The 72,089-nt window shown below is 44.4% G+C and overlaps 1 protein-coding gene across 1 annotated transcript; it reads right to left on the bottom strand.

The window, feature by feature from the left end:
- Positions 1-16,224: 16,224 nt before the first annotated feature.
- On the bottom strand, positions 16,225-65,569 carry FBXO15 (F-box protein 15). Its single transcript, XM_034762520.1, has 10 exons — positions 65,208-65,569; positions 46,883-47,002; positions 44,534-44,638; positions 41,037-41,279; positions 40,538-40,747; positions 35,812-35,941; positions 34,706-34,788; positions 32,691-32,836; positions 22,409-22,533; positions 16,225-18,436 (listed from the first exon to the last, which is right to left on the bottom strand). The coding sequence occupies exons 1-10, from the start codon at positions 65,372-65,374 to the stop codon at positions 18,167-18,169; spliced, it is 1,599 nt and encodes a 532-aa protein (XP_034618411.1). The 5' UTR covers positions 65,375-65,569; the 3' UTR covers positions 16,225-18,166.
- Positions 65,570-72,089: the final 6,520 nt, after the last annotated feature.

The raw sequence follows: 72,089 nt of genomic DNA, 5'->3' as shown, positions 1-72,089 counted from the left end.
GCTCAGAGAAAATTCCACCTGTGAGAGGGCACCATGACGTAATTTGAATGGAAGGCACCTACACATCTGAGGACAGACTACGTATTTGCATGGAGTAATGCTGGGGAATTTGGGTAAAAGGCTTTTTATTAAGAGCAATCCTCTGTACATGATCTACTCAGTGATGGGGTTTTTGAGGGGTTTGCAGAGGGACAGGTGTTGGCACTCTCTCAACTTTTACATTCACATGATTGAGAATGTAGCTAACAGTTTGAAAAGGTATCAAAACAGCTGCGTGCTAGCACTGATCTAAGACTGCATGTGGTAAACTGTGGCTTGCCAGTTCAGCCTCAAATCTGTCCCCTACAATGTGCAAAAACACATACAAAAGGTGAACATGAAAATTTACCAAGAAATTGTAAAATTCCATTGTCTCTTTACCAAATCTACTTCCAATATGATGTCACATTAAGATACTATTATTGTATATTTAACGTATTCATTTTGGTAGTGCCCAAGGGCCAATCAAGACTGGGGGCCCACTGCGCTAGGCGCTGTACAAACACAGAGTACTAGACAGTCCCTGCCCCAAAGAGCTTACAATCTGACAGGCAAGAGAGACGCAGGGTGGGGGAAGGAGTAGAACACACCAGCAGAACAAAATGCGATGGCAGCAAGCAGCATAATAGTGCCACAGAATAAATAAATAAAATGTTATTTATGAGTTTAGTTAGGAGGGATAAGCTAGATGGAAAGAAAAGGGAAGGGGGACCAGGCAGGGGACAAGAGGGTAGGAGGGTGTGGCGTGAAGCTGAGGGGGCAAAGACTGTGAAGGAGAAGAGGAGAGGAGGAGGAGGAGTGTTGGAGCAAACAGCTCATCAGCACAGGGCAGAGAAAGTCCAGTCAAAACTGTAGAAAGTTCTCTGAATATCCAGAAGTCCCTGCTTTGGCTGCTTCTGCTTCTACCAGCTGGAGTCTCTGGCTGGTTCTTCTCTGCAGCCCACATTAGGGGGAGATAGCATCTGGGTCGTAGTGCCCCCAGCATGAAGGGATGTGTCTCCTCTGTACAGTATTGGGTAAAGGGGGATGCTGGGGTGAGGGGTGACCTTGTCTGGGTCCCACTTTACCTCCCTCCTCAGCGCAACATTCCCTGCTTTGGCATATGTAGCTTTATACACTACAAAGTCTTCTGCCCCTGTCCCCCACACACATTCGTTCCTACAAAATACAGTTATACATATAAACGGTAAGGTCTGCACCCACTTACATAACCAAAGAACACCAGTATGATGAGCACCTTTTGTAACAGGACAGATTCTGGTTCTATTCCCAAAAGCAATCTTCTGCTCAACACCACACTAACACAGAACCTACGGAACAGGCTCAGGCTACAGCCTCCTCGTTTCACACTCTGTATTACACATTTAACGAACAATACATGAAATCAGAAATATACATCCAGACACTCATTTTTATTACAAAGAAAACAAGAGACAAAGCTGTGACTGGGTGGGTGGTGGTCAGGTGAGGTCAAAGTGACAAATGAATGGTTATAAAGCAGTAGGGAATTGACTTTATCCCATAATTGTTCATTTCCAGATTGTTTTAAACAGTGAGTTTTTCTTAATGTAAATTTATCTTATTTCATTTATTTGCAAAAAACGGGCAGTTATGGTTGGGTGGGGGGGGTTGTAGAACTCCAATACTACACATATTTGGTCTGAACCGGTTTTGTTTGGAAATAATTAATAAGCACTATACACGGAATTGCTCTCAAGGCTACATTGATTTACAGTACTTCAGCTTGCACTGAAAAACAAATTAATAATTTGAATAAAGGAATGTTACTTAGTCAGCTGGTTATTAACCATTTTTCTTGCTCTGATTTTTTTATTTTAATGAGCTCAGCTGTTTTGACAGATTCTCATCATCAAGAACCCAGAGAAATGAATATAATTGGAAATTATCCAGATGTAGAACAAATGTAACGTTAACCACTGGTATCTGATCAATACTTCTGACTTGTAGTACATGTATTTCCTCTCATTGGGTCTGCACTTTCAGACTTTGTTAAGCTTTGGTGCTTTGTTCTCTCACAATATACTTTTGAGAGATGAAACAACGTCAATCAAAGCCAGGGTCTAAGCTCTCCAGTTCCATCTTCTCTGTGTGTTTACAAGCCTTATAGTTTTCTCCTTTTATTATAATCATCTGTGTTGACCAGACCTGCTGTAAGTACGAAGTATCTCTGCTCCTTCTCTGCAGACATTTTAGAAATGGTACAAGATGAGAACAATTCTCAAGAGGATTTGACAAAGTTTGAAAATGAGAAAAGAACAAGTGATGCACTGACATTCAATATATCTTTCCTTATCACAGACAGCTTACTACAAATATCCTTGCTACCACCATTTCCATTTTGATTTATAAGGGAGGTAGAAGAAAGGAAGTTAGCTGATCAAATTTAACAGTTCACAACAGCTATAAAAATAACCACAAACTGTAGTTTAGAAACCCTTCTGTTGTGTTGTCATCCCAATTCTTAGTGATTTGTGGAAAAACTATTTCATCTGTGCAATTTTAGTTCAGCCTTATGTAGTAATAGTGTGAACACATACTAAGCCATTTCAAGTCACCTTATTCCCATTCTTTTAAACATTTCTTCTTTCTGCTCATAACCCTACAAATAACTAATTTTAATCAATAAGCAAGACACAGGAATAATCTGTAGCCAGAACTCAAACCATAATTCAACAAAAACAAATTAAATCTGTAGACATTAAACATTTTATTGAATATGTTTATGATTTTCTAACAGTCAAACAAGATTTTTCAGCTTTCTAGTTTTTGCATTCAGATGACTCAAAAGCAAAATATATTCACTGAGTACTCCAAACAGTGAAACTAACGTGTTTTATCATCAAAAATAAACATCTCTGTGACAGTCATTCTAAAGTGTGTTTAAGTGCATGAGCTTACCACAATTAGAAATATAATTATGTTTATTTGTTAAAATAACACAACATTTAGTCTGATCCTGCAAACATGTACATAGCTAAGTATCTGAGTAGTTCCAGTAAAATTAAGCACATGCCTGACTGTCTAAAGAATCAGAGCCAGAAAGATTTTGATTTGCACAGCACAGGAGGAAAAGTGTAACAAGATAAACTTATTACAAATGCTATGTACTATTTCCAACAAGCTTACAGTATTGAGAACATTATGCATTGTGGAAGAAGATTTGGCTCTCTCAGTAGCCACTGCACAAGATGCAGTGGGAGAACATCTCTGGGGTAAGCTGAAGGGAGAACACCTTGGTCCCCAGGCCACATTCCAAAGGTTCCAGTGATCTTCAGCTCCTGTAATAAGCTCTCTGAATGAAAAAATGACTGAACAAAGTACTTAAATATTCCAGCACCACCTTGATATTTACTGTTAAAATTAAGAGGGACAAATCCTTAGCTGGTGTAAATCTGTGTAGCTCCATTTGAGTATGCACTGTTGTTGTAGCTGTGTCAGTACCAGATATTAGAGAGGTGGGTGAGGTAATATCTTTTATTGGACCAACTTCGGTTGCTGAGAGAGACAAGCTTTCAAACTACACAGAGCTCTTCCTCAGGTCTAGAGTTCGGTGTAGCTCACAAGCTTGTCTCTCTCACCAACAGAAGTTGGTTCAATAAAAGGTATTGCCGCACCCACCTTGTGTCTCTAGCTCCATTTAAGTCAATGGAGTTACACTATTTTATACGAGCTGAGGATATGGCACAAGAGAATTTATACACTATTCATTAAAAGAACTACAAATCAAGGAGGACATTCCGCAACAAAATGTACAAAAAAAAACAAGATCATAGGAAACAAATAAAGTAATTTATTTAAGCAGTAGGCCACCAATGACAACAGCAGGGTTAACATTTTGATGTAGCTTTCTTTAAAAAAGACAAATTTCTGCATTGCTACAGTCGATTTGGGGGAAAGGCCCTTTGGTTAAATCACTCTTTCATACCCATCGATCCCTTTTCAAGGCAATTTAAGCTTATTACATTAAACGAACACTATTATACATGTAATAAAATAAACATAACTACTGTTTTTATGCTTGCCTACCAGGTAAATTACCCTTTTAAAAGTTCTGTCACATAGTAGTTAAATATACACATTTAAAATTGTTGGCAGTTTCTCTTTTTCACTTAGATGAGTTTGTCTTCGAAAATGTATAAAAACAGAAAGCTTTCTTCATTTTTGGCTTTGCTTTTACTTACTAGTAGCAATATGTCAGAGATTGCCACAGCAGATCAGACTAGTTGTCCATCTAATCTAAACCAAAAGCACAACTCCAGTACCAGATGCCTTAGAGCAGTGGTTCCCAAACTTGTTCCATCACTTGTGCAGGGAAAGCCCCTGGCAGGCCAGGCCGGTTTGTTTACCAGCTGCGTCCGCAGGTTTGGCCAATCGCGGCTCCCAGTGGCCATGGTTCACTGCTCCAGGCCAATGGGAGCTGCTGAAAGTGGCGGCCAGCACATCCCTCGGCCCGTGCCGCTCTGCCAGCCACTCTGCTTCACTCCACTAGCCGTCCCGTGAGCCCCTCCAACCGTCCCACAAACTGCTCCGCTCTGCCAGCGGCTTAGCAATATATCTTCAGGCACCCCCATTAGTTAACACAGTTCTCAGTAATTTTAGCTCTTTAATGATTTCAGCTTGTAGTAGGGGATCCCCAGTGCTGGTGGCCCAAATTGAATTCAGCTCAGCAGCCTGTAACTAGACTCCTAATGGAATCAAAATTAGGTCTGATATTCAACAGGGGAGAGAGGAGGTGGTGCAATTGGTATTTCAGACCCTCAGAAGGAGCCCAACACCACCAAGTACAAATATCTGTCCCCAGCCTCTCTCAATTCACTGGGTTTTGGAACCCATGTCCCTTGTCTAGTGAGTGCTACTTAGTTGATGGCGAGTCCCTCTGTCATAAAACAGTTCCACTGGCCTTGATTCACATAATCAAGGTAACAACATTTTATTCTTCCTGCCCCAATAACAGACGAACTGGGGATCCCACAGCAGCCAAAGTGACCATTTGAGCTGCTGTGGGCTCATGCTAGGCAGGGTCGGTGTGCCTATGCAAACAAGTTCAGCCCCTGAAGTTCTTTTGCACAACTCACCACAATTCACCACCAGAGGTCAGGGTAGAGTTCATCCTGACTCTGCTTTTACATCTACAACCATACGAGGACCTGAAAAACATGCAAGCTCCTATCAGGCAATACATACATCATTATAGGATCCAGTTCATGCAAGCTGGGTTTGATTCTGCTGCCAAATAAATCAAGAGTAACTCCACTGAAGTCCATAGTTACAGCAGTGTAAGACAGATGTAAAGAGAATCAGGCCAACCACGGGCCTATTAATAGGAGGGCATATGGAACCTCAATCTTTGTTTCCAGACAGAGTAAGGCCATCTGCCATTCACTAGAAATTGACACTGAAAATGTACAAAAAATAGTTTGATGACCATGTATATCTATGTTTCTTTAGAAGGTGTCAAAACTATTGTTTGTATAATATGCACTTTTTAAATATTAAAAACAAAGTAGAAATATCTTGAGATGAATTTTATTATTCATAATATCACATTCTAGGATGCATATCCAATTTATCAATAAATCTATGCTTAAAGTAAATATTTAGGAATAACTATGATTCTGTATTTTTGGACAGACAAAATCCAACAATGTATTGCTGCCGCATCTAGGAGTGACTGAGATATTTATTATGACTGTTATGCAGCCACCTCTTTGTGAACTTTAAGTTGAGTTTGTCTCTGTAGGAGGTCGGACTCACCCCTGTGGCACCTCCTGCTGGTCATCCAGGGAATTAGCTCACCAGCCTCTAGAGCGCCCTCTGCAGGCCAGTGATCCACCTTCGTCTGCACTGGTCCCGGTGTCCCTCCCAGGACCCTGGTGCCCCTTGCTCTGGGTGCTGCCCCCTGGCAATAACCACACACGCTGGGTCTCCCCTCCCAGGGGAACCCCCACCCACTAACCCCACCTCACCTCAGGATAAGGACACTGCCAGTCACCAACTAGCCCCCACGCCCTGGGACAGACTGCAGTATAGGCCACTCATCATCGGCAAGGTTGGGTTTGGACCTGCTGCCTTGGCCTAGCCCTGGGCTGCCCTCTGCAACCCGCAGTGCCCCCTTGGCCTTCTGCTAGGCCGCAGCCTGGAGCTTTCCAGGCTGGAGCTCCCCAGCTCCTTAGCCTGTCCCCAGCCCTGCTCCACTACAGGTACCCTACGTCTAGCTCCCTACAGCCAGGCCCTTCTCTCCCTCGAGAGAGAGAGAGAGAGACTCTTGAGCTCCTGGCTCCCAACCTCTAATATAGAGCCAGCTGAGGCCAGCAGCGCGTAGCGGAGAGGCGCTCGAGGGGTCTTTCTTGGTCCCCTATCAGGGGGCCCATTACTGGGTGCACTATTCTATGGGGGAGGCCCGGTGCTACCTCTGCTGGGCGATAGGGCACGTCCGGAGGGACTGCCCCTTGGCCCGGCACGGAGAAGCGTCTGGGACCCCCGAGCCCCGGCAGAGTGCCAGCCCCACCATTGCTGGCGCCCCTGGTTGCCTGATACCTGGAGCCGCCCCTCCTCCTTCTCGGACCACCACTGCTCCCGCTCGGGCCCAAGGGGAACCTCCCCCACCATGCCCAGATGAGCGGGAGAGCCCCGCCTCTGCTACGTGCACTGTGGCGGGGCCCATAGAGGAGGGTGCGGTGGGGGTGTTGCTGGGCACGGGAGAGGGCCCTCCCCAGGGGGAATCCGCCCCCCCTCCTGCTACCCCATTGTTACCTCCTCTGGTCCTCAAGCCATCATCTCTGCCCCCCGACCCAATCCCTGTCACCCAGCCCGCAGACAATGCCATGGAGGGCTGGACCCTAGCACAGGGAAAGCGGGGCAAGCGGAAGACTCGAGCTCTGCTCCTGCCATCTGGTGCGGAGGCCCCCTGAAAAACTAGGAAGGGGGGCACCGCTGCCGAGCCTTCCGCCTTGCCCACGGGTACATTACACCAACCGTTGCTGGCTGGGGAAGGTGTGGCAGCACCGGAGAATCCCACCGTTGGTCCTCTGCGGTCCCTCCTTGCGGAGGCCCCCATTGAAACCCCTCCTGCCTCCTTGCCACCTGTACCTCCTGCGATGCCCGAGGAAAGTGTCGCCTTGGGTGCTAGCGGAGAAGACCCTGGGGTGGTGGGAGGCGAGCTCCCTTCTATCTATGAGGAGATCAAGGCCCTGGGTCACCCAGGGGGAGGACGACCCTCTGCCAGCGGGCCTCGATCTGGCCGACCTCACCCCAGCCCCCCCTTCTCCGTCTTCTGTTCCCCTACCTGCTGCTCCTGCTCCTACCTCAGAGGAACCCCTGGACTCTTTGACCTGCCCGGCTGCGGGTGCCACCCCGCTGATGGCTGCCAAGCCTGTTGAGGTGACAGCCGGTGCCTCGCGGCCGGGACCCGAGTTACCAGGGGTATCCCTCATTGGTATGGGGCAACCGAGTTCCTTCCTGGGTGGGGGCCCCGTTGAAAATTGTTCACCTCCTGTTGCCATGGCTGTTCCATCTGCCATAGAGCCTGAGCCCGGCATCACTGGGGATCCCCTCCCTAACCCTCAGACCCCTGAGCCCGACCAAGAGGATCTACCTTCCAGCAGTCCAGCTCCTGGGGCCCAGGATCCCACCTCTGTCCCTCTTCCCGACCCTACTCCTGCCCCTGGCCCTGCCCTTACTCCTGACCCGCTTCCTATCCCCTCCACCTCCCATGATGCTATTGCCGCCTCTGGGGATCTCTCCTCTTTCCCGGAGGATGACCCCCAGGGAGCGGCCTTTGTGTTCCCCAGTCCCGACCCACTAGGGGCTGCTATCCTCCCTCCGCCGCCGCCCCCCATTGAGCCGGGGTCTGAGGCGGACCATGTGACGCCGGTCCATCGGGCGCCACGTCGAGGGTCCACCCCTTGCCTGCCCGTATCAGTGGGCCATGGGGCCATGCCAGGGGCCCCAACGGGGGATGATCAGTAGCTAGTGACCCCACCCCCCCATACGCTGCGAGAAGAGCTGCGGGAGTTTTTAGAAGATGTCCGTGGCTCCCGCAATAATGTGCCGCTCGCTCTCCAGCGATGGGGGGATTTCCACCAGATCCTCCGGGCTGCGAGGGCCCTCATGGGGGAGGTTAAAAGGACTGGGAAGCAGAGTGCTGCGGCTTACCAGCGGGTCCGCAGCTTCTGTGACTCCTTGCTCACCTTCGGGGTGGGTCACGGTTTGCTGCGTGGCCCAATGGGGGCCGTGAGCGTCCCTGCCAGCGAGGATCCCCCCCCAGCCCTCCTCATGCCACCTATCACCTTTGCTACATTGAACACCCGGGGCTGTAGGGTGGGTCTCCGCAGGTGCCAGGTGCTCTCCTTCCTTCGGGGGGGGGTACTCTGTGGTTTTCCTGCAGGAGACCCACACGGATCCGGCCGCCGAAGACAGCTGGCGGCTGGAGTGGGGGGACAGGGTCTATTTTAGCCATCTCACAGTTCGTACGGCTAGAGTGGCTACCCTGTTCTCCCCCGACCTACGGCCCGAGGTTCTGGGGGTTGCCGAGGTTGTGCCGGGCCACCTGCTGCACCTCTGGGTCCGCATGGAGGGGCTTGTGGTCAATCTTGTCAACGTCTATGCCCCGACATCGGGCCCGGAGCGGCTGCCTTTTTATCAGCAGGCATCCGCCTTCCTCGGCTCCTTGGATCCTCGTGAGTGCCTGGTCCTGGGCGGGGACTTCAACGCTACCCTCAAGGAGCGGGACCGCTCGGCGACCGAGCAGTGCCCGGCCACCGCGGACGTCCTCCGGGAGATTGTGGAACATCACTCCCTGGTGGACATCTGGCACGACCACCACCCGGACGATGTCTCCATGTTCACCTATGTCCGGGTGGAAGCCCATCGGTTGTGCCACTCCCGGTTGGACCGCATTTACTTATCACGCTTCCATCTTTCACGGGCCCACTCCTCCGACGTGCGGCCAGCCCCCTTTTCAGATCACCATCTAATCACCGTGACGGCCTCTCTCTGTGTGGAGAGGCCGGGGCCGGCCTATTGGCACTTTAACAATAGCTTGCTGGAGGATGTGGGCTTTGTGGCGTCCTTCCGAGAGTTCTGGCTGGTCTGGCGAGGGCAGCGACGTGCCTTTCCCTCAGCGCGGTGATGGTGGGACCTAGGAAAGGTGCGCGCCTGGCTCTTCTGCCGCGACTACACCCGGGGCGCCAGCCGACAGAGGGATGCGGCAATAGAGCAGTTGGAATGGGAGGTCTTAGAGCTAGAGAGGTGTCTGGCCGCCAGCCCTGAGGAGCCATCCCTTTGCGGAGCGTGCCGTGAGAAGCGGGAGGAGCTCCGAGCCCTCGACGATCATCGGGCCCGGGGTGCTTTTGTCCGATCCCGCATCCGCCTCCTTCGGGAGATGGATCGCGGCTCCCGCTTCTTCTATGCCCTGGAGAAAAGGAGGGGGGCCAAGAGGCACGTCACCTGCCTCCTGGCGGAGGACGGCACCCGCCTCACGGATCCGGTGGAGATGTGCGAGAGGGCCAGGGCCTTCTACGCACACCTTTTCTCCCCGGATCCGACTGACCCTACCGCTTGCAGAGTGCTCTGGGATGGACTCCCGACGGTCAGCGCGGGCGACCGGGACCGGCTAGAGTTGCCTCTCTCTCTGGCCGAGTTCTCGGAAGCCCTCCGCCGTATGCCCACCAATAAATCTCCGGGCATAGACGGGCTGACCGTGGAGTTCTACCGCATGTTCTGGGACGTCCTCAGCCCAGACCTAGTCACCGTCTGGGCCGAGGCCTTGCAGAGCGGGGTCCTCCCTCTTTCGTGCAGGTGTGCTCGCCTTATTGCCGAAGAAGGGGGACCTCCGCTACTTACGGAATTGGCGTCCCATCTCGCTCCTCAGCACGGACTACAAAATCGTAGCCAAGGCCATCTCGCTGCGGCTGGGGTCCGTGCTGGAGGACGTGATCCAACCAGACCAGACCTACACCGTCCCGGGCCGTAGCATCTTTGATAACCTCTACCTGGTCCGGGATCTTTTGGAACTTGGGTGTAGGGATGGTCTGTCGTTCGCCCTCCTGTCCCTGGAACAGGAGAAGGCGTTCGACAGGGTGGACCACGGGTATCTCCTGGGCACTCTGCAAGCGTTGGGTTTCGGACCTCAGTTTGTGGGTTTTCTCCAGGTGCTGTATGCTTCCGCAGAGTGTCTGGTCAGGCTCAACTGGACCCTGACCGAGCCAGTCAGCTTCGGGCGGGGAGTGCGGCAGGGGTGCCCCCTCTCGGGCCAGCTGTATGCTCTGGCGATCGAGCCCTTCCTCTGTCTCCTCCGCAGGAGGTTGACGGGGTTGGTGCTTCGGGAGCCGGAGCTGCGGTTGGTCCTGTCGGCGTACGCCGACAATGTGCTCCTCGTGGTCCAGGACCCGGGCGACTTGGCACGGGTGGAGGCTTGACAGACCGTGTACTCGGCAGCCTCCTCTGCCCGGGTCAACTGGGTCAAGAGCTCTGGCCTGGTGGTAGGGGCCGGGTGGCAGGCGAGCTCCCTCCCACCCGCGCTTCAGGCCATCCAGTGGAGCGCGGGTCCGCTGCTCTATCTCGGCGTTTACCTTTCTGCCACGCATCCATCTCCGCTGGAGAACTGGCAAGGTTTACAGGGCAGGGTGACGGAGCGGCTCCGGAAATGGACAGGACTACTCCGGTGCCTCTCCCTTCGCGGGAGGGCACTAGTACTCAATCAACTAGTCCTGTCCATGCTCTGGTACCGTCTCAACACCCTGGTCCCGGCCCCGGACTTCCTGGCCGACCTCCGGAGGGTGATTCTGGAGTTCTTTTGGCCAGGACTGCACTGGGTCTCTGTGGGGGTCCTCCATCTGCCCCTGGAGGAGGGAGGGCAGGGCCTGAAGTGCCTCCGCACTCAGGTCCATGTCTTCCGTCTCCAGGCCCTGCAGAGGCTCCTTTATGGTGCAGGTAGTCCAGCGTGGAGAGTACTGGCGCACATCTTCCTGCGCCGCTTCCAAGGGCTCCGATATGACCGGCAGCTCTTTTATCACGATCCGAGAGGTCTTCCGTGAGACCTCTCCGGGCTGCCGGTCTTCTACCAGGACCTCCTCCGGACCTGGAAACTGTTCTCAGCGACCAGGTCCGTGGCGGCCACCGGGGGGGCAGATCTCCTCGCGGAGCCCCTGCTACACTACCCCCAGCTTTCGTGTGCAGGTGGCAGAGTAACCCACGGTGCACCAGAGGTTGGTCCTGGCAGACGTCACTAAAGTCGGAGACCTCCTGGACTACGAACAGGGAGTCTGGCTGGATCCCCTGACGCTCGCTCTGCGCATGGGGCTCTCCAGGCCTTGTACTCCCCGGCGCGTACTTCAGGAGGTGAGGGCCGCTTTGCCGCCCGCTGCTCGGGTCTACCTCGACCAGGTCCTGTGCGAGGGCATGCCCTGCCCTTCCTCCACCCCTGGTCCTCCGGACCTTTCATCAGGCCCCTGCCCCGTGGACACAACCGGCCTCCCCGCCCCTTCTCAGTGAGCCGGCTGCATGACTTGCAGCCGGTTCGTTTCCTGACCGCGCCAAGGAAACATCTATACACGCTCGTGCTCCATACTCTTCACTTCCTCACCCTCGTGTCCCGCCCCGATACGAAGTGGCGGGATCTCCTGCCACCTGTCGAGGGTGAGAAGCCCCGGTGGGCCAGCCTCTATTCCACCCTGGTCCCAAGGCCTGCCGGGGATATCAGCTGGCGGCTCCTTCATGGGGCCGTGAGCCCGGGCGTGTACTTGGCGCGGTTTACCTCTGTCCCGGACACCTGTCCTTTCTGCGGTGTGAGGGAGACCCTGGCCCACGTTTACTTAGAGTGTGCCAGGTTGCAGCCCCTACACCGGCTCCTCACCGACATTATGTTGCGTTTCTGGTTACACTTTTCCCCTCACCTTCTCATTTAGGCACTCCCTATCCGTGGCCCCACGAAGTCACGGGACCTCCTGGTCAACTTCCTCTTGGCCCTGGCTAAACAGGCCGTCTATAAAACCAGGGAGAGGAGGTTGGCCAATGGAGGTTCCTGTGACTGTGGGGCCTGTGTCCGATCCTCTGTCCGTTCACGTATCCGGGCAGAGTTCCTCTGGGTGGCGTCCACTGGCTCCCTTGACACCTTTGAGGAGCAGTGGGTGCTGTCCGGGGTCCTCTGCTCGGTGTCCCCGTCTGGTTCCCTTCTTTTGACCCTTTGACCGCACTCCTGTCCCTGTTTTTACATTAGTTGTCCCCCGTAATCATTTGGGTTTTAGGCCCTGTGGGTCCTCCCCTTAGGCTTCACCCGCCCACTTCCCGGAACCCAATATGTACAGTCTCATACTGCTAAGAATCAAGATCCCCAACTTGTCCTTTTCTTTGATGTGAAGAGGCAAACCAGCGAGGTCTGTCATACCAGCCTCCTTTTTTTCTTCAGGCTCTCCTCTCCCTTGGTGCTGTTTATAGCTTTCCTATCCACCATCAGAGTGAAATCAAGATGATCTTGGTCAGTTTTGCTGCTATCTACAAGCTTCTGAATAGCAGAGGCGGAAATGGAAATGACCAGAGTGTGTTAATTTAATAATGTTACTAACTCATAAGCAGGGCCATTCCTAGACATTTTGGTGCCCTACGCAGCCTCCGCGGGAGGGGGTGGGGGCTGGCCCCAGGCCACCACGGGTGGGGGGGGGAAACTCCCCCCAGCACAAGCCAGCAGAGCAGAGTGGGTTGGGGCCAGGTCGCTCCACTTCCTGCCGCCCAGTGAGTGCAGGGCAGGCCCAACCGTGCACTCACGGGGCGGCAGAAAGTGGAGTGACCCTGCCCCAGCCCGCTCCGCTCTGCTCCCCTGGCTCCCAGCCTTGGGACTGGGGAGGCAGGGGGGAACGGCTGCACTCACTGGTGACGCGACTGGGAGCCGGCGGCACGGAGCAGGCTGGGGCCGGGTGGCTCCGCTTCCCACTGCCTGGTGGGTGCAGGGCGTGCCCAATCCCTGCTGGTGTCCCCCGCCATATTGCTCAGGGGATGGGGTGGAGTGTGGGCGGGGCTGGAGTGGAGCAGGGGCGGGAAGAGGCGGAGCAGGGGCAGGGTCAGCTTTCCTGGGCGGCTCAGCCGGCCAGGGGATTGGGCTGGCTGCTGGAGCAGCACACAGCTGTGTAGGGCACCAGGAAATTTGGTACCCCAAATTTCCTGGTGCCCTACGCAGCTGCATACTTTGCGTATGCGTAAGGACGGCCCTGTTCATAAGTAGTAAGAAATGCACAGGAGTTGTTGGTCTGAAGACCCAAAAAGACAGCAGGACTGCATTGATTTACTTTATTCCAAACATCTTCACAACCCTAACAGCTAGGAACATTATTTTTAAAATTAAAAGCTAGTTAGCTTAGGGTTAATTCTGTTCCCAACTTTGCTGCGGGTAAGTGGATTTTTCATGCCCTGGAAGAGGTCTGAACATAATCGGAATGGAAAGTAGTTTCTTTTGGGATTCAACATTTGTAGAATCCAAGTAGCTACTGAGAGTTAACCTATAATAAAATTGTTCCCAGTTTAACTGTTATCCACTTTCAGTGTGTGCAAGTTGATAAATGATAAGGCTATTAAAGACTTTTTATCCCTTTCCCCATGGGCTCCCTTAATAAAAAAATGGTAGATAATTAGATTTCTATCAGTTTTTAGAGACTACAGCAAGTATATTTTCTTGACCAGTTTTTATTATGCTGTCACATTGTGTTTGTTACACTGTTTCTTTTGCATAACATAGCATTTTTAGTTGAAAAGACATTTAAATTAATGACAGGTTTCAGAGTAGCAGCCGTGTTAGTCTGTATCCGCAAAAAGAACAGGAGTACTTGTGGTACCTTAGAGACTAACTAATTTATTAGAGCATAAGCTTTCGTGGACTACAGCATAATATATGCATCCGAAGAAGTGGGCTGTAGTCCACGAAAGCTTATGCTCTAATAAATTAGTTAGTCTCTAAGGTTCCACAAGTACTCCTGTTCTTTTTATTTAAATAGAAGTTCTCATGTGTTTTACACTGGAAATATAAAATATTAATACAACAAATTCATTTCAAGTCAGTACTTGTAGAAGATTGTAACCATCCACTGGCTGTTTAGTGGCCAATGTAAAATGAGTTTGGTGGTTTCATACCAGGTCTTAAGAGGACAAGTGTGTTCACATCACAAAGTTATCAATGCAACCGGACCTAATCTGCACCCTAGTGAAGTGAGGCCAAAGGCTGAAAGGATACGGAAGCTGAACTATCCTTTCTCCACTAAAGGTAGTCCTTCGAAGTCAGACATGAGACACACTGGTAAAGCAGTTTGAGCTCCTGCTGCCCATGCACCACTTGTCTGTGCATAGAGCACTTCAGTGTCTGTTACTCCAGCACCTCTCACACCACACAGTTTGCTAAAAATGAAGGTTTCTGTTTTGTTTTTTAAGTCAAAAACACTACCAATGAGGATATGAAACTCATGCTTTGAAATGATCATTTAACCTATTATTGGCAAACTTGCTTTTTTTCCCTCCAAGAGTTATATAGACTCAAAGACTTTAAGGCCAGAAGGGACCATCATGATAATCTAGTCTGACCTTCTGCACATTGTTGGCCACAGAACCTCACCCACTCACTCCTGTAATAGACCCACAACTTCTGGCTGAATAACTGAAGTCCTTAAATCATGATTTAAAGACTTCAAGTTACAGAGAACCCACCATTTACACTAGTTTAAACCTGCAAGTGACCTGTGTCCCATGCTGTAGAAAATGGCAAAAAAAAGCCCAGGGTCTCTGCCAACCTGACCTGGGGGGAAATTCCTTCCCAACCCCCAATATGGTGATCAGTTAGACCCTAAGCATGTGGGCAAGACCCACCAGCCAGACACCTGGGAAAGAATTCTCTGTTGTAACTCAGAGCCCTCCCCATCTAGTGTTCCATCACTGGGATATTTGCTGGTGATATTTGCTGCTAGCAGTCGCAGATCAGCTACATGCCATTGTAAGCAGTCTCATGCCCTCCATACATTTATCATGCTCAAACTTGAAGCCAGTTAGGTTTTTGCCCCCTGCCACTACCCCTAACCTCTTTGTTACTCTTATTAAAAACTGAAGCAAAGTATTTGTTTAGGCATTGGGCTATGCCTAGTTTATCTTTAATCTCCACCCCATCCTCAGTGGTCCCACTTCTTCTTTCCTTGGTTTCTTTTTATTTATATGGCTATAGAACCTTTTGCTGTTGGTTTTAATTTCCTTTGCAAGATCCAACTCTGCTTGGTTTTTGGCAGCTCTCGCTTTATCCCTATACTTTCTGACCTCCAAGAAGTAGCTTTCTTTGCTGATCCATCCCATCTTCCATTCCTGGAATGCTTTCTGCTTTCTCTTAATCACCAGTTTGAGATTTGTTCATCCAGCTTGGTCTGCAACTCTTCCCTATGAATTTTTTCCCCTTGCTTGGGGTGCAGGCTTCAGATAGTTTCTGCAGAGCATGTTTTTCAGCAGCAAAGAGTTGGATTAATCAGGATAACTTCCTTTCCTAACCCAATTCATGCAGAAAATGCCTTCAGAATATGACAAAGATTCCTGGCTGGACCCTCATATTTGTGATTTCTTATGGACAGGTGCCCACTGTGTGATAAGATATATTTTGTGGTACATGATAGTCTGAAAAGTCTCACTTCTCAAAGATACCTCATGCTATAGAGCCAAATGCTCTATTTTTAAACTAAAACAGAGAATTAAACATTTCTTTCAATATAATTTAATTTTTATATTTCAGTGCAATTTCATACTGTACCTTAAAGAAACTTTTCTTTGTACTGAAGAAGTAAATGACTGTTTAGCCAGACAGACAACCCATTGGTGATAGACTGGAACATTTTTCGAGGAAATGAAGTTTCATCAAAGCTGAAATGTTTTGTGAAGATGTACCCATTTCAACATACAATATTTATCGGGTGGCGGGAGTGGTGTGGTGTGGGGGAGAGAGAAGGCTCCTCATCTTCAAGGGTGTGCGCAGGGATTTAAATGTGACTACTTTTGGGGTGGGCACTTTAAACACTAGCCCCTCACTCAATGCCTCCAGGCCCTGCTGTTTCCCCTACCCCCCGGCTCCTGCTGCCTCCCCAGGTTCCCCACCTATCCCCGGGTGCCCCACTGCCTCTTCCCTCCCCCTCATTGTCTCCAAATACTTACTGGAGGCTGCGGGCGAGGAAGGGTCAGAGCTCAGCAGGCTTCCCAGCCCCCTCTCACAGAACTCTGCTGCCAGCCCAGCTTCCCTGCTCTGGGCGCCATCTAGTGGGGCTCAGCGATAGCATTAGCTGGAGTGCCTTTCCCAGGCACATCTCTTCAGCGGAGCTCAGACTGACTCCCACCCTGGAGGGGTTTGGGGGAGGGAATCCCAGGGCGGCGGCCGGGGCAGAAGCTACGGACGGTGGCAGAGATGATTATTGGGGAGTCCCATACTCCTGCTTGCACCCCTTGCGCATGCCCCTGCCCATCATTATAAAATAGCCAGGAAGGGCAATTGCAGGGGAGTGGGATGGGGAGGGGGAAGGAGAATAAGGATGTGGCAGGGTCTGAAGCAGAGAAGCAGAAATAATGTTTACTGGTCACTAAAAATGTGCAGACATTTTGTTTCCTGATTAGGCGAGGTTACACAGACGTCAAACTGTAAACATATTGCTGAACCAGACCAGCTTTTCTATTTTCTTTACTTAGTACCTTTGAATTCAAAGAAAACAGTAAACAAGTTTAAAAATTAAATTAACAAAAAGAATCACTATATCTGTAGTACAAAGGACAAATACTTAAACTCAGCGATTGTTTAAATATTTGGCTCATATATGCAAGTTAATATAGAGACAGGAGACAAAAACACATATTAAAGCAAATCACAATTTGCCACATTTAAAAACAAGTCACAGAAGACAACAAATAAGTAATTATGGTCGGACAATCTTATCTGTAATAGGAAGCACTTGGAAACAACGCAAAATGTATCTATTTGTAACAAACTACACATGAACGTTATCTACATTACTAAAAAGACACAGTTGTGCCAGTGCCACATCTCCCTCAGGCAAAACTCCCAACGGATTTCAAGTAAAGCATACAGGATTGGACTCCAAAAGGTACAACCAAGTAGCCTGAAACATATAAAACACAATTTTCAAACAAGTGCCTACAGATAGATACTAAAAGTCATATTTTAGGTATCCATCATTTCTACTTAAGTAACTGAATCTTAACTATGTCAATAGGAGCTGATGACGCTCAGCTCCTCTGGGGAAAAAAAATCAGACCCCTTATTTAGGGGCCAACATATCACTTTCAGTTCCTAACTAAAGGCTTCAGTGTTTTCAGACATGGACCACAATACATGCAACCAAATTAAAACAACTGCATTTTTCCCTCTGACCCAACAGCAACTTTAACAGTCAACTTTTAAGAAAAGGGTCTATAGAAGTCTTTCCCTTGGCAAAAGCCTTCTTCCCCACATTGGTCATCCTTGTGCCTTTCAATCTAAATTCTTAAAGTGCCTACCACAGTGAATTTTAAATGATAAATTATGATTAAAAATACCTCCACTGCATAAGTTTGGTCATTTAGCAATAGTTTCTCATCATTATCTAAAGGACAATTATCTAGAGGCTCATTCAACAACACTCTGGCACTGTTTTGTTACTTCAGACTTCACGGAGTTGAGTTTTTCAAGGTGGTTTTTAAGTTCTTAGAAACAGTATAGAACATACAAATATGGAGAGAGAACACAGTCATATTTACAATAGCTGTTTCAGAAGCAGCATTACATATCTGACTATGCCAGATAAGATTGTATTGAGTGACACTGATCTTTTCACCCTTATCATGCCCAGTACTTGCAACAGAGACTAGCACACATCATGGTGTTTCACAGGAAAGCTATTACTTTTTATGTTTAAACTTCTCTCCCCAATAATAAAAGTGAAAACAATAATAAAAATAAATAAGTGACTACACTTCCTAGTTTTCAGTAAATAAAGCACAAAACAACTTGTAGCACCTGGATTGTGGGGTTCATTTCAACCTTAATCCCCGCCCCCCCCCCCAAAAATCAACTAAATACCAGCAGGGAAAGTAACTGCTCAAATTATTAGAATCAGTATTTTGTTCCAAACCAGTGGTTAACTTTTTCAATGCTTAGATAAAGAACCAGATTGACTATATAGTATTCCTTGGTTTCTTCTATCCAAACCAGCTCAATGTGGACTTTACCCTCTGAATCCACATAGTTTAAGTCATAGTTGTGGCCCATATAGTCATAAAGGCAGGATGCCTTGGAAGAAAGTTTCATGTAGACTGGGGCACTGAAACACCAGAAGGGTTTTTCGGTTTCATCCAAGAGGGTCACATCCATCACGTAACAGTTCTAAAAACATAAGGAAAAAACATTATCTTTCTATGTGCAACATATATCATAATTACCATAGGGCTACATCTCATAGTCCTTGCACAGTTAGGCAGAATTACCACTGATGTTAGGGGGAATTCTCCCTGATTTAGGGCTGTACAGACTGCAAGATTTGGCACATAGGTATATAGTCAAAGTAAAATTCACAGCACTTCAATGGCCACTGTAAAAGGACTGCAAACTATTTAACTGAAAAGGTTTCCAACCAATAGGATTATAGTCTACGCATGCCATTGGTAGCCTCCCACCAAGCACATGGTGATACCAGCTAATACCATAAGCAATGTTTTAAACATTTTTTTAAAATATTTAAAACTATATCTATAAATAATCACAATTAGTGTGCTATTAGTTAAAATAGTAAGATGTCCACCATTATGAGCAAACTTGTGGAGTTTAATCTTTGGCCCAGGACTTCCATGGACCAGGCAATATCCCAAAGCAGGCGCAAAGAGTTCCATGACTGTAGAAAAATAAACAGAGACGTGCACAAAACAGAGATCAGCCTTTAAACTAAAAATACTGCAAGACATCCCTCTGCTTAACCTTCTAGGAATGGGCAGAGGCTGTAGTGGTCTTTGATTCCCAAAGGGACAAATACGATATTTTAATCTTCCTTTTAAATGATATACTAAAATTAAATAAAATACTTAAAAAGGATTCTTTAAAACAATGTATAAAAATATTACACAAGACTATAAAATATCAAGGTGTACATCAGTCAACATATGGAATTCTTGGGTGTTTTGATGCAAGAAGTATTTACAGGCTTGTACATTATCATTCTTCAGGTATACAAATACTTAGCAGACATACATAGCAGGTGATGTGTCACTGCCAATCGGCAATGAGTTCAGAATTGTTAAAACTATTCCTGGACTCTGAACGAGAATATACATTTTCACTTTTATGGGTCACACCATATTAATTATATTGTGTAGACAAACTATCTGATGTTTCTCAGCCAAACGTACAAAGTAAAAAACAAAGCAATTAAAAAGGTGATTTTTCAAAATATAAGAGAAATATCTGGTTCACACTTGTTTATTCATAGTATAATCAAGTCAGCGCAACATTTCACATGCAAGATGTCATGAGGGAAGTCAGCAAATTTTCCTTTCTTATGTCCTTGATTTTTAACCTCTCTTAGTGACAAAATCCTTGTCTTTCATTACTGATTTTGTAGTTCAATTACAGTGATGTTACATTTAGATGCAAAGAGATTAATACTACCTTCAAATTAGTCCAGACTTAGGATGTACTATTTTACTGATATATAGGACTAAACTATGTACATAATAGTTTTTTGCCTTTTGTTTCATAATAAATTTTATTTCTATAACCCTTTTGCTGATTTTTAAAGTGTTACATAAACAGGACAGGTGAAATATTATCATGTAAAGCAACCATAAACACATGAAAAGACCTAGGTTTACAATTTATGATTAAAACTCTACTATCTACACAATATACATAGACATAAAATGTAAAAACTTAAATATCTTAGAAACAGTAGCCAATCAGTTGTTTTGTCATATTTGAATTCAGCACATCAAAATACATAATAAATAGCACATTTTATCTCTGAAGCAGACAACTTCTCAAAAATTGTAGACCAGTGTAATTGTTTGCATGAAATACATTTTTTAAAAAAGAAAGGATAACAGAGTGCCAGTTAGGTGCAAGTTCCATAGTTTTATGGTCTTTAGCTTGACACTTCCTGAACCCAGTACTTTTTTAAGCAAGACCTCCTAAGATCATCTTCCATCAAGACCTTTTTGCCCTGAAAAAAAAAAGCTCAGCTGATCTTGCAGATACTAGAACAGGGGTCAGCAACCTTTCAGAAGTGGTGTGCCGAGTCTTCATTTATTCACTCTGATTTAAGGTTTCGCGTGCCAGTAATACATTTTAATGTTTTTAAAAGGTCTCTTTCTATAAGTCTATAATATATAACTAAACTATTGTTGTATGTAAAGTGAATAAACATTTTAAAAACCTTAAGAAGCTTCATTTAAAATTAAATTAAAATGCAGAGCCCCCTGGACCAGTGGCCAGGACCCGGGCAGTGTGAGTGCCACTGAAAATCAGCTTGCGTGCCGCCTTCGGCACACATGCCATAGGTTGCCTACCCCTGTACTAGAAGAAATCTCATCTCTCTTTAGGGTTGCCAGGCATCCAGTTTTCGACCAGAATGTCCAGTCAAAAAGGGACCCCGGCAGCTCTGGATAGCACCACTGACCAAGCTGTTAAAAGTCCGGTCGGTGGAGCAGCAGGGCTAAGGCAGACTCTCTGCCTGCCCTAGCTCCGCGCAACTCCCAAAAGCGGGTGGCATGTCCCTGCACCCACAGGTGGAAGAGAGGCCAGAGAAGCTCCATGTGTTGCCCTCACCTCGAGCACCGGCTCTGCAGCTCACATTGGCTGGGAACCGTGGCCACTGGGAGCTGCAAGGGCGGCGCCTGCGGGCCTGGGCAGCACGCAGCACACAACGGGCAGAGCCCTCTGGCCTCTCCTCCTAGGAGCCAGACATGCCGGCCACTTCCAGGAACAGCATGGAGCCTGGGCAGGCAGGGAGCCTGCCTTAGCCCTGCTGTGCTGCTGACTGGGAGCCACCGGAGATAAGGGCTGCCCAGCCGGAGCCTGCACCCCAACCCCCTACCCCAGCCCTGAGCCCCCTCCCACACTCCAAACCCCTCAGTTCCAGCCCAGAGCCCCCTCCTGCACCCTCAACTCCTCATCATTGGTCCCGCCCCAGAGTCCACACCCCCAGCCGGAGCCTGCATCCCCGCCCCTGCCCCAGCTCTGAGCCCACTCCTGCACTCCAAACCCATCATCCCCAGCTCCACCCCAGAGTCTGCACCCCCAGCCGGAGTAATCACCCCCTCTCATACCCCAACCTCCTGCCCCAGCCTGGAGCCCCCTCCCACATCCTGAACCCCTCATTTCTGGCCCCACCTGGGAGCCTGCACCCCAACCCCCTGCCCCAGCCCAGTGAAAATGAGTGAGGGTGGGAGAGAGCGATCGACATAGGGAGGGCGGCTGGAGTGAGTGGCGGTAGTGGTGGTGGGAGGGGGGCCTCAGAGAAGGGGCATGGCCTTGGGTATGGGACAAGGAAGAGGGCGGGACAAGGGTGTTTGGTTTTGTGCAATTAGAAAGTTGGCAACCCTACGTCTGGGCAAAGACCAAGCATAAGAAATTTCAGTCAGAAAGGAATTTGAGAATGTTATAAACAATTGAAGAGTGAGGACTCAATGGAAGTTATAATTCAATCTTAACTGTAGCAGGTATTGCCAACAGCAGCTGCAGTAAATCACTAAAAATTAAGCTGAATTTTACACTCACTGTTGCACAGTTTACACAACTGATTAACACTGTAAAGCACAATGCAGGTAGTTTAACATGTAGAAACCAAATATTAACTCTCTCATCATACAGTACATCTTTCTGCTCAGCCTGCCTAACTGCAAAATCGCAACTCCTATTAATTGTATTTGTTTATGTCAAAATAATATTATCAAAATGTCAAATTCAAGCATAAACTCTTTAGTATATATTCATTTTTAGGACTGTTTGAAAGACTGGTACACAGATTACTTCAAATGTGTACTCATTTAAAGGTTTCCAATCTACAAAAGTTAAGTATGTTAAAACTGTATTTTTAAACACTGTTGCAGTATGTTACTTCAATCTCGTTATTAAAAATATGCATGTTTGTAGTTTTTGGACAGCTCTCTTTTAGGAATTTAATACAACAGAGTCCTAGGCAGGCATTTCTCAAGAACAGCATTAGCTTCACAACCTCCCTAACATCTGGATTTTATGAAATTTTTACAAGTTAAACTACCCAAAACAACTTTGTAACATATTTAGCATGCATATGTCACTCTTTTTTTTTAAATAAGTATTTTCAGAAACAAAATATTAGTGATTTACCTGTACATTGCCTTCAAACACATCAGTTCTCCAGAAGAAGCCAATTTTCCCAGCAAGAGGCAAATGTTGTGAATTATTTTTTAAACTTATAACTGTAAGCCTCAAGTATCCATTTCGAATGTAATCTGAAAAGAGTAACAATACATGCATAGTTACAACACAACAAATCAAACTAGGTCAGCCACTCAGGGAATGTTCTTACCTCTACATTTCCTTTCTCTAAACCCTCTATTCACCTCCTGCACATTAATAGGATACTTTCCTCAAGAGCCAATAATTCTTCATACCCAACCAGCTGAAAAATTCAAGCCAGCATGTCTCAAAAATGCAAAGGATTAGTTTATTTTCTGAGGTGACAAAAGATGGGGTGGAGTTGGGATTTTCATTTTATTCAAATACAAAAATCTGAGGCCAACCAAGTAGAGTTAAAAAGAATGCAAATAAAGAGTCCCAAATTAAATGTTTCAATCCCTTTGAATATAACAAAAACATCAGGCTTAACATCAGAGAAGGAGAAGACAAGTGGTGCTTCATTATCACTCTTTTGTCCACTTTGTCTGATGGATGGTATCATGCTGCACCAATATCGATTCCAGGGTGCATTTATTTATATCAGCAAGTGGAAAACCTTGATTTAAATAAAAGATTTATGTTTCTTGCTTGTCCTGTTTTTCCCCCAAAGAAAGATTCATTTTCATTGGTTAGTACAACCATTAAAACATATTGTTTTGATTACTTACAATTAAATATAGCCTTTATATTGGCTCTGGTACGTCTTTTTGCTAAGAGGGAAAAAATTCCTGGGTATTTTTCCCCCAAATGGTAAGTTTCCTTTCTAATGGACATGGAATATTCAGTGGCGAATTCTGAGGCCTGATTATATTATGGTGTTTATCTTAATAATTCATAGATATCTTACAAGGACAAACTATCACTTCATGAGATAAGTGAACTTCTTCATAGGACACACACCATAAAACTAGGTCCCCTTGAAGAAGAGATACTAAGGCTGATAAATCACCATGAGCAAGAAGGGAGGAGGGAGTGTCATTGGAGTTCTTTACCATACTGATGAAGGAAAAGGAAACATCAGGTCTAGCCCTCCATAGATGATTTCAATTACTTACGAATACAGGGTTGGAGTCACTCGTGCTGGCAAAAAAAGTGGTGTAAATTATCCTCCCTGCATGGGCCTGGCTCCACTACACCAGGAGGGTAGGTGTTTACAGTACTGGCTATCTCCCTGAAGGTTGTTGCTAGTGAAGGGAAAGTGGGAACAGGTTTAAATTCCCCCAGTGTCTCCACAGGACACCACCTTTCACAAACACAGCGGGGAAGTGCTGAGGCAGTGCAGCCATCCTAGCCATATCATCTCTATAACCTAGCTGAACACTTTTTGGGGCTCCGATACTTACCTGCAAAACCCATGCCCACACTTCTATTCCCTCCCCCCCCCTCAATACACACACACAAAACAGAGGCAAGGGTGGTCAAATATTTTCTGGGCTGAAACCTCCCCGGTGGACTCTTCACCTGGCACCTAGAGTTAAGCCGACAGAAGCCCAGGAAACGAATGCCTGAATCTAACTCACAGTATTTCCACCAATAGTTTAGCAAACTGTGGAACTATATATACAGTATGTTACCCAAATGCCAGAAGTGCAAGGAAAATCTCACTATGGTTTGGGTGTAGTAGCGGAATTCACCCGCAAAATAATGAAATGGCTAGCACATCTGTGTACCACTACTCTTTACTGGACACGAAAAGAACTGCTTGACTTTGGCATGGGCCCTATGCTGAGAGTAATAGAGATTTTGCATGAGCACAGGTGGTAGGGGTCTGCTTTAGGTTTAGGAGCAAAATTATTTGACTTCTCTCATAGATGCTGGAATTAGGGGTGCTGAGGGTACCGCCGCACCCCCTAGCTTGAAGTAGTTTCCATTATATACAGGGTTTACAATTTGGTTCAATGGCTCTCAGCACCCCCACTATAAAAACTGTTCCAAGCATTCCTGACTTCTATCCTCAATGTCACAGTGCAGTTCCAAATGGCTGTGGTGCACAGTATAGTGACAACCAAAGATTTCACAGATGGGAAAGGATCTGCTATAGTACCCAGGAGCTCAGAGTCCTGGTGCCACAGGTGAAGAACACGGACCACACAATCCTCACTCTGAAAGCTAGAACCATGCTGGAGAGAACCCTGAAGGATGTCATCCGCTGCCAGTATGTGGAAAACCTGAAGCGCAAGCCAAACAAGGGCAAGGCGCTTGAGGTGACCTGCAAGTGGGATGCCAGCAACCACTTCCTCCCTGTGGGCAGTTTCACCCGATTTGCTGACTGGAGGTTCATCCAGAGGGGCCGGATCAACTGCATTCCGCTGAACGGAGCTGTCTGCTACGGGAACCTACAATGTAGGACGTGCGGCTACGCCAACAAGACACTACCCCACGTCTTGTGTATCTGCAAACCTCATTCCAGAGCCTGGCAGCTGTGACACAATGCCATCCAAGATCGCCTGGCCAGTGTCATCCCACCACCCATAGGGAAGATTGCCGTGAACTCCACCATCCCTGGAACCGACAGCCAACTGCGACCGGACATCATCATCACCAACAAGGACCGGAAGATCATCATGATGGACGTCACAGTGCCCTTCGAGAACAGGACCCCGGCCTTCCAGGATGCCCGAGTTCAAAAGGTGAAGAAATACACCCCTCTGGCTGAAACCTTGAGAGCTAGGGTTACAAGTTCAGATCATCAGAGCCCTGGGCGCATGGGACCCCAGTAACGAGTAAGTGTTGCGGGAATGTGGAATCATTCAGTGCTACGCTCGGCTGATATGGCAACTCATGGTGTTGGACGTCATCAGGTAGTCGAGGGACATCTACATAGAGCACATCACCGGACATCGGCAAAACCAGGAGGGATGAGCTGGAGTGCCAGTGAGAAGTGCAGTCAGGAAAGTAATTGAAATACTTTCTTCATGGATTGTATTTTCTAGATGGACAACCTATCCTAAATGCTCAATTACTGAGGGACAATCTTCACTCATTGATATATTTTGCTTTCCACAACTAAATCTTTGTACAACTTTTCATGAATGATGTGTCTGAATACTTGGATGCTAATATCTAAACTGTATTCTTAAATCTATTCACCTAAATTTGGGTTTTTGTTGATTATGATTATGTGTATCATATGACTTTTAAAAACAAACTTTGTTTTTGTGGATAATCTAAGCACTATATCCAGATGTACATACGCTTTTCTCAACCTATGTATTATATAATTTTTTAACATTAGCTTTAATAAAATTGTTAAATTTGTTTTTAAACAGTGCGTTTCTCTCCATCCACCCATATCCCAACAAAGTTGAAAACAAACTGATTTAATGTACTGTATGACTGTCTGGCAAGCTACCAAAATTCACATTTGTACTGGCTCACATCTAAAACTTTATGCCAACAAAATCCTCAGTGAGAAGCATATGGTATGCAGAAATAGAGCAGTGAGAGACAGAGAGGGGAAGTTCTCTCCCCCCATTTACAAATGCTTGTAAAGTGCTTTGCGAACCTTAATTGAAAACAGTTTAAATTAAATAGACCAAGTATTATTACATACAATTTTTAACAAATTATACTCTAGTTCTACTATAGAACAAAATAAAATACCAATTCCTTATGTACAATGGCCAAAATTTTTAAACTTTGGTGCCTAAAGCTATGTGCAATAATACAAAATTAAACTGCTTACCTTTAGGCACCATTTGAAAATTTTGGTCTATAATGTGATGCCTCATGGAATCTGGGGGACACTTGAGAATATTATGAATATGAATATTGTAAAATTGTAATGAGTTATGCCAGATATATCATGTAAGGTATCTGCAAAAAATGTTATCATTTGCCAGATATGATAATCTCATTTATGTGTTTGTATCACCTTTGTATTATGAGTTATAGATATGTATGTATGTATGTCTGTATTGCAAACTTGTGCTATGCTTCTGGGTGGCACTCACAGATAGTTTGGCATCAGCACTGCCTAGCCTGCTTGATGGCCCATTAAGGAACATCAGCTATACAACTGACTCATTGAGAGAAGGCAGATACACCTTATGACTCAACAAGGCATGCAGGGACATGCCTATGGACAGAACTCAGGATTTCAAGCCATGTGCGGGTCCATTTGTGTTTGAAACAAAAGGAAGCACAGGCCACATGGCAAAAGACTACAAAAGGCAGCTGCATCTTCTCCATTTTGTCTTCAATCCTACTTCTTACCTCTGGAGGAACTTTTGCTACAAGCTGAAGCTCTGAACAAAGGACTGAATGACCCATCCAAGCTGTGGATGTATTCCAGAGGGACTTTCAAGCCAGCAACCTCACCAATACTCCTCGGAACCTGAAGTCTTTGTATGTATGTGACTGTTTTATCATTTAACATCTCTCTTCTTGTTCTTTCTTTCTTTTTTCTTTTTAATAAACCTTTAGTTTTAGATGCTAAAGGATTGGCTGACAGCGTGGTATTTTGGGTAAGGTCCAAACCTATACTGACCTAGTAATGTGGCTGACCCTTTGGGGTCAGAAGAACATTTGGTATATGTGAGCAGAGTTTTTTAAATAACTTCTCACTGTAGTGGACCTAGGTGCTGACTGGGAGCCAGAGAACTGGAATGCAATAAAGGGGGATGTGTGCTTTCTTTTTTTTTTTTTTTTTGCTTCTTGAGTGTGGGGAGTTTAACTTTAGTGTTACCCACCATTCCTAGGAGTATCTGCTCTCCCTTTTGCAGCCTGCCGTGACATTTCTATGATGTGTTATACTATGAAAAAGTTTTCATTTATGGTTAACAATTTTGCTGCTTTTTAAAAACATCATACATTAAGCCAGGCTGAAGGTAACTTATTTAAGGATTTTACTTAGTTTCTCTAGATCTGAAAGGCTAATGGATATTTGAAGAGGTCAAATTCCAAACCTGGGTAATATAAATCCAATACAACAGAGTTTAGATCAGGATAAATACCTACCGTTAGCACAGAGAGAACATTAAGAGTTTCTATTTGAAGCTAAGCTTTTGCAAATGGGACTTTAAAAGACAAAATTGGTTAATAAGCATTTTCCCCAAAGGAATGATATTCACTTATCCACAAGTCAGACTCTATAATGGAATGACTACTTCTACTCTCATAACCCACTCAGGATCAATCACATTTTAATGGAAATAAAATAAAGCAACTGACAGAACCATGCCATCAATAAAGAACGAACATCCAGGACACCACAGTTATTACAGGATATTAATAAAAGGAATCCCCACATCCTTGATGGACCACTTGGGGAAGCTATTCTGCATGTAATACATTTCCTCTTGGAACTACTTCTCTACTCTCTAAGCTAGAACTGATAAAAGGAGATCTCATGCTTTAAATACTCCTTAAGTGTGCATGCATGCATGAGAAAAATTAAGCTTTACACTATCCTGGAGGCTATAAATGCATCTTTGCACTAGAATGCTGCATAAGGAATACTTCACCCATCACCTGGAACAGTGAGGTCCAGCCAACAATTGAAGAAAAATGTAAACCAAATACTTTATCGTGGTATTCGGTTACTGCATGTCTTTTTACATATCAAACTTTTACCCTCCTCCTGGGGGAAGTTCTGGCTACAGACACTGCACTTAAATTCCAAGGACTCAGCAGCTCTTTTTTTTAATTTACAGGACTTTGTAGAGCTCTGAACATTTCTCTGACCTTTTCACTAACACCAGTTGAATCATTTGATGCAAATAAAAGCCACTGAGAATTTATGCTTTTAAAAAATGAACTCATCATTCATGAATAAATCAATTCATTAATCATCCAGATCTACCTTTTACACTTCTTCCTTCATTATGGAGACCCCAAGACACACACACACAGATTTATAGAATTGTTCGCATTTTAGATGTGTACAGCCAGGCTAGAAAATCCCTGTGCTGATGCTGCTGTCATTGACCAGAAAAGGCACACCTCCAAATCCAGACATATTCCCATTCCCAATACATCAAAATTCTGTCTCTCCCCTCAAAATGGATTCCATGTGTCCAAATCTAAACAATTATGCAACCTCCTCCCCACCCTTTTCAGGGCTACTTCCCCATCTCCTCCCGGGTGTGCAGAAAACCTTTGGGCCACCCCGCTTATTGCATCCTCATCCTTCCTGTAGTTCACAGAATTCATGATCTGCTCCTCATTCCCCTCCAATGAGGAATACAGCAGCTCCCCCTTCACTTTGTTGCCCACCCCACCTCCACTCCTCAAAAGAATCAGTGGTACTTCTTCTGCTTTGTCCCGTAGCTCCCTCCTCCTCCCAACAGAAGGAAATAATGGCTACCCAACCCTACCCACACTTGCACAAGCAATATTTCCATTTGCTCTAGGTGAAGAATGAGTGGGTTTTTCAAGCCTCAATATATAGGCAGACTGGAAAAATTCTTACTGCACAGAAGCTCAGGACTATGTAGACAAGTGTAAGGTGTTTTGCCTTCCAGATAAGGAAAACAGGAGACGCAGCGGCCATAGAGCTGTATGAAGGACATCTCCACAACATCTGGGCAAGGCAGTTGAGGGGTTGAAAGGGAGTGAAGCAAAGAGCACTGGTAGGAAGCAGAAGGAGGAGGGGCAGTAGAGCTGAACTGCCAATCAAAGGGATGGATATGGTTGATGTCAGCCATACAAGTAACTCTTTAGGAGAAAGGGGGTTTGGTGCCAAGTGCACTGCTCAGCATATCTGAAGTTGAAACTCTAAATGTGACCTCTGCTAGTGCAATGACTGGGGAAGCGAGAGACTGGGTTGGGGCTTTTCAGCTACAGATGGGTTATTCAAAGGGAACTGTTTTGCTATATACACAAATGATGCATTAATTAGTCAACCAAGCCAGAGTAGCCTTTGTTGTAAAATAAACCATCATTTGATTACTTGCTGCTGAAAAACACAACTAGATATGATTTTAGCACAGAGCTGCTCTCTTTAATGCTTTATTTCAGCTTTGCAAGATTAGCTATTGCTGCCAGAGTCAGTCAGCTTAATTTGCAAATCAATCCTCTATTTACACACAAGTGTGTTTCAAATAGCTGGTGTAAAAATTACTTACAATGAACTTGGTTAATTTAAAAATATATACCTGAAAAGGGTCTGGAACATATGGAACCACCCTGTTAGGATTCTTGGGTTAGAAAAACAAACATAAAACCAAAACACATATCAACTTGAATCAACAGAGAGCAGTGCTAAAGAGTCCTGGGCCAAGTAAGCAAAAAGCATATGGCACAGGAGAGTATGTTAAAGGAACATGTGAAATCCACAAGTAAATACTATCCAGAATTTAAAGAAAGCTAGATATCCATGGAAACAAAAATGTAGATTATTTTATCCTCCAATAAAACAATCCATCAAGTTATAGTACACAGCCAGCTGCCTGATAAGGGGCCATCAAAATAAAGCTTTGTATATTGTTGTTCTCAGTTCAAATGGCATTCTTGGGGGTTACCAAATACATGTGCTGAATTAAGATTTCATAACTTTTGGCCAACTGTGCTCTAAGAGCTGCACAAACTTTAAGTCTGAAGCCAATAGTGCACTCTACTGTCCTCACAAAAAAAAAAAAAAAAAGTGCATCTACTACATTGAATAGAAGCTGTTACCTATCAGCTCTGTGTTCTTGGAGAATCAGGGCGTAGTATCCAGCCTCTCTGACTCACAAAAGACCTTCCCCTGCTCCCCCAGCCTCTGCTTAAACCAAAGCTGATCAGAAGAAAGACTTACAAAAAGCAATGCAAAGACAGTGGAAGACAACCTAAACCCCTCTGGACAAGGGTGAAAGGATTAAGGAATCTCCTCTAGCCTCATCTGCATCAAGGATGGGACAGAGAGGCATCCCTATTAGCTTACAAAATGGAGAACAGAGATTCAAACACAAGAACCGCACTGAACTCTGGGAGATCACTGATCCTGATGTTAATGAACCCACGCCTTCACACACCCAGCTCAGTAGTTATCAGACCAATTCTAGTAATAAATTCTTTATTTGTATCCAATATACTGAAGCTGCCTAATTGCATTGTGAGCTCCCTCGAAGGAACATCACTCATAGCCGGGAATGAGCAGTTCTTAATGTTTAGCTTGAGCAAAACAACTTTGGTATACTCCCTTGAGCCATCAGTTTACCTAAAAATAAATCTAGTGTTCTCCCTTGGACCATTGTTCTTTCCCTACAAAAACCCTTACCCACGCTCAAGTAAGTGCTCTGATGCCTGGATCCAAAATCTGCATCAGTTCCATTGGGACTTCATCTTCTCCTGAATGATCGTGCTGGGGGCTCTGCCTGTCTCCACCACTCCGGACCCTCAGCTACCACCACCACCCTGGGAACCCCAATTGATTCAAGCTTCCTGGAGTGGTGAGAACCCATCTCTCTCTCTCTCTCTCTCTAGCTATAACCTTCTGACCCTGACTTTTGTGATCAGTTATAGTTTTCTAAACCTGACTTATAATCAAATTTAAGTTAGATTTAATATGATCACTGTATTGTTTGTTCGGCTCCCCTTGTATGATTATTACCTGGCAATAAATAACTTTCATGGTTAAACTAGTTGCTTCTCTCTCCCTCTCCCTCCCTCTCTCCCCCTCCCATTGGTGTTTTTTGGCTTCCCCATTCACTCTGCAGCAGTGCTCCTCGTACCTAAGCTAAAGATCCCTGCAGCACCCAAAAATCCTGTGGGGTTTCCTCATCAAGTGGGTTACTACCAGAACAATTGTAACGTGAAAGTGGGGATAGGTACATGCTGAACCTGGGGCATATGAGGGTGACAGCTTGGAAGTGCTGCTCGACCCAGCCTACTGAGTCCAGGGACATATATGAGGTCAGCTTGGGAGTGCTAATTAACCCGGTCCCCTCAGAGGCGCTCTCTTAATGTGTGTCTGTCTGTCTGTCTGATTCTGGAGCTGGAAGAACCCAGCCCTGGGGAACCTAGGTCCTGCAGGATAGCTCTACTGGGAGCGAACTTGCAGAAGGGAGAAGAAGTAGAGCTCCGTATGAGAACACAAGTGACACAAGCAGAACATTGATAGAATTACAGAACGCCAGCCACCAAAAGAGTAACCCTAATGAATGAGCGTACCCCAAAGTAATAGGAAAATTTGGTAACAAAGCATCAACATTAGCCATTTATTGGAAAAATAATATGAAGCAGTAATAATTGCTTACCTCATTTTTTAAAAAACAACTGTTCATAGGGTACAGATTTTGTTCTCTCTCTCTCTCACACACTCTATTTTTGTGTGTGTGTGTGTGTGTGATTTTTAAAATTTAAAAAAAGTTTCCTTACCTCCTGCATCCAACATAAAAAGGAATGCATATTTTTCATCATGTAATTTGAGAGGGACTCGGGGGGGGAGGGGGGGGAGGAGAAGGATGGGGGAGAAAACAGGATTTTCTGATTTTATTTGTTGTCTGGGGAAATTGTTATCTGAGTTTAATTATTTAATGCTGCCAGCATTTATTTGTATATTATTATTTAATGCTGCTGGGTGGTTATTATTGTAAGTTTCATTATTATTAGGACATTCAGAGTTTTTGCATGGGCATGCTTTACTGTTAAGCCCAAGGAAATAAATAAAGTAAATAAATATTATTGTAAATTATTTACAAACACTTACACAATTTCACTCAACTTTGTATTGATTGCCATAACAATAATATATCTCAGTCTAGAGAAGTAGACCAAACAATATACTTTGTCTAAATCACAGTATGCTTATTAAGTTGCATTGTATCTGAACAATAAAGCTTTGTTAAAAATCACATCTAGTCAAAGCAAACTTAAGTAATTGCAGAAGAGCAGTAAATTAAAAATAAAACCGCATTGAAATCAAGTCTTGGTTATTAGAATTAATTTTATAATGTATTAAATAAAAGTGTTTTGGGAAATGCTTTGTTTGTTACCAAGATGCTTTATCCTAATTTCAGCCTTGAAATGTAGAGAACAGTTTTATTTTTAATCCAGAAGCCTGCATTTTTTTTTAAAGAAACAACAGACATTACAAAATCTAGACTGTCAATTTGCCAGCAGTAGCCATCAAAAGAATTCCACAACAAAAATTCAAGGAAGAAAAAACTAGTTTATCCTAAAAGCCAATTCTATTTTCTCCCTTAAACAGAAAGAAGTTGAATACAAATGGGGGGAAATGAACCCAGGAACCATTTTTAAAGGAACATCTAAATTCCATTAACTCTACCTTTTCTGCAGAACAGATTGCGAAATGTACCACACATGTAAGTTTGTTCTCCGCTGTGCATATCAATATGTAGTTGGTAGCCATGCAGTCCATATTCTGGGTCAACATCATCCAGTATAGGTTTATGAGGGGGCAGGATATATTGTCTTAAATAAAATCAAGATAAGTCAGGTGGGGAAAAAACAATTTAGCATGGCAAGAAATGCTGAGTAGTTTCAGCAGAGGAGGTATTTTAAAAAGATTCGGAAAAGGGCAAATGCAATTAGCAGTCAAGGTGTTCTACTTTCCTACTTAAATTTCTGAATCTCTAAGTTTCACAATAGTTTACCATATTCATTACAAGGTTTATTAATGTGCAGTAAAGACTAGTCAAAGGCAGCTGACTAAATTTACCACTAAATACACCTAAAGTGTGTAAATGTAAAACTTCAGTAGATGGACGTGTATGCATTACTCTGAATCTAACACCCATCTGGCCACCTGCTTTTTTCTAACACAGTAGTTCTCAACATATTACACATTGTGGGCGCATATGTGTGGGCTGCAGCCCCCGGACCTCGGGGCCAACCGGCTGCCCCAACACCGGGACCCCCGCCACCCAGGGCAGGTCGGCTGCCCCAACCCCCAGCCGCGCGGCTGCCCCAACTGCCTGTCCCGGTCCCCTGCCACGTGGCTGCCCCAGCCCCCAGAGCTCACAGGACCAGGCAGCTGCCCCAGACCCCGGACCCTGTGGGGTGGGTCAGCTGCCCTGGACCCCAGAACTGGTGGGGCCAGCTGGCTGCCCTGGACCCCAGAGCTCATGACCCCCTGGGGCCACCAGGGAGCCCCAGAGCCCGACCCCCTCGCAGTAGGCGGAGGGGGAGCCCGGACCCTTCTCCCCAGGCAGCTGGGAACCTGGAACCCGGGGCACATCCGTGGTCTTTAGCACACAGCTGACCTGGGCCTCAGCTGTGTTCTAATTGGGCCACATGTGGCCCGCGTGCCACGGGTTGAGAACCACTGCTCTAACAGCAGGCAGGGAAATAGTCTCCCTGTGCCTGAACCCTAGTGGAAGGAGCAGAGTATTGAATCACTGATGTGGGGTAACATTTTCAGAAGCACGTAAGTGACATAAGTCCCAATGAAGGTCAATGAGACAGACTCTTAAGTCACTTATGCTTAACAAACTAAGTCACTTAAACATATTGGAAATTTTCACTCATATAAATGACTGTCCCCGTGGAGTGAAAGTTATTAGATATTCTGTGTGTGAAGAGAATCCCAATGAAGGGGGCTGGGAGAGGGGGAGAGAAAGAGAGCATATTTAGGCCAGATAAAATGCTCCTCCAGCCTAGGAGGAAAGGGTATGAAGAAGAAGAAAAAAGAGCTGCTCTTGGAGGCTAGTTGACATAGTAATCATTGTAACCATTATTTTGGCTATTTTAACATGTGTGAGGAAAAGCTCACGCATTAATATATTGCATTAATGTACAATGTTATATATACCTATTTAAAGGACATTGTCTACTAGAAATCTAATAACTTTTCCAATAAAATTTAGAAGTAGATTCAGGTTCTAAATTAAATCACCCTGTCAGTTTTTTTGGATTTACAATGACATTTTTAAAAAAATAGGAAAATGTCCCTCTTCCCTGTGGATCTGTCACACATCAGGAGAAAGTGACTAAAATAAACTGGGAAAAAAAAAAAAAAAAAAAAAAAACACCAGAAAAATTTCTAATCTCTTTCAGCTACAGTGAAAGGTTTCAGATATACGTGTAATTAAGTTTAGTGTCTCTTTAATGTATTACTTCACCGCAGTACATTTTAGCATGGAAAACATAGGCCTCTTCCACATCATTTGGTAAACCAGTTGTTGCAATTCTAGTGCACAACAGAGTTCTTATTCTTGGTTAGAGGGAATTATGATTGTTACTGAACTTTCTTTATCACCAATCAATTTTAATTTTCAAACTCAATGCTTTATTTAAAAGATCATCCCTAGCATCCACAGGCAAAGAGAAACCAGTACTTACATAGTGGCGGAGCCCAAAGTGCTTCTCTCAATAAGTTGATGATGATGAAGACTCGCCGTAACAAAAGCAATTCCATTTCCTTTCTGAAAAGTTAATTACAATGAATACATTTCTCACCTGGAAGTATTGTGCATTAAAGCCCACAGATAAATCTTTCTTTTTTTGCTGCTGCAAGAGTACAATTTTAAGAGTAGTTATATGTGGGCCACTATTCACATAGAATGCTACCATACACATTGTCCCAGCACAAGAATACATAAAGCACCACTGGATAGCTACCCAGATAGGAAGATTCTCTGCAGTATCAGCAACAATTCATTAATCTTATTTTTCTACCTTATAATTAGCATTCTTAAAAAGGTGAGCAAAAACGGGGAAAAAAAACAACCCAAACCTTTTTCTGAGCTACTAAATACCCAAACAAACTTAACCAGGCAAATTTAGATACTTAATAAACAGCTAGGGCCATGGTGAGTGGGACTAACTGAGGCATAAGGTGCTACTCAGTATCAGTCTAATAGTGGTAGAACCACAGGATTCCACCCAGAGAAGGATGAAATTAGTGATGCCGGTCACCTGAGGAGAGCACTCACAAAGGACTGTAAAGGGGTCTAAGGCACCTGGTGCCCTGTAACTGTGACAGTACAGTGAGAATAAGTTGTGGTGTAGCCTGGTGATCCAGTCTAAAGTGGGGGGAACCACAGAGTAGCACTCTTGGAGAAGTGCAGGTCAGGGCCTCTCTCGTGGGAAGAGTGCCAACCGAAAGTCTGGGGGAGAGATCACAGGTGCAGCTTGCCTTTGAACTGTGACACTATGTCAATTAAAAAAATCCCTGGCACATCAAAAACTGGAAGAGAAAAATAAACTGAACAATGCACATCTGAATGTCACATTGAAATAATTAGAAATCTATATTTTTTTAAAACATAAATAGGACAGGGAGCCTTGACTGTGGATTCCTATTAGGCTATGGAAGTCATTTACATCTTCTTTATCTGCATATATATGTCTGAACTTTACAAAAGAAAAAAAAACAAAATATGGAGGAAGCTGTGCCTTGCAGGCTACCGTAATGAACAACATACTATAGCTGAATGTAATCTTACCTTCCAGAGACCCACCAGGAGTCCTGGGTTCAAACGGAAAAGTTGCACAAGCATGTCAGAGCCAATCATTGTTGTCACTTTAGTGAGGTTAGTAAGGTTGAACTCAGCAATTAAGGAACGTCGCCGAGGTCTTTGACGAGTCACAGCAGAGTAAAGAAAGACATGAGTGCGCCATTATTAATATGAAAGTTCAGCCACTTTTCATTTTCTCCCTGGGCACTAAAACAAATTGTTCTGAAACTGTGCAGTATGAGAAGCAGTAAAAAGTCTAACTAGCAGCTTACCAGCAGGATTGCAAAGCCTAGTGGAAAGAGAATCTCCAATAAGGGTGTCTACCAAAATCTATCACAGGCTGATATAACATATCCACTGTATAGTTCAACAAGAGGAACTGATATGCTCACTAAATTTCTTAAATCCCAGAGGGTTCTTTTATTAACAAATGTGTTATTATAAAGAACATGCTTCCATAGCAAAGGGAATCATGAAATATTCATCAACATGAAGCAGGCAACTTAGGAAGGTAAAGCTTTCTTGGAACAAGTGAAATTTGAACAGAAAGATCATTTACTAGTGAATACAGTTGTATTTTTCGGGTTTTTTGTACCCTATCAATCTGGGATCAAAAATTGGTGTAGAATCACAATGGTAATATATATTTAATACCATTGACTGCTGCCTTGTTGGCTGTTTACAGAAATGTATGTAGTAGCTCTTTAGTGTGTTCAATCCTTTCCATCAGAGAAGTCTGGCAATTGCTCATTCTCCACAAAGACCCTTGTAAAGATCCATAACGTCACTCTTCCCATTATTGTTTGTTTGTGTTTGTTTGTTTTAAAAAAAAGCAGGATGCCATCAGCAGGAGATTGCAGCTGCAAACACGTCCCAATCACAGCAATATGCTTGTAATACTCAGTTCTTCATTCCTAGAGCTTCAAAAGTGTTATTTTTAGGATATAAGACTACACATCCTTTTACTGAAATTCAGATTCTGCAGGCTCAGTAACTCTCCCAGTGTGTGACCAAGAACAAGGATCTGATGAAAATGAACAAGCAGCAACTCATCCAAATAAGGAAGAAGGGATGCTTGTGGGCAAGAGAGACATTTAGGAGGAACAGGCAGTAGGAGCAAAGAGTCTGTATTCGATTGAGGAGAACTAACTTCTGCTAAAATAGTTCACTGCTTCAGGATCCTAATTGGATCCAAAACTGTTCCTGGATTTCCTGATAGTAGCAGTATTACCTTTCTTCATCTAGCAATACAACAGTAGGTGAAGAAGGGTGAACCTTACAACAGTTACTCACACCTCTGCAACCTCCAGCTTCTCTACTGCAATGGTCCACCTACGGCTTCCTATGATGTCCACTCTGAAACTCCAGGAAGCTAGGGAAGAAAAAAAGACTTCCCATCTCAAGCTGCTGTAAACATAAAAGACCTCCTTTTAATCTCTGTACTGGTTCTCAGTTTGCTTTTGGGACTCATTCAAGGTGTATGGATCATCATCAAAAGGTCTAGGACCTAGTTATTTGAGAGTCTCTCTCTCTCTCTCTCTCTCTCTCATATGTTAGCACATCACAAAAGTTAAGCAGAGATGGGGAAACATCAAAATCCAAATGGCCAACCAACTCCAGGACTCGAGGGTTTGCACCTCTGGAATTTGCTATCTTTGCAGCCTACAAGACCCAACACATAGAAACCTCCAGTGCAAGAAACCCTTAGTGCATGGTTTAAAAAACAAAAACAAAAAAACCCACTCACAGCAAAGTAGTGAAGACCTTTTTAGTATTCATTATCATATAATTTTGACAGGTTTCCATGCCCCTACTTGCTTTATGTCCCACCCTCTGGGCTCATTTTTGGAAGTGTATATTTTTTTATATGGAAGGCATTTTGAAAAAAATAATGTTTTAGTTTTTCTTTTATGGGGTGCATTAGGACTGCTTCTGTGTGTTTTTTCACACATTAACGTTAGAAGATTTTCAGAAGAAACAGGTTTTTACACATTTTAAATAAAGTTTAGTAAATAGAGATTAGGCCCTTTTTCAATAATTTACAAAAGAAAGTGGATTACTGCAAAGTGAGAAAAAGGAAAAAAGAGAAAGTTTTAAAACTGCAGGAAAGGAAAATAGAGAACATTTTAAAATGGCAAGAAAGGAAAAAAAGAAAGAGAAAAAGTTCAAAACAGCAGAAAGGAGTAAATAACACTTCCTTATTCACTTTCTCCACAACATTCATGATTTTATAGACCCCTATCATATCCCCTCTTAGCTGTCTCTTTTCTAAGCTGAACACTGGAGTCTTTTTAGACTCTCCTCACATAGTAGCTGTTCCATACCGCTAATCATTTTTGTTGCCTTTCTCTGTACTTTTTTCCAATTCTAATATATCTTTCTTGACATGGGGCGACCAGAACTGCAATGCAGTATTCAGAATGTGGGTGTACCATGAATTTATAAAGTGGCATAATGGTATTTTCTGCCTTATTTTCTCTCCCTTTCCTAATGATTTCTAATATTCTGTTAGCTTTTTTGACTGCAGCTGCTCATTGAGCAGATGTTTTCAGAAAACTATCCACACTCCATGATCTCTTTCTTGAATGCTAACAGCTATTAGACCCCATCATTTTGTATGTATAGTTGAGATTATGTTTTCTAATGAACATTACTTTGCATTTATCAACATTGAATTTCATCTGCCATTTTGTTGCCCAGTTTTGTGAGATCCTTTTGTAACTCTTCACAGTCTACTTTGGACTTAACTATCTTGAGTAATTTTGAATTGTCTGCAAAGTTTGCCACCTCACTGTTTTCCCCTTTTTCCAGATCATTTATAAATATGTTGAACAGCACAGGTCCCAGCACAGATCTTTGGGATATCCCACTATTTACCTTTCTCCACTATGAAAACTGACCATTTATTCATACCTTTTGTTTCCTATCTTTTAACTGGTTGCTGAACCAAGAGGGGACCATCCCTATTATCCCCTGACTACTTACTTTGCTTAAGAGCCTTTGGTAAGGGAACTTGTCAAAGGTTTTCTGAAAATCCAAGTATATTATATCCACGGGATCACCCTTGTCCATATGCTTGTTGACCCCCTCAAAGAATTCTAATAGATTCGTGAGGGATGATTTCCCTTTACAAAGATGACATTGATTCTTTCCCAGCATATCATATTAGCCAGGATGGGTAAGTAATGGTGTCCCTAGCCTCTGTTTGTTACAGGATGGAGATGGGTGGCAGGAGAGAGATCACTTGATCATTACCTGTTAGGTTCACTCCCTCTGGGGCACCTGGCATTGGCCACTATCGGTAGACAGGATACTGGGCTAGATGGACCTTTGGTCTGACCCAGTATGGCTGTTCTTATGTTTACTCTTTTATGTTTTTGGCTTCCCCCATTTACATAAGAACATAGCAATGATCGAGCAATCTCTCTCCTGCCATCCATCTCCATCCTCTGACAGACAGAGGCTAGGGACACCATTCTTTACCCATCCTGGCTAATAGCCATTAATGGACTTAATTTCCATGAATTTATCCAGTTCTCTTTTAAACGCTGTTATAGTCCTAGCCTTTACAACCTCCTCAGGTCAGGAGTTCCACAAGTTGACTGTGCGCTGCATGAAGAAGAACTTCCTTGTATTTATTTTAAACCTGCTGCCTATTAATTTCATTTGGTGACCCCTAGTTCTTGTATTATGGGAATAAGTAAATAACTTTTCCTTATCCACTTTCTCCACCTCTTGATGGCTACAGCTAATAAACTAAAAGTGTAAGTTCCTAGGACTACAAACATACTGCCTTCCCTAATAAACCAGATTTTGTAGGACAGGCTCAAAACTTCTTCTTTCCAGACATAAGAACATTTACTTTGTAAACTATTTCAGTTAACAGATCAAAAAGAGTTAGATCACCAATTTTAAAAAGTACATGAGGTTGTAGGGAGTAAGAAAGTTAATCGGCATATTACCAATAACATCAAAGAATTTAAATATACATGTATATAATTTTCTCTTCTCCACATACATCACTCACTCTTCCTGGACAATGACACTAGACCAACACGTTTGTGTTCCGGGTTTTATGCACTACCATACTGTTGTGTGCAGTTTCACAACGTCACACATTTAAATTACTGACTAACACTCTCAAGCCCTTCCACTTACACCAAAGAAATCCTTTTATGGTTTTTTTTAAAGATTTTATTAAAACCTCCCTTTTATTCATATTAGTTTTCTAAACATACACATTTGTTTTAAACAAAAAACATTCAGATTAAAATATATTTTAACAACATTTCCTTACTTGTGTCTTAGATTTATATATATGATTAAACAGAGACAAAGAATTGTTCTCACTGGATTTTAATTACAAGTTTTCCGTGGGTCTGGATTTACCATTCTGTCTTATTTATATCTATGCTTAGACTGTCAGTTTTCCAAGGCAGGAAGTGTCTTTATTTTTCTGTATTGCACATGGCCAATCACTATATCATACTGGCTCAGTTCATAAAATAATGTGATAATAAATAAATAATATATGATTTTGTTAAATTCTCTATTCTCCCTGGAGCCAGTGAAGGACAAGAAATAGATTTCCTAGGATAGGCTGTAGAAGGACTAAAAATAATTCACCGGTTGGGTCAGTTTTAGGTCAGGCAATTTCCACACAGACAAATCCAACAATATTTAATTGTATAAAAATACTTTAATTTAAACTCACTCATTCTTGGTGGGAACTTTATATTGGTCAAGAAGCAATGGTGTCACTCCACATAATTCCAGCGTTGACAAGGTGTCTAAACATGGCCAGTTTGTACCATACCAAAATACAGTAATAGATGTGTCATTATAAGAGATGTCCACTTGCTCCATTACATGTTCCTTTCCATTTCTGTCCTTCAGTACAATCACCCAACTCAAACTATATGTTCTGTTATTGAGGAAGTAAAAACAATAAAAAAAAGTTTTTAAAACAACCTGTCAGAAGTGACAAGAACAATGTATGGAACTTTAGAAATTCAGTCAGCAATGTCCCTTTTATTTTCATTAAGTTTTACCTTGTGACTAAATCACATTAATCAGATCGTGAGAGCATCTCCCCATCATGATCAGAATTCACAACTCTATTTCGCCATACACAGATACCATATAAAACCACTAGGCCAACATTCTGAATGTAGCTTGGGAGTAAACACACTTTATGACAAAACAATACTTACTTGATAGCTTCTTTGGTTTTAAGTGGAAGCCCAGTGTAAGGGTTTATAGGTTTCAGAAGCTGAATTATTCTAGTTTTGCCAGTTGCTATTTGTTTCATGATATATTCGTTCTTCCAATATCCCGATTCTCTGTCCTGAATCGTAGCATGGCTTAGTAAGACAGCTGTTCTTTCAACAGATTTAGTTTTCCAATTTGTTCTTTTAGGTGGAAAAAAAATGGAGTAAATTTTGAACCAGATCACACTGGAAAAAACATTCAAGAGAAAAACAAAGTAAATCCCATAAAGAATTCTTACCAGTGAGGGCACAGATCAGTAAAGAACAGACCCACCAGCATCAGAATTAAAATATACAGTTGCATGTGCATCTCAGGCATGATTGAGAATCTTATTAAGAAAAAATATATTATCCAACGTTAAGAACAAGTTGTGTTTGTTTGATTTAGGTGGAGAAAGGGAATACTAATCATTTCTAGAAAGTCCCAACATCTAGGTTTTGCCTCAATGGCTGATGTCCTTCTGTATTCATAATTTCCCCTTCTTTCAGTTTGTTGTTAAACCCCATATTCTGTATTAGTGTGGATATGCTAGAATTTAGATTGCGGGGAGAAAGACAAGTCACATAATGAGAACCAAAGAGCATTTATACACATCTTGATATTTTTGTTGGATATAAAAAGTTTTACCTGACATCATAACACATGAGATACATCCTACTTGTTACTCATTACCTTCTCAATCAATTCTCACTGAGATCAGTGGGAACGTCTGAGCAAAGACTGAGTAAGGACATCATAATCATAACTAACAGGGAGATGCAAAAGTGCCATTTGTGCTGCACTCCCCACCTGTCCTCAGCCAACACCATGCCAGGGCAGTCACCTGGTACAAATTAGAAGGATGCTTTAAATTGTGCTGGCTGTTAATGTCCCCAAGGGCTAATCCAGCAGCGAGGCCATACTAGGGATGTACCGAACATGCCCTTTTTGTCCCAAGCCACATCCCTTGCATCATGGCTAGAAGAGGGTGGCATCAAAGCTGCTACAGTGGTTCCTCACCACCCAAGAGTTGCCACTTTTCTACATCAAGAGTGTTTTATAAGTGTTATCTAGTTAATCCCCACTATACCCCAGGGAGGTAGATAAGTATCACTTATGTATGGGGAAAATGAGACAGCAAGGTTAAAGGATTGCCCAATGCCTAAAAAAGTCAGTTTCAGGGCCAGAATAAGAACTCAGGACTTCCCAATCCCTAGTCTTGTGCTGCAGCACTAGACAACATCTCTCTCTCTTTCTCATGCATTTTTGTATTCATTTAAAAAGCACCCTTCCTTCTTCATGTTCTAATTCTTTTCCTCTGGAGCTGTCCTTTCCTCATTAAAACACGTTAAAATCATACAAATGAGAGACGATGGGAAGGGAGAGGGGGACAGTATGCAGTAAATATGTTACCATTTATCCTTTGAATACAATTTTACAAATGATGAACAGGATGTGCTACCACATATCAACCACACAATCCATAGTAATTATACCAAAGACACATTATGGTGTTTTATTTCTCACTTAGAAATTAGCCTCACCACAGGATTTTCACATCCACTGGCCAGCCAGGTCTTCCTTACCAATCCCTGCTTTTTCCCAGATTAAAACTATGTTATCCTGCTCTAGTATGTTTCTCTGGGTCTTTTTCCATAAAATATTCAGGGCTTAGATGGCTCCCAGGCTGACCTCTGTCCAAGAAAAGAGTCAGTCTCTCTCATAGCAGCCTGTTTCCCATGCCCTCAGTGGCTGATGTAAGTCACTACACATCACTAACACCAAGCTCTGTCTTCTTATGAGTACATCATTCCTTTTGTAGGGGCTTCTCTGGGAAATCAACATTAGTCTGATGGTCTAATTCATATAAGATTTATGTGACGCTTCCTCTCTTCAACTCTTTGAGCTGAGGCTGTGTAAGGCACACAGCCTGGGAGGCACAACTGGGGAGCTGCAGAGAGGCCCCCTGAAAGAGGTTGCAAAGATCATACCACCAACAGCCCAAGCTTTCAAGTCTCCTCCTCTCCCTTCCCCCTCCTAGATTCTGATTTGAAAAAGGAATTCAGGATGGAGAAGTTAGATTTCAGAGAAAATCCCAGAAGCAGAACAGAGAGCTGAAAATGTTTAGCACTGGAGGCTGAGATAGGAAAGGAGACCTTGTTCTCAGAAAGGTCCAAAACATCCCTGAGGCGTCAAGTACAGCATTTACCAACTAGGAGGGAGGCATGCACCAGACTAAGCTATTGCCATCTCTCCCACTGACAGTAGTTGCAGTCATTCATGGTGTGAGCAGAAGAAAGTAGCTGGGAAAAGACAAAGAAATTATTACGGGCCACAAGCTCCCTAAACCGGGGTGCCCCCTTGCATTTATGTGGCCTGTGTGATATAATCACATTTTACAATGAAATGAAATCTGAGGTTATTTACAAAGTATATTTCTCGCCCTCATGGTTGCAAAGTAAATCTACCATATGTAAACAAAATGCAATCAATGCAGTGAATGTCAGCAGATGCAAGCAGACATTTCAGACCGTAACTCAGAGGTGTGGATTTCCCTGACTCCTTAATCTCACTGGAGTGTCCGCTCCAAAGCCTAGTGATGACACTTCAATGACAACAGAAACAATTTCAGTGCATATCATTTTAGCAGATGGGGTGGGGAAATGGAATGGGAGAAATTGGAGAAATAGTGGTGGGTCTAAAGGCAAGCAGATTCTCTCCCTAGTGATGCTAAATACAACAACACGGTACTGAAAAAATGATACCTAAACATTTTAATTACTACACAGAGGTTGACCTCTCCACTTGATCCATCTGCAAAGCTCCCAATGACATCAGTGGGAGATCACTATGAATTGAGTCTTAAATTTATACTCTGACCCATGGACCATAATTAAACATGGAATTTAGCCCTTTGAACTGACACCCCTGCGATAAACCTTTTTCTATTTGTTTTTCCTCCTGTTTTTATCAAAAATAAATTCATTGCATTGTGACAAATGAAAGCAGCTGAAACCATCACCAGAACTGCCTGCCTACGTAAACCCCCTGCAATAAAGCAGGAGAAAAACTGGAATGAAAAAGGAGGAACCTGAAAGGAAGGTGTGAAAATCCCTGCCGGTGAGGAGGGAGCTCCGCAGCCTATGCTGGTTTATCTAAATCAGAAAGAAAAATACAAATGGATCTTATAAAGCAATAAATGCAAACGGGTAAGTTTTTAAAGCAGTGTGCTTGGTTTTAGCCATGTAAGTCCCATTAACTTTAATGGAACTCACACAGCTAAAACTGCATGCAATATATTGAAAATTTACCGTACAAATTACAATACAACAGAAAAATAGCTGCTGGGTACTTACATCAATTCCCTGGCATCAATGAAACTAAATTAAAAAGTCTCATATAACTCAGGTTAACTTGACTGCTGTGAGATTGAGATTACTATGTTTCCCCGCTTCCTTACTTGTCATTGGCCAGATGATAGAAGCGTTTATTCGCACAACCGATACACAACAGGGATACAGCATCCAAATAAGAAAATATCTTCAGTAGTATCTCTGATGGCATACTGAAAACAAAAAGGAAGGGAAAATATTACTGGACTTATGTGCAAAATAGAGTTTACAAGTGGCTAAAACCTTTAACCCCTCAGCACACGAAAGTGAACAAAAGAGAGAGAAGCCACCACTTCATAAATCCACATGTCAAACCAGTCTTTATAAAACATTGTGTTCTCACCTAAAGCATTAACCTGCAGCCTTATCAGTTTTGATTTGTTGCTCTGATCTGAAGCCTTTGCTTACTGCACTTCACAACAGCCTATTGAAGTGGTACAAGATGTTAACTGCAAACTTAGTTCCTCATGCATTCATGTTACTTTTTTTGAGCTTTAAGCCAATTTAGTTGTGAAAAGTAACAGAGAATTCATTCAAATTATGTGAAATTATTCTGTTCACCCCTCCTCACCCCTCCTACCTCCCAAGGTTCACAGTCTTTTTCATATCATGGCTCCACATTAAGTCACTCACCACTAATACTTCTCAAATGTATCCCAGAATCTTGTGTATTCATTATCACCTTTCAAGTGTCAGGTCTCAAGATACTTTACCAACAGTGCCTACTCCAAGCCAAACTTTGGTGGGATGCTGTATCTCTCCTCAGCTCCATGTGTACTTATAAAAGGTCTAATCTAACTGCCATTAAAGTCAACGGAAAGACTACCGCTAACTTCAACAGGACTTGCAGGCACCCTTAGAGCACTTCTGAAAGCGCAAATCTGTCTTCCACTGTGGCTGTCAGGCTGTTCAGTGAAGGGATTCCCTGAAATCCCATTGCTGCTGCTGCTTTGCAGTCACCTGCTGGAATGTGCAAACCATAGCCTGGGGCATGAATTCTTTGTCTAGACTCTAGGGGTTGAAAGCCCCAGGTCATTAGATTAACATTTGCGCATGGTACAAAAATTTGAAATAAACTTATTCTATTGTCCTCATTTTTCTGAGTGTTGCAGTACCCTGGTGTCAGATCTGCCACTGAACAAAGGAGGTACTGTGGGAATCAGCAACCTTAATGTCTTTCCTGACGTCTATGTCCATTTGCAAGTGACCGAGCAAATCAATTGTGGGTCAGAGCAAGTCAGCTGTGGTTCTTATGAAGAAGCTGGAGGTTTAATACTACCGTTTACTCCAGCAATTTGTGATCTTCCAAACACAGGTTGATAAATACCACTAAATACTAAGGGAAATATGTTAAAAATTCAACATCTAAGGGTATGGCCACTTGCAATCCCGGAATCTGATTGAAACTTATGCTCACTTTAATCTAGCTAGTTCAGATACTGAAGCAGTGAAGCCCATGGCAGCATGGGCTCCAACATGGGCTAGCCACCCAAGTCATTACTTGGGGTCCCAATACAACTTCATACCAAGTAAGATACAAAAAGAGTTAAAAATAGTATCAAGTAATTCCCTTGTTCTAGCGTCCCATCCACCAGTTTTGGATTTTATAACTACATTTCTCCCCCCCTCCCCTTTTTTTTTTTTTTTTTTTTTTTTTTTTTTAAGAAAATGCTTTTCCCTCTTGCTGTGTGAAAGACCCACACAGACAACTGGGAAAAGTGATTAAATAATTAGCTACATATGGAAATTAGGAAAATGGCTGCACACAAAGTGCTATCAAATGTACAAACTAAGCAAAATCAAAGAAGTTTCTCTCATCTTCCAGTTATAATAATCTCAGACATTACTTGTAACAGGAGGTACAAGATTTTTCAGAGAGAAATGTGATTTTTATGTTGAGGGTGTCCCTGTAATATTATCAGACACAGCGGTACAGTTCCATCTTCAAGACCTAGTCTGAAGGAAGAGGCCACCCATTTTACACACCCCATCATTCTAAAATTCCCTGTGCTAAATATACTTCTCACCATGAAAAGTATTTAAAAGTTTAATTACAAACTGTCATTTATTAAACTAATGCTGTAACAACCTTGATTTTAAGAAGCGATATAGTTCATTCATCAAGACCATGGGGTTGCACAAAGGTAACTGAGGGACTACCATGGCCTGCAGAACCTTCATTAAAGGGCGAAAATGCATGAGAAAAGACACAGTTTAATACTCAGGGCCCAATTTGAAGCTTCAAGGTAGGCTGGTAAAGACCACTCTATTCACTTTTATACTAAGAATATTTGGTGTGGAAATCACTGAGATACAAACATGGAACTCCACTAGACTATTTTTAAACATGATTATATTTCAGCGCAGAACAGCCCTTTAAAATTTGATTATCATATTGAAGCCACAGACATACTCACCTCTCAATGCATAGGCAAAATTTTGATTTCATAGAAGTCTTCTGATAAGGCCTTTGAATGCAAATATTTTGGGTTTCAGATAGTTTTGCAGACATGGCAGCGAAAATTCCTGACCTCTTACTACAGACACAAAGATAAGGCTATTAATAGTCACATGATCATTAACTGGGAAAAAAAATATGTATCAATATGTACTATGCATCACAACAGAAACAAGATTCAGAAAGACATGTTATATGGCCAATATTTCACTTCATAATCAGCACTTAAGTAATGTGAAATAATTACGCTAATGGTAGGAAATGGGGCTGGAACATATGGCCCTGCTATGACCACTCAAGTCAATCTCTACTGATACTCAGATGAATGGTGCCACGACAATACCCAATCAGTTTTACCAATGAAGACAATCCATTCACCTTGTTACAAAGAGCAACTCCACCATGGCCAGCATAATCATACTCCAAAAGAGACTGCTAAGGACTCAAGCTGCTCAGACTGTAAACAGAGGTTTCACACCAAGACATAGGACATTTTTGTTGACCCACCTAACACTGGCATGTTAATAAAAATAAAAATCAGTGTAACTTATGCTTTGAATTTGTCAGAGCCCAAGAAAAATTTCATAAAGCTATAAATCTGGATCATATCTAAAATATGCAAGTATATTACCACTTCAAATCTGCTTTTGTGTAACGGTATATATTTTGCAGTCATAGGAGTACTAAATCACTAGATAGGTGGGTTTTGCTGCTGTTTTTATGTATTTAGTTTTTAACATGTGCTGGAAGTGTGAGACAAATTGCCGTTTCTTCCCACAAAACAAAAAAGTAGCATGCTTGTGCCAAGTGCAAATAAAGCCACATACCTTAACCTGCCACACATTTTATACCTAAGTTTCCAAAATAGTAAGTATATTTGAAACTATCTATATATTCATAATATTCTTAATCACCATCAAACCCCACAAAAACTCTGGAAGAAATAGCAGAATATGAAGATGGAGCCTCAGAAACCTAATCAGACTCTGACAACCAAGCACCCTGTAATGCCATAGAGTAGAGCTTCCTATATTCTGTCTTTGTTAATGCTCCAGAGTTTGGATTGCCACCTGGCATTCAAATATCTGGTCAATCCAATTCTCTGTTCCTAGGCAACCAACTGAGTCCGGGGATGCTTAAAAAGAAATCTAATTTGGATGGACACGGCAGAACATTTAATGCACATGGGTAATAAATAAAGAACATTTTATGGTCATGGAGCAGAAATAAAACTTAGATAAGGAACAAAAATTAACTTTGACCTCTTTACATACTGTGCTACCTTCACAAATTACTATCCCATCATAGTGGAAATCCCTAAGATCCCAGTGGGCACCATTAGAAGCATATTTCCTTCTGATCTAAAAGTCATACAGTTCACACTTCAGAAGCCAATCCTCTAGTGCGGTGATTCTCAACCTTTCCAGACTACTGTACACCTTTCAGGGGTCTGATTTGTCTCGTGTACCCCAAGTTTCACCTCACTTAAAAACTACTTGCTTACCAAATCAGACATAAAAATACAAACATGTCACAGCACACTATTACTGAAACATTGCTTACTTTCTTCTTTTTATCATATAATTATAAAATAAATTGATTGGAATATAAATATTGCACTTGCATTTCTGTGTGATACTTGAGCCTGTTTTTCACTTGCGAGCCTTGTCATTCTGGGAGGCAGTGAAGCAACACCAACAATTATGTTTTTCTCCATATTGACTCTATTCCTGTAAACTGTTGTAAAACTAGGCAAACACTGTAACTAGATGAGTTGACGTACCCTCTGGACGTCTGTGTATCCCCAGGGTTATGTGTACCCCTGGTTGAGAACCACTAATGGACCAGCACGATCAGTAATAACATTTCTAAATGTATGTCACATATGATCCTGAAGGTCAGATGTATGTGTGACTATGTCTACTACTGTTAATAGGTAATTTTGGATCAAAGCTGACATTTTTGATTGTGAAAGGGAAAAATGTCACTTTGCATCTTTCAGTAAAACTGCTCAGCAACTGGAACACAAAACACCACCCTTAACAGGTTAAAGAAAACACCAATCTTTAGCTGTGCACAGGTTAGCAATACCGCTGTCTAGAAAAAGGGATGAAATTACATCATCTTGGATGAAGCAATGTCATTACAATTTCTGTGTTCTGAGGGAGGTTTTCAAAAGCGCTCAAGGGATTTAGGATAATACATCCATTTTAAAGCCAATGGGATGTGTTCCTAAATCCCAAAGGTGCTTTTGAAAATCTTCCACTCTACTTCTACACCTTTCTTAAGTCTTTGTTTTTAAAAACTTGTATTCCATTTATTATTTTTCATCTTTCAAAACAAAAAGTCCACAGTTCCCTAATTCATCAACTAATTCAATCACTTTCCCATCCACTGTGTGCGCGAGGATAAGAAATCAGTCCAAATACTAGAAAAACTTTCATCACAAAACAGATAAAGCTGGCCTGACACTTAAAATCTAATTGCCAGATGTTAATCCCCCACACTTTTTTTTTTTTTTTTTGAAGTGTCATATATCATTATATTAAGAGGCTCAAGCTCAAAGGCACAACAGCCTCAATGGTTGATTCAACAGCTGTTCAATTTGTGGCACTCAGTTTTGTAGCTGTATTTTCACCTCAATAACCTGTAGTATATGCAAAGTGGAGACAACCTTTTTTTAGAGAAGGAGTAATCTAGTCTGTTTCAAAGAACATAGCAAGTTGTAATTAAAGTTGTGACAATATTGATTGTTCCCAAAATTTTAAAATATATCTAGTCATAAACAAAGACAATAATAATTTAAATGGCTATTCCTCATGTCATCTGATGATGTCCAAGTGCTTTACAAGGGGAGGGGGTATTACTAACCCTCTTTTACAGGTGGAGAAACTGAGGTGAAGAATGGATAAGAAACTTGCCAAAAGTCACACAATCAGAAGGGTTGAGAACACAACACAAGTCTTCTGACCTTGCTACTAGGCCAGCATTTCTCAAACCTTTGGAAGCTGAACCCCACTCCAGAAAAATGAAACCTGACACACCCCCACACTGCAATCACAGAAAGTGTATAAATTATATTCCTGGGGGAAATCACTGCGCATGCACAGAATTTATGTCCCCCACAGATTTCTTTGTTTTCCCTCAGAAAAATGGCTTTCTGATAGAGAAATAAAGGGAAGCCATAAGAGCAGTCATGCGACCATCCCCAGCAGTATGTTTTGGGGGCCCAGGGCAGCCGGCAGAGGCCAGGAGGAGGGACTGGGGAAGACCCGGCTCGTGGCTCCTACCCTGCGCCGGGCTCAGCTGCTAGTCCCAGCTGGGCTGGGGAGGACAGGACTTCCTCTTCCCTTGCACAGCATCCAGGGCCGGGTCAGACCCACTCCCAGATTTCTCCCCCGGCTGAAGGAAGTTCTGAAAACTCCCCCTGTACCCCCCCCACTGACTGCACCCATCGCTCCTCAGCTGCAGGGGGAGGGACCCTCAACAGGGAGCTTCTCCCCCATCCATGCAACCCCTGTGCATCCAGATCCCCTTATATCCCGACACTCCCGCCGAGCCTCCCACTCCTGCACCCCTCCCCCTCAATGAGCCCCACTCCCCCTGCACCTGGACCACCCCGATGAGCCACCCGCACCCAGATCTACACCCCACTGAGCCCCAACCAGCTGTATCTGGACCCCCCCACTGAGCCTTCACACCCATACCCCCCGCCGAGCTCTATCCCCCATATCCAGACCCCCACCACTGACCCCCAACCACCTTCACCCCCTGCTGAGTCCCATTACCGTTGCACCCAGAACCCTCCAGCAAGACTCTGTGCATCCAGATCCTCCCTGCACCTAGATCCCCCACTGAGCCACCCGCACCCAGATTGCCCCACACAGAACCCTCTCAACCCACACCTGGATCCCCCCACACTTGGATCCTGCCTTGCTGAGCATGCCTGCTGACACCTGGTACACCTGGCGCAGAGGGGAATAACTATATCAATCAATCAATCAATCAATGTGGACGCTCCAGCATGGCAGTAGGGAAGACAAGCCACTGGCTGCACAGAGGTGGGAGATTGCCCTGCAGTCCCCTCCCTCCCCTCCCCTCCACCCAGACACGGACTCAGTGGTGAGGCTTGACCCGACCCTGACACAGTGCAAGAGCTGGGATTGCCCCAGAAACATACCGGGGTCCTGACCCTCCACGCCAGGTGCACCAAGATAGCAAGTGAGAGGGACAAAGTCTCACATGTATGACCAGCCCTGACCCCCAATCCAGGTGTGAGGCAAGCAGGCTCTGGATGGCGGGATCCAATTTTGGAGGGACTTAGTGTGTGGGGGATCCAGGTGTGGGGTGAGAAGGTTCTGTGTGGGGCAATCTGGAGCAGAATTCCCTCAGGAGTATCCTTTGCATGCACACTCTTACCTATGCCCATAACACTTTTGGAAATGCTGGTGTAGATATTCGTAATGTCATGCTTCCTCTCCTTTCTTACATGTACTTTCATGAACAGTGAAATAACTAGTTAATAACATTCTTAACTATTACTTAGTCCTGCCTTGAGTGCAGGGGACTGGACTAGATGACCTTCTGAGGTTCCTTTCAGTTCTACACTGCTGTGAGTCTATGATTTAGAGCAGTGTTTCTCAAATGCAGCCACAAGGGGCTTTTTGTGCGGCCACAACAGCCTCCTGGTCGGTGATGGGGGGGGACAAAATATCGGCATCTCCCCCTCCCTCCCTCCCTGTTCTTCCTGGATGTGCTGCCCTACACCACCTCTGGAGACAGGTGGGGCACAGTGCTGCAGGAGCAGGATGAGTTCTCAACCCACCTGGGGGTGGGGGCCAGCAGTGGGGCTTGGGCTTCAGCCCTGGGGTGGTTATGCAGCAGGCTCCAGCGGCAGGACTTCAGGAGCTAGGCCGCGGGGCTTTGGGTTCTGGCACCCAGCTCCAGTCCCGAGCTCCAGCCACGTGGTAGCGAGAGCTGGCCCTGGTGCTGACCCCTGGCCCAACCCGTGTGGCAGCAGGTTCCAACCCCTAGCTTCAGCCTCGTGGCTCTCAGCTCTGACCATGCAACTCCAACCACCTCACATCACCCCAGTCCCCCACTGCCTTCCCCATCCATTACCCTATCCCCCTGGGCACCCACTGCCTCCCACCAGCCCCACATCCACCCCCACATTGCCCCTGGCCTCCACTGCCCCCCCTCTAACTCCCCCATCTAGGACTTAATTCGTCCTGGCGCTTGCTGAGAAAAGTGATATTAACAAACATGCAAGTATCAATTTTCACAGCAGACTTACTAGTTAGCTGGGAGGCTGTGATACAGTGATACCTGTATGTTTGTTAATATCACTTATCACAGCCTCCCAGCTAGCTACTAAGTGTGTTCTGAAAAGTGATATTAATGAGCATACAAATATCACTTTTCACAGCATTATTTTTATTACTGTGTCTGCAAAAAAAAAAAAAAAAACCCCATAAAATACAATGATTTGGATGGATGTGCATATTTATCTGTTTTTCCTAAAGCTAATTAAATATTTTAGGAAAAAGCGTTAGTGCAGCCACCAGTGAGAGTTGGTGGCTGCACGCAAAGGCTGCAAATTTTGTTGTGAGAACCGTGAGTATCATCACTGCTATTCAGAGATAGCACTTATTGAAATGAATGGCCCAGTTCATGGCTCAGAACTATTGTTTCAAGCTCAGTGCAAATTTGTCTTTGCATAAGCCATCATCATGCCTTGTTTTGGAAGGTTTTCCTCACAACCATAACAGCTAGAGAGACATCCTTTTTCTCTCTTTCTTTTTTTAAATGAAAGCGGAGACCCTGGAGAACAACTGTCCACATTCCAATAGCTAGTCCTTTGCATTCCCGAGACCTGTGCCTCACACTTTGGGAAAAACTGCACAAGACCATGCCACTTCCCTACCATTAGATCGGATCTTCTTCTCTGAAGCACTTTTGAATTTGCTGCATTCCAAATGTCAAAAGCTATAGTGAAACCAAAGTGCCTTTAGTCAATTCAGTCCTTTTCTTTTCATTCAAGTCAGCAGCTGCAGAAGAAGAATACCGAGCTTCCGTACTAGTGCTATACCAGCACCTCCTGGCATTTGACATTTACCAGGATCACCAGTTGCCAGAGACAGCTGTCCTAAACATGCAAGATGATGATGGAAGGAGGAGAAAGGGTGGGGAAAAGTCTCATCTGGTTAAGATGTATTTTAGACAGGTAAACTATATCCCAGTCCTAATGCATAATTAATATATAAACCTGGGATTTTCAAAGAAGCCTTAGGGATTAGGCACTCAGTTCCCTTAGAACTATAACAGAGCTGGGCATCAAACTCTCTTAGGCTCCTTTGAAAATTCCAGGTTTAAACAGCTCCTAAACAGACAGGCAAACACCCAAGAATGTTGTGTGACACAGTTATTTCATAATCTGTACAATCATCACCCCAATACACTTATCTGCCAGATAAATTTATTACTTCACTGAAGCTTGTTTTCCTTGTTCATGGCTCCTTTTTAGTCCCTTCCAGTCCATTAAACCATCCCCACTATACGGCCACAGACTTTGGCCTTGTCTACACTAATGCTAATTACGCTAGGTAAGTTACATAAATTACATAATTTAACTCAACGAAATTTACACGGACTGAAAGCGGTGTTTACACCACACTATGTCGATGGGACAGCTTCTGCCTCTCATTGAGGAAGAGTACTGAAGTTGACGGTGTGACAATACGCCTTGGAGGCGCGTCCTGTAACCCCCATATTCCTCATTTATAGATAATTGTGATATTGCATATAAAGCAGGCTGTGTGAAGCATCAGAGGAAAGGTTATGATCTGCTGAAAGTCACTGTTCTATCTAAATATGTATATCATTAATGCATATGAAGTTATGAGAATTGTGTTGTATGGTTGTCATTAAAATATGCTGTGGATTTGGGAAGCGCCCAGATACTAGCTCTCCAGAGACAATTCCAAGGAAAGTAACCAACACCCACGTGGGTGTCAAACAACCATCAACAGCCATTGTCCTGCAAGGGAGCTACAGCTCAATGCAGGGATCAGCAACCTTTGACACGCAGCCCGCCAGGGTAAGCACCCTTGTGGGCCGGGCCGGTTTGTTTACCTGCCGCGTCCGCAGGTTTGGCCCTCGGCATGCACCGCTTCCAGCCACCCCCATTGGCCTGGGACAGCGAATCGCGGCCAGTGGGAGCCGTGATCGGCCAAACCTGCAGACATGGCAGGTAAACAAACCAGGCCGGCCCACCAGGGTGCTTACCCTGGTGGGCCGCGGGCCAAAGGTTGCCGATCCCTGGTTCAATGACTCGGCTGCATAAGGCCACACCAGGTGAATTGCTCAACCTTGCCTGGCAACTCAGCAATGCCCACCAAACATGCCTGGACTTGTGTTCTCCAAGCTCATTGGACTGAGGGTTTAAAATAAAACACTGAGGTCCCATGCTCCGCCTTTCTCCTGCCCCCACCTATGCTATTCCCTGCTTCCTTATCTTAGCAATCATGCAACTGGTTGAACTTGGCAAACCTCAATTTTATAAATGTCACAAAATGTGAATGTTATATGCAATAAGGGACTAGATATTAATTTTGGAGATTCCTGTATTCGATGTTTGGCGTTTACCTTCATTAGAAATGAGGAAGGAATGGTGGCAGCATGTCTGTTAGCAATTATTATGAGAAATCTTGTTTAACTGTCTCATATTTTTTTCCTTTGTTTCCCACACTTCCATTGGTGAATACCAGTTAAGCTTCTGTTCGCTCAGATTTCGCTTTCCCATTCTTTTCCTGTACGGTTCATTCAGTAATGCCACAATCTATCTTTTGTGACAAATTTCATGGAGGAAAAAGCTAATGTACTCAATGATTTTTTTGCCTCTGTCTTCACGCACAAGGTCAGCTCCCAGATTGCTGCACTGGGCAGTACAGCATGGGGAGAAGGTGACCAACCCTCTGTGGAGAAAGAAGTGGTTCGGGATTATTTAGAAAAACTGGACGTGCACAAGTCCATGGGGCCGGATGCGCTGCGTCCGAGGGTGCTAAAGGAGTTGGCGGGTGAGATTGCAGAGCCATTAGCCATTATTTTTGAAAACTCATGGCGATCGGTGGAGGTCCCAGATGACTGGAAAAAGGCTAATGTAGTGCCCATCTTTAAAAAAGGGAAGAAGGAGGATCCGGGGAACTACAGGCCAGTCAGCCTCACCTCAGTCCCTGGAAAAATCATGGAGCAGGTCCTCAAGGAATCAATTATGAAACATTTAGAGGAGAGGAAAGTGATCAGGAACAGTCAGCATGGATTCACGAAGGGGAAGTCGTGCCTGACTAACCTAATTGCCTTCTATGATGAGATAACTGGCTCTGTGGATGAGGGGAAAGCAGTGGATGTGTTATTCCTTGACTTTAGCAAAGCTTTTGATACGGTCTCCCACAGTATTCTTGCTACCAAGTTAAAGAAGTATGGGCTGGATGAATGGACTGTAAGGTGGATAGAAAGCTGGCTAGATCGTCGGGCTCAACGGGTAGTGATCAATGGCTCCATGTCTAGTTGGCAGCCGGTTTCAAGCGGAGTGCCCCAAGGGTCGGTCCTGGGGCCGGTTTTGTTTAATATCTTTATTAATGATCTGGAGGATGGTGTGGACTGCACTCTCAGCAAGTTTGCAGATGACACTAAACTAGGAGGCGTGGTAGATACACTAGAGGGTAGGGATCAGATACAGAGGGACCTAGACAAATTAGAGGATTGGGCCGAAAAAAACCTGATGAGATTCAACAAGGACAAGTGCAGAGTCCTGCACTTAGGACGGAAGAATCCCATGCACTGCTACAGACTAGGGACCGAATGGCGAGGTAGCAGTTCTGCAGAAAAGGACCTAGGGGTCACAGTGGACGAGAAGCTGGATATGAGTCAACAGTGTGCTCTTGTTGCCAAGAAGGCTAACGGTATTTTGGGCTGTATAAGTAGGGGCATTGCCAGCAGATCGAGGAACGTGATCGTTCCCCTTTATTCAACATTGGTGAGGCCTCATCTGGAATACTGTGTTCAGTTTTGGGCCCCACACTACAAGAAGGATGTGGAAAAATTGGAAAGAGTCCAGCAGAGGGCAACAAAAATGATTAAGGGTCTGGAGCACATGACTTATGAGGAGAGGCTGAGGGAACTGGGACTGTTTAGTCTCCAGAAGAGAAGAATGAGGGGGGATTTGATAGCAGCCTTCAACTACCTGAAGGGGGGTTCCAAAGAGGATGGAGCTCGGCTGTTCTCAGTGGTGGCAGATGACAGAACAAGGAGCAATGGTCTCAAGTTGCAGTGGGGGAGGTCCAGGTTGGATATCAGGAAAAACTATTTCACTAGGAGGGTGGTGAAACACTGGAATGCGTTACCTAGGGAAGTGGTGGAGTCTCCTTCCTTGGAGGTTTTTAAGGCCTGGCTTGACAAAGCCCTGGCTGGGATGATTTAGCTGGGAATTGGTCCTGCTTTGAGCAGGGGGTTGGACTAGATGACCTCTTGAGGTCCCTTCCAACTCTGATATTCTATGATTCTATGATTCTATGAGATGGCCTCCGATGTCAAACACACTGAATTCTGTCATTGCTGAATGAATCAGGCCAAACGGAAAGGAGAAAGCTTGTCCCAAATATTTCAGCAAATAACACTTTGAAAAAAAAAATACCGAAGAAATAAATAAAATTTAATAGAATTTTATCCAGTTACGATTTACATGTCCAGACTTCGTAATTTTAACTGTGCAACTTTACTGCTGCATAACAAGTTCAGTGCAGTTTTGGTATTTCATTTTTTTTTTTTAGGAGTGCCATTGACTTTAAGTCTTGTTTAATATTAAGCATCCTGACAATTGTCACTCACATTTGCCCCTGTTGTCATTCTTTCACTCTTGCCAGCTGAAATGTCATAAGCAGTGATGCAGGAAATGAGAAGCTCACTTTTTCTGACTACTAGAATTTACTTCCAGGGCTTTGGCATAGGTAGTCTCCCCTACTCCCCCTTCTGGATCTCTTGCCTCCACTATGCCTCTGAGCCCTGAACTACACTACAAGTTTAGGTCGAATTTAGCAGCATTAGATCGATTTAACTCTGCACCCGTCCACACAACGAAGCCATTTTTGTCGACTTAAAGGGCTCTTAAAATCGATTACTGTACTCCTCCCCAACGAGGGGCTTAGCGCTGAAATCGACATTGCCGGGTCAAATTTGGGGTAGTGTGAACGCAATTCGACGATACTGGCCTCCGGGAGCTATCCCAGAGTGCTCCATTGTGACCACTCTGGACAGCACTTTCAACTCAGATGCACTGGGCCAGGTAGACAGGACAAGCCCTGGAAACTTTTGAATTTCATTTCCTGTTTGACCAGTGTGGCGAGCTGATCAGCACAGGTGACCATGCAGTCCCAGAATTGCAAAAGAGCTCCAGCATGGACTGAACAGGAGGTACTGGATCTGATTACTGTTTAGGGAGACTAATCCGTGCCATCAGAACTCCGTTCCAAAAGACAAAACGCCAAAATATTTGAAAAAATCTCCAAGGGCATGATGGACAGAGGGTACAACAGGGACCCGCAGCAGTGTCGCGTGAAAATTAAGGAGTTCAGGCAAGCCAACCAAAAAAACAAAGAGGCAAACTGCCGCTCCAGGTCAGAGACCCAGATATGCCGCTTCTATGATGAGCTGCTTGCAATTCTAGGGGGGGCCCCTACCACTACTCCACCCCTGTCCATGGACATCTGCAAGGGGAGAGTCTCAAGCAACAGGGATGAGGATTTGGGGGACGAGGAAGATGAGGAGGTGGAGGAGGAGGAGGCTAGCACACAGCACGCAAGCGGAGAAACCATTCTCCCTGACACCCAGGAACTGTTTATCACCCTGGAGCCAATACCCTCCAAACCCTCCCAAGGCAGGCTCACGGACCATGAAGCTGGAGAAGGCACCTCTGGTGAGTGTACCTTTGTAAATATAATACATGGTTTAAAAGCAAGCGTGTTTAATGATTAATTTGCCCTGAAGACTTGGGATGCATTCGCGGCCAGGACAGCCCCTCCTTTTAAATGGCCAATCCAACAGGTGCTTGGTATGGGAAAGGAGGGCGCTGCTGTTTGAAACCATTCCAACATGTTATGAAGGTTGAAGAAGCTGAAAGACTGTGGCTTACCATGGCTGCCTGCAAGCCGAATTCTGTTGCCCGGTCCTGCGTGTGTGATCTCACACCAAACCGGAAGGCCCTCAATATAAGAGGCAAAATGTGACCTTGTACCAAAAGCATGTGCTATGTAATGTTAACAGCTTGGTTCACCGTGAAAGAATCTATCCATTGTTCTCTAAAATGTGTCTTTTTAAATACTACTCTCCCTTTTTTTCCTCCCCCAGCTGCAAATGTTTCAACGGTACCCCTATCATCTCCATCCCAGAGGCTAGTGCAGATAAGAAGGGGGGGAAAAAACACACTCGCAATGAAATGTTCTCTGAGCTCATGCAATCCTCCCGCACTGAAAGAGCTCAGCAGAATGCTTGGAGGCAAACAATGTCAGAGTCCAGGAAAGCAGAAAATGAACGCAAGGACAGGAGGGACAAACAAGATAAGAGGTGGAGGGAGCAAGAAGAGAGGTGGCAGGAGCAAGATGAGAGATGGCATCAGCATGATGAGCAGAGGCAGGATGCAATGCTGAGGCTACTGGGGGATCAAACTGATATGCTCCGATGTCTGGTGGAGCTGCAGGAAAGGCAGCAGAAGCACAGACAGCCACTGCTGCCCCTGTGTAACCACCTGCCCTCCTCCCCAAGTTCCATATCCTCTTCACCCAGACGCCCAAGAACGCGGGGGGGTGGGGAGAGTCCAGGCACTCAACCACTCCACCCCAGAGGACTGCCCAAGCAATAGAAGGCTAGCATTCAATAAGTTTTGAAGCGCAGTGTGGTCTTGTCCTTCCCTCCTCCCCACATCCACCACCCTGCCCGGTGCTTCCCTCCTCCCCCACCCCTCCCGGGCTACCTTGGCAGTTATCTCCCTATTTGTGTGATGAATTAATAAAGAATGCATGATTTTGAAACAATAATGACTTTATTGCCTCTGCAAGCGGTGATCAAAGCGGGGAGGGCAGTTGAGGGAAGTAGAGTGAAACAAGGGGGTGGGTTTTCATCAAGGAGAAACAACACAAACAGAAGAACAAACTTCTGTACTGGGCAAACTGGTTGAAACTACAGTAAAGAACAAAACCGTCAGACACATAGATGAACATAATTTGTTGGGGAAGAGTCAACATGGTATTTGTAAAGGGAAATCATGCCTCACCAATCTACTAGAATTCTTTGAAGGGGTCAACAAGCATGTGGACAAGGGGGACCCAGTGGATACAGTGTACTTAGATTTTCAGAAAGCCTTTAACAAGGTCCCTCACCAAAGGCTCTTAAGCAAAGTAAGCTGTCATGGGATAAGAGGGAAGGTCCTCTCATGGACTGGTAACTGGTTAAAAGATAGAAAACAAAGGGTAGGAACAAATGGTCAGAGTCTGTACTGGTTCCAGTCCTATTCAATATATTCATAAATGATCTGGAAAAAGGGGTAAACAGTGAGGAAGCAAAATTTGCAGATGATACAAAATTGCTCAAGATAGTTAAGTCCCAGGCAGACTGGAAGAGCTACAAAAGGATCTCTCAAAACTGAGTGACTGGGCAACAAAATAGCAGATGAAATTCAATGTTGATAAATGCAAAGTAATGCACATTGGAAAACATAATCCCAACTATACATATAAAACAATGGGGTCTAAATTGGCTGTTCCCTACCACTCAAGAAAGAGATCTTGGAGTCATTGTGGGTAGTTCTCTGAAAACATCCACTCAATGTGCAGCGGCAGTCAAAAAAGTGAACAGAATGTTGGGAATCATTAAGAAAGGGATAGATAATAAGACAGAAAATATCATACTGCCCCTGTATAAATCCAAGGTACACCCACAACTTGAATACTGTGTGCAGATGTGGTTGCCCCATCTCAAAAAAGATATATTGAAATTGGAAAAGGTTCAGAAAAGGGCAACAAAAATAATTAGGGGGATGGAACAGTTGCCATATGAGGAAAGATTAATAAGATTGGGACTTTTTAGCTTGGAAAAGAGATGACTAAGGGAGGATATGATTGAGGTCTATAAAATCATGACCGGTGTGGAGAAAGTAAATAAGGAAGTGTTATTTACTTCTTCTCATAACACAAGAACTAGAAGTCACCAAATGAAATTAATAGGCAGCAGGTTTAAAACAAAAAAAGGAAGTATTTTTCACACAACGCACAATCAGCCTGTGGAACTCTTTGTCAGAGGATGTTATGAAGGCCAAGGCAATAACAGGATTCAAAAAAGAATTGGATACGTTCATTACCGGTATTAGCGAAGATGGACAGGGATGGTGTCTCTAGCCTCTGTTTGCCAGAAGCTGGGTATGGGTGACAGGATGGATCACTTGAGGATTACCTGTTCTGTTCATTTCCTCTGGGGCACCTGGCATAGGCCACTGTTGGAAGACATGATACTGGGCTAGATGGACCTTTAGTCTGACCCAGTATGGCCATTCTTATGTTCTAACTACAAATAAAATATTATTTACAAGTATGGCCAAGACAACATAGGAGAGTTCACAATAAAAAAAAAAAAGTCAAATGTTAGGCTAGCCACCAAACCATAACAGTGACCCTTTTTATCTTGGGTGGAGGGAAGAAATAAACAAACAAAATAGTGCTACACTGAGCAAAAGTAGATCGCAAAGTCTATAGTATGACACCAGAGATCATGGCTGGTTCAAATAATTCTGCCAAACTTGCAGTATTTTCCATACTTTCTGTTTAACAGGAAACCTCTATCTGCTCTAACCCCAGCTCTCTCCACAAACTCTGCAAAAGTTCTGAACACAGTACATATTCTCTTTTTCTTCAACCCCTGGGACTCAAACATATGCAATTTGTGTGGCATAAGAGTCTGGACAGGTGGAGGGAGAAAGTCACTCATCAAATCTCAAGCCTGGCAGACAAAGGCCTTTATCAAGTTACCTTTTTGGAAGTTCATCACGGTGTGGTGGTGATTTTGTTTGGTTGGTTTTGGGTTGTTATTTGTTTTGCTGGGGGAGGCCCAAATTTGTTTGAACTGGTCTTGCCTGAGGCTCCTGTCGCATGCAGTACAACAGTTACATTGTGTAGGAGGGATAATATCTTTATATCTGCAGCACAGAACCTGCATGTATGCATTTAAACTGGCTCAGCAGCCTAGAGACATCACAATTAAACTTGGATAGTTTTCAATGTGGAAAACTGTATATGCTTAAAGTGGCAGTGGAAGAGGCAGGGGAGGACTAGATAATGAAACAGTGGAGGAGGACCGTGGGGTGGGCACCACAGTTAAAACTGGGCTGTTTTCCATGTTGAATTTCTGATGTAATAAGAGGGCAAGACTTCAGTTTTATATCTCATCCAAGAATGGCACCTCCAGCAGCCAAGTAACCACTTCTGATGCCTTTTGTTCAAAGGCAACTCTCTCTCAAGTATCACCTACTAAATCACCAATACCACTTCCTATAACACCCTGGATTTTCATTTAGAGTTATTCCATCCAAAGTTCTCACCACCCAGACCTGGAATAAGATCCTTCAAGGCCAGATAAGATTGAAGTCCCACCCCGTACCCTTACCAGACCCAGATCCTCTTCTGTTTTTCCAATATAAATTAAACTAATTAGACATAACCTCACAATTCCTTCCCCACTTCATATTATTTATATTTAACCTTTTAGAATGTACTTTACTCCCTTTCTTACTCACCAATTTAATATGAAACTATAAATGCCTGTTCTGGAGGCCCCCTTGACTACACTGTCCCATCTAAGATAGTACCCCAACCACAGAGAAGCTGAGGTGTTCCTTAGCAACACTTATGTGACCAGAAGCAGTCATCCTGAACCTGCTTCAAAAATGGTTTGATTACACTGCCTTGGCTTTCCATGTGGACAGCTTTCTTGGACCTACATTTGCCTGTAATGGAAAACTGCAATTTTGGGAAGCAGGAAGGAGAGAATTACATCAAATACATATTTAAATCAGGAATAACAATATATTCTCTATGTTAAGTGAATACATCTTTTTTTGCAATCTGCTTGGCCTTTCGCCTTCTTTAGTCCTTTACACCCCTTCTAAATTAAACACCTCCGACAGTAGGAGTGGAGAATTTTGATTTGTTAGCTTTTTACAACTACTTTACATGTAAATAACTACACAAGGTTCAAGACACTTTATTCCCCATACATTTTATTCAAGATCACTTTCACAAGTGAAGTGTCACATACCCTTTTGGCCCTCTATGATTCTGTTTCCCAATCTGCAAAATAGGGATAATAATATCATCTTTGCAATACTCCTTTGAGATAGGAAAAAATAATAATTGTTTGTGAGATGCTACAGTGATTAGTGCCATAGAAAAGACTTTAAATAAATATGTCATAATCTCAGCATGAAATTTTCAAATAGCCATATTTTGTTAAATCAAACCAGACAAAAGTACATCTTCTCTGAGCACAAAATCTATGCCAAGTTTCAAACTTCTGCCATTTTTCCCATAGGCATTTATGAGAGTGGTGTTAGAAATCTTCTTTAATAGAAAAAGAGAGTTTCATTCTCCATAACCCAAAAACAGTTCACAGAATTTTGCTCAAGCTTTCAAACCAAAAACAAACAAAATATCTTTGTGCCATGAACAAACATGAAAAATGCCACCTTTGAGAGAGAATATTCCAGAAAGATTTGAACACATGAGAAGAGAGGCTTGACTTGTGCAGGAGATCATCACTAGATGATCACGATGGTCCCTTCTTATCTTAAAGTCTATGAGTCAATGAGACTTGCAATATTAAGGCCCAGTCCTGCAAGGATTGGATTCTCAATTATTGCGGATACTGGTACCAAGATAGTTTGACTGATTAACATGAAAAAAGACAATGATTCCCAACAGTGACTAGCAGCTGCCAGTACAGTTTCTTCACTTGTATTACTAGCCCCAAGGGATCAAAAAATCACAAGTCAGGCCTTCCCAAATCATCAAATTTTTAAAATTACTTTTGGATGGGGACTATGGAAGACATTTATTTGCTTCTGGTTTTGAGCCTTTAAAGTTCATGTATTCAGGCTTTTCTACACACCAATTACGGCTGGAAACTAGAAATGTTCACACAATTGCATGACTCCAGGAGCTAGGACCTTTAAGAAAACAGCATATATTGAGAGATTCATGATGAAAGCACAAGATCCAGCAATTTTACTTCACACTTCTAGGGCTAGTTTTACAAATCTTAGACTACCAGACCAAAAAATATAAGATCTAGCTTCCTCCTTTATTCCCTTCTAAAAAGCCTTTTCACTAAAGATAGGGTTAGCATATTTCAACAATCAAAAAAGAGGACGGGAGGAGCCTCGCCCTAGCCCCGCCCCTGCCACTCCCTGCCCCCTCAGAACCCCCAACCCTCCCCCCCCCATGCCTTGTCCCCTGACTGCCCCCTCCTGGGACCCCTGCCCCTAACTGCCCCCCAGGACTCCACCCCTACCTAAGCCTTCCTGCTCCTTGTCCCCTGACTGCCCCCTCCTGAGACCTTCCCCACATCCTAACTGGCCCCCTAGGACCCTACCCCCTACCTGTCCCCTGACTGCCCCAACCCTTTTCCACACCCCCACCCCCAGACAGACCCCTGGGACTCCCACACCCCATCCAACCACTCCCCACCCCTGACAGCCCCCCCCAAAACTCCCGACCCATCTAAACCCCTCTGCTCCCTGTCCCCTGACTGCCCCCTCCTGGGACCCCTGCTCCTAACTGCCCTCCAGAACCCGCCCCACCTAAGCCTCCTTGTTCCTTGTCCCCTAACTGCCCCCTCCTGAGACCCCCCCACCTGTACTCTGACTGCCCAAAACCTTACACCCCCAACCCCCAGACAGCCCCCCCAACTCCTGACCCATCCAACCCTCCCCCCTGCTCCCTGTCTCTTGCCTCCCCCCCCCTCCCGAATCTCCCTGCCGCTTCTCTGACCCCTGGCCCCCTTACCGTGCTGCAGAGCAGCGCGCTCGGCAGCAGGGGGAGGGGAGCAGGGTCGGAGCTCCAGACTGCCGGAGGCCAAGGCGAACGGCCGGTGCATCAGCACAGACAGGCGGTAGCAAGTTAACAAACAGTTTACCAAACTGCTACGTTGCGTGGCAGAAACCGCACCCAGTTGCAAAAGGGGAGGGTTGCGTTTTGTGCTGATCTGCGAATGCACGGGGGAGGGGGAGGGAGGGAGAGAGAGGAGGGGAGTGGTCTCAAGTTGCAGGGGAGAGGAGGGGGAAGTGGAGGAAGGGCTCTGGCTGCCGGAGCCCCGTGCGAGTGGCTCGATCCGTCCGGCTGCCCTGTACGCTGCGCACGCTCTGCATGGGGGGGAAGTCCGGACATTGACAAATTCCCCCCGGACGCTATTCTTAACTGAAAAAAGCCGGACATGTCCAGGGGAATCCGGACGAATGGTAACCCTACAATTGATTAACCACTGCTGCCTATCTCTCATTGACTGACCTGTGGTGTCCTAACCCCTGATGAAGTTTTGGTTTCAAAATGGCCGAGGTACAACATGGGCAGCAAGACCAACGCATGACATACTAGGGTTCTGAAGCAGTACAGTCAGTGCCACAATGACTGAGAGGAGAAATAAGAAGGGCACTGTTCTCCTTTTGAGATTGTTCTCCGTTGTCATCCTATTGGAGTCCCTCTCATGCACTTACTTCCCCGAACTTTTCTATGCAGTTGCAGTAATGGGTCCAAACTATGCAGCAGGTGACTACAGCAGACAAACCCTGGGACTCTGATCAGGTCACACTCCCCAGTGGGTGGCACTGACCCGACTGGGGAGAAATAAAAAAATGGCCACACTTTCCCAAGCTCTGCCCATAGGAGAAGCAGATCTACAAGCTGCCGCTCACAGCAGACTTTGCAGCTCTCCTCCCCCTTGCATTTGCGCACTAGTGAGGACGCCATCATTAGGGTTCCGAGTCAAGGCTCCCAGGAGCAACCTCGGCCAGGGGGAAGATCGGGAGCAGGCCTGACTGCATGGGCACCACAGCACAATTAAACACAGTGTTGGAGGAGGTAGAGGGACTCGCCTGACTCGGCTCTGCGCCCAGTTCACCTGGCACCGGTGCTGAGGGAACCCGAGTCCCGCTCAGCCCGGGGGAACCAGCGGGAAAGGAGGGCGGTTACCTGAGCCGCACGGCGAAGCTGCCGCGGTCCGGGTCTGGAGGAGGAGCCGCGGAAGTCGGGGGGCTCCGGCTGGTGAGGGCGGGCGGCGCCAGGGGCTGGGGAGCAGCCGCTGCCCACGCCAGCCCGAGGCTGTGCTGCTGCAGGATCCAGCCGCGTCCGGTCGCCATAGTGACCCCGGAACCCGAACGGCCCGGAACAGCGTTCCAAGCGGCCCGCTTGCCTCTGCCTGGCCTTGCACGGGCCGCCGCGGCGCGAGGGCGGAGTTGGTCTTGGAGTTGGGCAGGAGGTGGCTGCAGCCGACGGGGCCGCTGCGGCCTCTCCCCAGCCTGAAGTTACTGGCTGCAGCCCATTGAAGGGCCTGGCTCTTCCACACATCCTGGTTACAGGCGTTCAGCTGCCCCTCCCGCACACAACACGTTTCAGCCCAGAGAAGGTCCCAGTCTAGGGTTCTATCTGGTAATGAGCCCCACACTCTGTAAGGGTTGCAGTTCAGTGCAGAGCGGCTTCACCCCCAACCGCACCCTAAAACATCCCTGGATTCAGTCACCCCCATAGTGGGCAACAAAAAGATAAGCACATTCCCCTAGTTTATAGATCTCTGCTCCAGAACCCAGTTCAGTGCTCCCAACGTTGCTTCTCCCAAATGCCCACTGCCTCAGGCATCTCTATGCTCCCCTGCTCATGCGCCCTCATTTCCTCCTCTTTCCTATCCTCCACTTTCCACAGCAGGCAAAACCACCAGTTTCCCATCTGCACCCCATATTCACCTGCATACACACACACGGACAGTCCAGCTCCCTCTCCCTACAACACCCCACATTGTCCTACACACACGCCAGTTTCCCCCTCTTTCCTGTCATCCCTTTGGAGCAGATTCAGTGCAATGGATAAATTTTGGGAAAGAAGAATATGGGATTAATAATGGTCGACTCATTTTTGCCATTTTCATCACTGAAAGCTTGTCTGCAGAGGCTGCTGCATCAAACCAGGGGCTGCTAACAGGGAGTTTCGAGAGCGAGTTTGGAAGGGGAGTGGGAAGGGGGTGAAGTACATTTACCATTCTTTAAAACCTTTAGCCGAAACTATAATCAAATCTTCTTGATTTAAACAAAAACCTTATCATTAGCCTAGGTAGCTGTAGGAGAGAATGCAGGCAGAAGCCCAGCAGCAGATTGGGGGCTATCCAGTGTATTGTGCCGAGTGCAGCATGTATGATTACTTGCCCTGTGGGCAGGTGGCGTATGTGTGCATTCGGTGCAAAGAGCTCCTGGCCCTCAGAGACCGAGTACGGGCTTTGGAGGCCAGGGTGGCAGAACTGGAGGAGCTAAGGGAGGCAGAAAGTTATGCTGATGAGGCTTTCCGGGACACTGTAGATTTGTCCCACCTCCAGTCAGACAGCCCCTGCGCTGTTAAGGAGGATGAAAGGCTCAGAGAAGGAGAGCAGTCAATGGGAGCAGAGGAAAACCTTCCCATAGTTGGGACCCTTCTTCCAGATGATGTTGGGGTATCCTCTCGCACTGAGGTTACTTCTCCGGGGGAGGGAACTCCAGTCATTAGGAAAAGGCAGGTGTTAGTAATGGGAGGTTCGATCATTAGAAACACAGATAGCTGGGTTTGTGATGACCGGGAGAACCGTATGGTGACTTACCTGCCTGGTGCGAAGGTTGCGGATCTCTCGAAGCATCTAGGTAGACTTATGTGTAGTGCTGGGGTGGAGCCACTGGTTGTGGTACATGTAGGTAGCTCAGTGGTTTGAGCATTGGCCTGCTAAACCCAGGGTTGTGAGTTCAATCTTTGAGGGAGCCATTTGGGGATTTAGTTGGGGATTGGTCCTGCTTTGAGCAGGGGGTTAGATTAGATGACCTCCAGAGGTCCCTTCTAACCCTGATAGTCTGTGAATAGGTACCAATGACACAGGGAAGGGTTAGGAGAGACGTCCTGGTTAAATTTAGGCCGCTAGGAAAGAGACTGAAATCCAGGACCTCTAGGGTGGCATTCCTACGGGCGTAGGCAGGCAGAGCTTCAGAGTCTCAATGCATGGATGAGATGATAGTGTAGAGAGGAGGGGTTTAGATTTATTAGGAACTGGGGAAACTTTTGGGATGGGGGAGCCTATACAGGAAGGATGGGCTCCACCTAAACCAAAGTGGATCCAGACTGCTGGCACTTAACATTAAAAAGGTTGCAGCGCAGCTTTTAAACTAAAAGATGAGGGAAAGCCGATGGCTGCAGCGGAGCACATGGATTGGACAGAGACTTCTTTAGAGGAGAGTCTATTGATAGAGATTCTCTAGGTTCTAGTCAGGAGGAGAGGATGGAAGAGGATAAAGTATGAGCCAGATCAGATGAGAAACATTCACATAAAAAAGAATCTGACACATCAGGAAAGGGCAGACAGATAAACAGTGACAAGTTTTTAAAGTGCTTGTACACAAATGCTAGAAGTCAAAATAATAAGATGGGTGAACTAGAGTGCCTCGTGTTAAAGGAGGATAGTGATATAATAGGCATCACAGAAACCTGGTGGAGTGGGGACAATCAATGGGACACAATCATTCTGGGGTACAAAATATATCAGAAGGACAGAACAGGTTGTGGGGAGGGATTGGCACTATGTGTGAAAGAAAATGTAGAATGAAATGAAGTAAAAATCTTAAATGAATCCACATGTTCCATAGAATCTCTATGGATAGTAATTCCATGCTCTAATAAGAATATAACAGTAGGGATCTATAATCGACCACCTGACCAGGACAGTGATAGTGACGATGAAATGCTAGAGGAGATTAGAGAAGCTATCAAAATAAAGAACTCGATAAGAGTGGAGGATTTCAATTATCCCCATATTGACTGGGTACATTTCACCTCAGGACTAAATGCAGAGACAAAATTTCTTGATATTTTAAAAGACTGCTTCTTGGAGCAGCTGGTACAGGAACCCACAAGGGGAGAGGCAATTCTCGATTTAGTCCTGAGTGGTGATCCCAGCAATTACAGACCGGTAAATCTAACATCAGTGTGACTTGCAGTCTTTATGGTTTTATAAAAATATGATAATAAGTGAATATAATGTAACTAGAATAGTTTTATAAAAATATGATAAGTGAATATAATGTAAATGGAATATGCTTCATGCAAAAGGTCTCTTGTAAGGTATCATTGCAAAACTTATAATCTACTAAGTGTGATCATCCTATTTGTATAAATGTATCACTCTGTATCTAAAACTAGAAATATAAAATATAACTCTGAGGGCCTATTGTAATTATGCAAAGTGTTGGCCATTAATGGTGGTTTGGAATCTTGATGACTCCAATTAACCAGGACCATTGTCTGCAGATGGCTGTGTTTTACCTGTGAGTCTTCCTGTATATGTGTGTGCTGGCAACTGGGTAATGAAGTCTTGCAGTGACATGTGATCATGTCACCTGAACTGGAATCCATCTTTAGCCTGGTGCTTTTCCAGTGAGGGGAGGTGGAAACCCAGAGGGACAAAGGGTTCCCGCCTTATGCAAAAGATATATAAAGGGGTGGAACAGAACAAAGAGAGGAGAGGAGCCATCATGAAGAATCCTCTAACTACCACCTGAGCTGGAACAAGAGCTGTACCAGGGGAAAGAATTGTGCCCAGGCCTGGAAGGTGTCCAGTCTGAGAAAAAATAACTTATCATCTCTGAGGGTGAGATTACCTGTATTCAGTTTGATTAGACATAGATGTGCGCATTTTATTTTATTTTGCTTGGTGACTTACCTTGTTTTGTCTGTTACTACTTGGAACCACTTAATCCTACTTTCTGTATTTAATAAAATCACTTTTTACTTATTAATTAACTCAGAGTATGTATTAATACCTGGAGGAGCAAACAACTGTGCATATCTCTCTATCAGTGTTATAGAGGGCGAACAATTTATGAGTTTACCCTGTATAAGCTTTATACAGGGTAAAATGGATTTATTTGGGTTTAGACCCCATTGGGAGATGGTGTTCCCCAAGGATCAGTCCTAGGACCAATCCTATTCATAAATGATCTTGAGAAAGGGGTAAACAGTGAAGTGGCAAAGTTTGCAGATGATACTAAACTGCTCAAGATAGTTAAGACCAAAGCGATTGTGAAGAACTTCAAAAAGATCTCACAAAACTAAATGATTGGGCAACAAAATGGCAAATGAAATTTAATGTGGATAAATGTAAAGTAATGCACATTGGAAAAAATAACCCCAACTATACATACAATATGATGGGGGCTAATTTAGCTACAACTAATCAGGAAAGAGATCTTGGAGTCATCATGGACAGTTTTCTGAAGACGTCCACGGAGCGTGCAGCAGCAGTCATGTAGGAATGCATAGCTCCCGAATCGCCGGCCCACGGGCGCGGCAAACTGCTCCCATGGCAACGAGGCAGGAGTGACCTTCAATCCAGTGTTTGTGTTTGGGAAACTTATTTGGCTGAGTTGATTGTTTCCTCGCAGCTGGCATTCACGCGCTCAAGAGATGGGTTCGTTATCTTATGTGCATGTATACTGCCTGGCTTTTCTATGCGCAGGAATGTAACCACTAAGAAGTGTTGTAAACAAAGTAAGGAGAGAAATAAAAACCCCAGGAAAGTTTTCCTGGGAGGCTTTTTGCTTGAGGCTTTTGAAGCTCTCTAGCTACCAGAAACCTGGTGTTCTATTTCCTTTCCTGTGTCGTCGCCACAGCAGTCAAAAAAGCAAACAGGATGTTAGGAATCATTTAAAAAGGGTTAGAGAATATCTTATTGCCATTATATAAATCCATGGTACACCCACATCTTGAATACTGCATACAGATGTGGTCTCCTCATCTCAAAAAAGATATACTGGCATTAGAAAAAGTTCAGAAAAGGGCAACTGAAACGATTAGGCATTTGGAACAGGTCCCATATGAGGAGAGATTAAAGAGGCTAGGACTTTTCAGCATGGACAACAGGAGACTAAGGGGGATATGATAAAGGTATATAAAATCATGAGTGGTGTGGAGAAAGTGAATAAGGAAAGGTTATTTACTTGTTCCCATAATATAAGAACTAGGGGCCACCAAATGAAATTAATGGGCAGCAGGTTTAAAACAAATAAAAGGAAGTTCTTCTTTACACAGCACACAGTCAACCTGTGGAACTCCTTGCCTGAGGAGGTTGTGAAGGCTAGGACTATAACAGGGTTTAAAAGAGAACTAGATAAATTCATGGAGGTTAAGTCCGTTAATGGCTATTAGCCAGGATGGGTAAGGAATGGTGTCCCTAGCCTCTGTTTGTCAGAGGGTGGAGATGGATGGCAGGAGAGAGATCACTTGATCATTACCTGTTAGGTTCACTCCCTCTGGGGCACCTGGCATTGGCCACTGTCGGTAGACAGGATACTGGGCTGGATGGACCTTTGGTCTAACCCAGTATGGCCGTTCTTATGTTCTTAAACTTCTCCTTCAGAGAAACCCCCAAAGAAGTGCCCTTTTTCAAACTGGCCATTTGTTCTGATGAGAGTAAAACCAAGAAAGATTGTTTTCCCAGGCTCTTTAGGAGGCATAGAGCCCAGTGCTATTGAGAATGGCCACCTGAGGACAACCGATGGCTTCAGGCTCATTGAGAACAATGGGAGATGGCAGTCGTTTTGAAAGAGGGCAACTCTGGTTGGAATTCTCTGTAGCGGAGGTTTATTGTCCAGCCTCTGCAGAAGGAGAAACTTGCAGTTATCAAGACTAATTGGAAAAAAATTATCAGTCCTTTAAAACCCACCAAAAGAGGCCTATGCACAAGATTTCTGTGAATTTAAACTATGTGGGGAGCTTGAAGCGTCTGTGTATTGTTATTGAGCTAATTTGGGACAAAAAATCAGTTTGATACATACTAAATTTTTAAAAGACCCAACTTGTTATTAATTTGAATTCCTAAACTAATGAATGGGTTTACTTGTAAATTCTCAGAAAATTTAACCTATTTTCAAAGAGTATTTGTGTAAAAGAGTAGTGTATGATGTTTATACATTACAAAAGAGTTGAATCTCAGCTTTAAGTGCAAAACTTCTAAACTACGGAGCTGCAATTGGTACTTCCATAATAACCTTGCTGGGGATTGTGGTTTTGTGACCACTTCACCAAAGTATTTTTATTATTGGTTTTGGTGATCTTTATAACTTATTTATACAGCAACCTAAAGTGTGCTAGGTAAATAATATAGACTGGACCAAAGAAAACCATTACATATGTAACAGAGGAGGGAACCTATGGAGTTGTATACATAAATAAATAGGAATTTCAGGGTAACCATGGCTAATCTTCAGACAGGCTCTTCTACAGCCACCAGCAAGGAGTAAATTCAGTGTGAGGTTATATGGCAGAAGTAGAGGAAGTGTTAAGGATAATAGGTTGGTATAGTCATTGCACTCACCCACTAGGAGACATAATTATAAGCCAATATATTATTATGTAAGGTGAAATGTAGTTCTTATCGCTACACCTAACTAGAGATAGACTCACTGAAAGCCCGGAATCCAAATGTAGAGATGTCCCCTCATCACTATATTGAAGTAAACCAAAACTCAGCATCTGAACACCCTCTGGCAGGGTACCTGCTTCACCTCGTCCCTGGGTAGGGGGAAGGTCATTTAGCCGTGCGTGGGCTTGTGCACACCCACTTCCTGGAACCCAACAGGACTGCTCTCTTATGTCCGTCAAGACTGACTTTTTCACAACCCCCAAATTTTGGAGAAGTTTGGATTCAAATTTTGCGCCAAAAGTCCACTTCTAATTATATATTACCTGGGACTTCCAACTGAGTTTAACAGCAAGGCTGTAAATGCTTTGAAAATGTAAAGCACTACAGAGATGGTAAGTATTAATAGTTATTAAGCACTGGATTTAAACTCC

Source organism: Trachemys scripta, chromosome 2 (genome assembly GCF_013100865.1).
Source record: "Trachemys scripta elegans isolate TJP31775 chromosome 2, CAS_Tse_1.0, whole genome shotgun sequence".
Taxonomy (NCBI): Eukaryota; Metazoa; Chordata; order Testudines; family Emydidae; genus Trachemys; species Trachemys scripta.
Note: the sequence above shows the minus strand (reverse complement) of the source record. Positions and strands in the feature narration are given on the sequence as shown.

What these genes read in the sequence shown, in the direction of transcription:
- FBXO15 (XM_034762520.1), bottom strand. Translation starts at nt 65,374, where the DNA reads ATGGCGACCGGACGCGGCTGGATCCTGCAGCAGCACAGCCTCGGGCTG. An exon ending in AAAGTTCCCACCAAGAATGA is followed by an intron (nt 35,942 to 40,537) that starts GTGAGTTTAAAT and finishes GACTCGTCAAAG; the next exon opens with ACCTCGGCGACGTTCCTTAA. An exon ending in ACTTTGGGCTCCGCCACTAT is followed by an intron (nt 32,837 to 34,705) that starts GTAAGTACTGGT and finishes ATTTTATTTAAG; the next exon opens with ACAATATATCCTGCCCCCTC.